The following is a 53,129-nucleotide window of genomic DNA, read 5'->3' on the forward strand; positions in this document are numbered from 1 at the left end:
TGGTACTGTGCAGTGTATATATACAGGAGGAGTGGTACTGTGCAGTGTATATATACAGGAGGAGCGGCACTGTGCAGTGTATATATACAGGAGGAGCGGCACTGTGCAGTGTATATATACAGGAGGAGCGGCACTGTGCAGTGTATATATACAGGAGGAGTGGCACTGTGCAGTATATATACAGGAGGAGCGGCGCTGTGCAGTGTATAAATACAGGAGGAGTGGTACTGTGCAGTGTATACAGGACAGGAGGAGTGGTACTGTGCAGTGTATATACAGGAGGAGTGGTACTGTGCAGTGTATATATACAGGAGGAGCGGTACTGTGCAGTGTATATATACAGGAGGAGCGGTACTGTGCAGTGTATATATACAGGAGGAGTGGTGCTGTGCAGTGTATATATACAGGAGGAGTGGTACTGTGCAGTGTGTATATATACAGGAGGAGCGGTGCTGTGCAGTGTATATATACAGGAGGAGCGGTGCTGTGCAGTGTATATATACAGGAGGAGCGGTGCTGTGCAGTGTATATATACAGGAGGAGCGGTGCTGTGCAGTGTATATATACAGGAGGAGCGGTACTGTGCAGTGTATATATACAGGAGGAGTGGTACTGTGCAGTGTATATATACAGGACAGGACAGGAGGAGCGGTACTGTGCAGTGTATACAGGACAGGAGGAGTGGTACTGTGCAGTGTATATATACAGGGGGAGCGGTACTGTGCAGTGTATATATACAGGAGGAGCGGTACTGTGCAGTGTATATATACAGGGGGAGCGGTACTGTGCAGTGTATATATACAGGAGGAGCGGCACTGTGCAGTGTATATATACAGGAGGAGCGGTACTGTGCAGTATATATACAGGAGGAGCGGTGCTGTGCAGTGTACAGTGGGGCAAAAAAGTATTTAGTCAGTCAGCAATAGTGCAAGTTCCACCACTTAAAAAGATGAGAGGCGTCTGTAATTTACATCATAGGTAGACCTCAACTATGGGAGACAAACTGAGAAAAAAAAATCCAGAAAATCACATTGTCTGTTTTTTTATCATTTTATTTGCATATTATGGTGGAAAATAAGTATTTGGTCAGAAACAAAATTTCATCTCAATACTTTGTAATCTATCCTTTGTTGGCAATGACAGAGGTCAAACGTTTTCTGTAAGTCTTCACAAGGTTGCCACACACTGTTGTTGGTATGTTGGCCCATTCCTCCATGCAGATCTCCTCTAGAGCAGTGATGTTTTTGGCTTTTCGCTTGGCAACACGGACTTTCAACTCCCTCCAAAGGTTTTCTATAGGGTTGAGATCTGGAGACTGGCTAGGCCACTCCAGGACCTTGAAATGCTTCTTACGAAGCCACTCCTTCGTTGCCCTGGCGGTGTGCTTTGGATCATTGTCATGTTGAAAGACCCAGCCACGTTTCATCTTCAATGCCCTTGCTGATGGAAGGAGGTTTGCACTCAAAATCTCACGATACATGGCCCCATTCATTCTTTCATGTACCCGGATCAGTCGTCCTGGCCACTTTGCAGAGAAACAGCCCCAAAGCATGATGTTTCCACCACCATGCTTTACAGTAGGTATGGTGTTTGATGGATGCAACTCAGTATTCTTTTTCCTCCAAACACGACAAGTTGTGTTTCTACCAAACAGTTCCAGTTTGGTTTCATCAGACCATAGGACATTCTCCCAAAACTCCTCTGGATCATCCAAATGCTCTCTAGCAAACTTCAGACGGGCCCGGACATGTACTGGCTTAAGCAGGGGGACACGTCTGGCACTGCAGGATCTGAGTCCATGGTGGCGTAGTGTGTTACTTATGGTAGGCCTTGTTACATTGGTCCCAGCTCTCTGCAGTTCATTCACTAGGTCCCCCCGCGTGGTTTTGGGATTTTTGTTCACCGTTCTTGTGATCATTCTGACCCCACGGGGTGGGATTTTGCATGGAGCCCCAGATCGAGGGAGATTATCAGTGGTCTTGAATGTCTTCCATTTTCTAATTATTGCTCCCACTGTTGATTTCTTCACTCCAAGCTGGTTGGCTATTGCAGATTCAGTCTTCCCAGCCTGGTGCAGGGCTACAATTTTGTTTCTGGTGTCCTTTGACAGCTCTTTGGTCTTCACCATAGTGGAGTTTGGAGTCAGACTGTTTGAGGGTGTGCACAGGTGTCTTTTTATACTGATAACAAGTTTAAACAGGTGCCATTACTACAGGTAATGAGTGGAGGAAAGAGGAGACTCTTAAAGAAGAAGTTACAGGTCTGTGAGAGCCAGAAATCTTGATTGTTTGTTTCTGACCAAATACTTATTTTCCACCAGAATATGCAAATAAAATGATAAAAAAACAGACAATGTGATTTTCTGGATTTTTTTTTTCTCAGTTTGTCTCCCATAGTTGAGGTCTAACTATGATGTAAATTACAGACGCCTCTCATCTTTTTAAGTGGTGGAACTTGCACTATTGCTGAATGACTAAATACTTTTTTGCCCCACTGTATATATACAGGAGGAGCGGTACTGTGCAGTGTATATATACAGGAGGAGTGGTACTGTGCAGTGTATATATACAGGAGGAGTGGTACTGTGCAGTGTATATATACAGGAGGAGTGGTACTGTGCAGTGTATATATACAGGAGGAGTGGTACTGTGCAGTGTATATATACAGGAGGAGTGGTACTGTGCAGTGTATATATACAGGAGTGGTACTGTGCAGTGTATATATACAGGAGGAGTGGTATTGTGCAGTGTATATATACAGGAGGAGTGGTACTGTGCAGTGTATATTTACAGGAGGAGTGGTACTGTGCAGTGTATATATACAGGAGGAGTGGTACTGTACAGTGTATATATACAGGAGGAGTGGTACTGTGCAGTGTATATATACAGGAGGAGTGGTACTGTGCAGTGTATATATACCGGAGGAGTGGTACTGTGCAGTGTATATATACCGGAGGAGTGGTACTGTGCAGTGTATATATACAGGACAGGAGGAGTGGTACTGTGCAGTGTATATATACAGGAGGAGTGTACTGTGCAGTGTATATATACAGGAGGAGTGGTACTGTGCAGTGTATATATACAGGAGGAGTGGTGCTGTGCAGTGTATATATACAGGAGGAGTGGTGCTGTGCAGTGTATATATACAGGAGGAGCGGTGCTGTGCAGTGTATATATACAGGACAGGAGGAGTGGTACTGTGCAGTGTATATATACAGGAGGAACGGTACTGTGCAGTGTATATATACAGGAGGAGTGGTACTGTGCAGTGTATATTTACAGGAGGAGTGGTACTGTGCAGTGTATATATACAGGAGGAGTGGTACTGTGCAGTGTATATATACAGGAGGAGTGGTGCTGTGCAGTGTATATATACAGGAGGAGTGGTACTGTGCAGTGTATATATACAGGAGGAGTGGTACTGTGCAGTGTATATATACAGGAGTGGTACTGTGCAGTGTATATATACAGGAGGAGTGGTACTGTGCAGTGTATATTTACAGGAGGAGTGGTACTGTGCAGTGTATATATACAGGAGGAGTGGTACTGTGCAGTGTATATATACAGGAGGAGTGGTACTGTGCAGTGTATATATACAGGAGGAGTGGTACTGTGCAGTGTATATATACAGGACAGGAGGAGTGGTACTGTGCAGTGTATATATACAAGAGGAGTGTACTGTGCAGTGTATATATACAGGAGGAGTGGTACTGTGCAGTGTATATATACAGGAGGAGTGGTACTGTGCAGTGTATATATACAGGAGGAGTGGTACTGTGCAGTGTATATATACAGGAGGAGTGTATTGTGCAGTGTATATATACAGGAGGAGTGGTACTGTGCAGTGTATATATACAGGAGGAGTGGTACTGTGCAGTGTATATATACAGGAGGAGTGGTGCTGTGCAGTGTATATATACAGGACAGGAGGAGAGGTACTGTGCAGTGTATATATACAGGAGGTGTGGTACTGTGCAGTGTATATATACAGGAGGAGTGGTACTGTGCAGTGTATATATACAGGAGGAGTGGTGCTGTGCAGTGTATGTATACAGGAGGAGTGGTACTGTGCAGTGTATATATACAGGAGGAGTGGTGCTGTGCAGTGTATATATACAGGAGGAGTGGTGCTGTGCAGTGTATATATACAGGAGGAGTGGTACTGTGCAGTGTATATATACAGGAGGAGTGGTACTGTGCAGTGTATATATACAGGAGGAGTGGTACTGTGCAGTGTATATATACAGGACAGGAGGAGTGGTACTGTGCAGTGTATATATACAGGAGGAGTGGTACTGTGCAGTGTATATTTACAGGAGGAGTGGTACTGTGCAGTGTATATATACAGGAGGAGTGGTACTGTGCAGTGTATATATACAGGAGGAGTGGTACTGTGCAGTGTATATATACAGGACAGGAGGAGTGGTACTGTGCAGTGTATATATACAGGAGGAGTGGTACTGTGCAGTGTATATATACAGGAGGAGTGTATTGTGCAGTGTATATATACAGGAGGAGTGGTACTGTGCAGTGTATATATACAGGAGGAGTGGTACTGTGCAGTGTATATATACAGGAGGAGTGGTGCTGTGCAGTGTATATATACAGGACAGGAGGAGAGGTACTGTGCAGTGTATATATACAGGAGGTGTGGTACTGTGCAGTGTATATATACAGGAGGAGTGGTACTGTGCAGTGTATATATACAGGAGGAGTGGTGCTGTGCAGTGTATGTATACAGGAGGAGTGGTACTGTGCAGTGTATATATACAGGAGGAGTGGTGCTGTGCAGTGTATATATACAGGAGGAGTGGTACTGTGCAGTGTATATATACAGGAGGAGTGGTACTGTGCAGTGTATATATACAGGAGGAGTGGTACTGTGCAGTGTATATATACAGGACAGGAGGAGTGGTACTGTGCAGTGTATATATACAGGAGGAGTGGTACTGTGCAGTGTATATATACAGGAGGAGTGGTACTGTGCAGTGTGTATATACAGGAGGAGTGGTACTGTGCAGTGTATATATACAGGAGGAGCGGTGCTGTGCAGTGTATATATACAGGAGGAGCGGTGCTGTGCAGTGTATATATACAGGAGGAGCGGTACTGTGCAGTGTATATATACAGGAGGAGCGGTGCTGTGCAGTGTATATATACAGGAGGAGTGGTACTGTGCAGTGTATATATACAGGAGGAGTGGTACTGTGCAGTGTATATATACAGGAGGAGTGGTACTGTGCAGTGTATATATACAGGAGGAGTGGTACTGTGCAGTGTATATATACATAATGCCGTACCTGTGTGGATGGAGCGATGGTGACCAGCTGGGGAGACACATTACACAATTCCACATTTCCACCTTAAGTCTTAGTCCCGCCCCCTCTTTGCTTCACTTGTAACCACAGGCCCCTCCCCCGTCTTCTATTCTCATTGGTTCCTGCTCCCGTCAATCAATAAATGAAAAAAAAAAAAATAGTGAAAAACAACTGGAACATGGAGGAATAAGAATTTGTGCTCGTAGATCCTTAGATGTGATGTTAGAACGTGCACCGCGGCTTTCACGAGCCAAGAACCTGAGTGGGTCCAATGTGTGGAAGACGTAGGAATTCTTGTGTTCTGGTTCCGGTTACAAATAATGATCAGCGATAGAGGGGTCACATTCGGGATCCCACCACGTAATCACAGAGCGGAGGACAGTGGAAAGTATTTATTTGGAATTTGCAGAGCAGAATGTCACCAGAGTCCGGTTCCTCGGTTCCGCCTTAGTTGTTGGGTGATGACCTATAGGGCCACATTTCAGCTGCACGCCCGCAGCCAGAGGTGGCATTTAGCCCATTTACTGAACACATTAATTCTGGGCCAGATTCCTTGTACACAAATGTTTGTCTTGAGGTCTGAAAGTAGCGACTGCAGCTTTGGATGTGACTAGAGCACACGAAGAATAGAAGTCGGCTGCTACTTCTCCTTTAGAGCAATTTGTGCCCAAGTTAGTAGAAAGATCTACAGACCAATATTACTGGTTTAGAGAAATGTGTTTTTTTAAAGACAATCAGTCTGCGAAACTGCCTGCCCCACCCACGAATAAGAGCCACACCCCTTTGTTTAATTTCATGAAAAAAGTTACCATCGGTGATGAACAAATGACTCCATAGTAAACAGCTGATTAATATTGGAAGCACGTAACACGACTGGTGCGGAGCGTCGCCGAGGTTCGGCCGGTCCTCCTCCTTCCGGCATGCCTCTCATCAGACTTGCCGCTGGCGGTGCGGTGACTGACTGCAGCATGACTCCTCTGCCACTCCACAGGAGAGCGAGTCTCCGTGCTGCCTGAGCTTAGTATTCTCTTGGGAAAGAGAAGACAACGTGCAATATGAAGTTTCCCGTCTGTTGCTCAGTTAGCCAACTGGGCGTGGTCTTTATTTCCTCTATGGGCGTTTTCTTGGAGACCACGCCTCGTTAGATAAAAGAACTAGATTTATGTACAGGAAAAAGAAGGCCGTTCCTCAGCAGCAGAGAGAGGTACAGGAACATAAAGAAACACATCACCAGATTTAGACCAGCAGCGGCATTTACACAGGAAAAATAATGCTTATGGCAAGTAACAGGCCGGCATTAACTACAAGCAGATTGTATACCTAACTTTTCTAGTTAAGGTTAGTCAAAAATTCCTTAACTGAACCCGGGATCATCGCCTCATCTTCATCTGTGTAGTAGGAGCTACTTCCAGGAATTACACCAACACATGTACAGAATTTCTCCCTGCTTAGAGGGGCTCTTCATTTAAAAGTGCCTGTCACTTAACAAATATATACATTTTTTTCCCCTGATGTAAATGCCACTGTTCTCCTGAATCCGGTGATGTTTTTCTTTAGTTCCTGCTCCTCTCTGTTCCTAAGATATGGCCCTTTCTTCTGTATATAAATGTAGTCCTGTTCCGCGGGGGCGTGGTCATGAACTTCTCTCTGGTTGACTTTGGTAACCCCACCCACTTACAAATTTTTTTTCAATATTAATGTACAAAGAAGATAGGGCCCTATCTCAGGAACAGAAAGGCATGGGAAGAAAAGAAAAACAGTGCTGGATTCAGGAGAATAGCGGCATTTACATCAGATAAAGGAAACACGTTTTTAGCAAAATATACATAAGTGCTGTCTGCAAGTAGATTGTATATGTAATTCATCTAAATGAGGTTATCACAAAGTTCCCAGGCCGAGCCCTGGATCATCACCTCATCTGTGTAGTAGGAGCTACTTCCAGGAATTACATCAACTCATGTACAGAATTTCTCCCTACCTAAAGGGGCTCTCCATTTAAAAGGTGCTGATCACTTGCCATAAATATGTAATTTATTTGGCTAGTGAAAATGTCGATGTTCTTCCAAATCCGGTGATGTTTTACTTTTGTTTCTGCTCCTCTCCATTCATGAGATATGGCCGTCTCTGCCCTGTGTAGGAGTAGCTCTGCTCTGCGGGGGCGTGGTCCTTCAGTTCTCTGTGGGTGATTTCTTAATAACCACACCCACTTATAGACTACATTTATATACAGGAAAGAGAGCGCCATATCTCCGGAACAGAAAGGCGCAGGAACAAAAGAAAAACAGCGCCGGATTCAGGAGAACAGTGGCATTTACAACAGGGAACAAAAATTACATATTAATGGCAAGTGACAAATAGTGACAAATCCACTTTTACAAAAATCTGATTACTAGAACAGTGAGAGATGGAGAGACTTCCTAAGAGCATCCACATCAACCAGTTCTGCACTATTAATCAGATTTTTTCCATTTCTGATCATTAGCAGACCAAGGTCATGTGACAAAATAAGAACACACTTCCGTTTCTTTTGTGCATGAATTTATTATTTTTTTTTATTTTTTTATGATTGCATGACATCGGAATAGAAATAAAACTGTTTTTCACTCTTACATAAAAAAAAAAAAATATTTTTTTTTGCATCAGGCATCTGGCTCAGTCTGCAATCTTTTTCTACAGCCAAATTATCACCAAAAAAGTATAAAAAAAAAATCCTGCTACAACAAAAAAGAAAAAAAAAAAAATATATATATATAAACAGCATTTACAGATGCACAAAATCTGCCGCTTTGGCTTTTTTTTTTTTTGGAAAAAAAATTAAAAATACTAGTTTAAAAAAAAATGTTTTCTTTTAAAAATATAAATAAATTAGTAAAAGGTTTCAGTGTCTTTACACAGCACTTCACATACACACCTCAACATTGGTCACCATGGGGTTTGCTACATATAGACACCACGCACAAGCGGCAGCGGCGAGAAGGGGTTAATATTGCCGGGCACGGCTGGTTCGGCTGCCCAGGAAGTGCATTACTGGCACATTAGAAAAGGCATGGACTGGTGAGGGCGGGCGACGCCGCGGAAAAAATACAAATTGACCTAAAATATAAAAAAAAAAAAAAAAAGTCGATAAAAAGGAAAAAAAAAAAAAAATTATATTATATAATAATATATATAATCATGATTAACCCCTGACTTGCTGGCAGCCAGAGAATGAAAAATGGTGCATTCTACTACGCGGACGTATCTTTTTATTTATTTTTTTACACCATAATAACGGAAATATGATGGTTGCATAAAAGAAAAAAAAAATATATAAAGCTTAGAACCAGACAATTATTATTTTTTTCTTCACACAGCATGTGGCCAGTGTATACAAAAATCAGAACTTTTTATTTTTCCTCAAATTTTAAACATTACAAATTAAAAAATAGATATTTGTATTTACAGAAGATAAAAAAAAATGTAATATAAAAAAAAAAAAAAATACTGTGGAGCCGTCTTCTAGCAACGCCAGGTGCGAACACAAAGAAAAATGAAAATTAATGTGTGGGTGAGGGGAGATCTGCATTATACTCCTCTTCATAATAATATAAAAAAAAATGTAATATATAATATTTATTTTCCTTTCTAAGGTAGTTCTGTATTATAAGAAAATGTCTTTTTTTGTATTTTTTTAAAAACTAAAAAAAAAAAAATTTAGACAACTTTGACACATTCCGTCAAAAAAAAAACAAAAAAAAACTTTAATCATAAAAACTGATTTAAGTCAAATAAAAAAGGCCACGTTGAAAATTTGATGAGAAATCGCCAACATTTTTGTTCTTCGCAGGGGTGCAGAATCATACACAGTCTGTAGGTGGCGCCAAAAAGGAAAAAAACCATCTATGGCGTCAGATTTATAAACGAGGGGCTGTAGACACTCATGGACCTCCCTCCCCCCAATAAAAAAAAAAAAAAAATTGTGTTGCCGACCTGGAGTTGTAGAAGAATTCACAGATCACCGGGTGACCGTGTGCGAGCTCCAACGCTTCTCTTCACTGGGATCAGTGTGCACCCGCTGCGCGCATCGCCCCTCTCTAAAAAAGTTTTATGTGCTACACAAGGGGGCGACAGCGAGCACACGGGTGTAAGAGAAGACCAAGGTGCTTCGTGGCACAATGCTACATGTCATGCCCGGGGTCATTAGTGTTACTCTGTATCAGTGCTTTGCAGGGTTCTCCCACCAGTGACAGAGTCCACGAGCCGAGTGGGAAGAAGTCAGCCGACACTGGAGGAAGGCGAGCCAGGTACCTGCGGGGGAAAGAGAGGAGTCAGAGAGTACATCATCAGAGAACACTGGGAAGTGCTGCACGAAAGCCGACAAATCCATAGGGGCAGTATTATAGTAGTTATATTCTTGTACATAGGGGGCAGTATTATAGTAGTTATATTCTTGTACATAGGAGCAGTATTATAGTAGTTATATTCTTGTACATAGGAACAGTATTATAGTAGTTATATTCTTGTACATAGGAGCAGTATTATAGTAGTTATATTCTTGTACATAGGGAGCAGTATTATAGTAGTTATATTCTTGTACATAGTGGGCAGTATTATAGTAGTTATATTCTTGTACATAGGGGACAGTATTATAGTAGTTATATTCTTGTACATAGGGGACAGTATTATAGTAGTTATATTCTCATACATAGGGGGCAATATTATAGTAGTTATATTCCTGTACATAGGGGACAGTATTATAGTAGTTATATTCTTGTACATAGGAGCAGTATTATAGTAGTTATATTCTTGTACATAGGGACAGTATTATAGTAGTTATATTCTTGTACATAGTGGGCAGTATTATAGTAGTTATATTCTTGTACATAGGGCCGTATTATAGTAGTTATATTCTTGTACATAGGGGCAGTATTATAGTAGTTATATTCTTGTACATAGGAGCAGTATTATAGTAGTTATATTCTTGTACATAGGAGCAGTATTATAGTAGTTATATTCTTGTACATGGGGGCAGTATTATAGTAGTTATATTCTTGTACATAGGGACAGTATTATAGTAGTTATATTCTTGTACATAGTGGGCAGTATTATAGTAGTTATATTCTTGTACATAGGGGCAGTATTATAGTAGTTATATTCTTGTACATAGGGGCAGTATTATAGTAGTTATATTCTTGTACATAGGAGCAGTATTATAGTAGTTATATTCTTGTACATAGGAGCAGTATTATAGTAGTTATATTCTTGTACATAGGAGCAGTATTATAGTAGTTATATTCTTGTACATAGGGGCAGTATTATAGTAGTTATATTCTTGTACATAGGGACAGTATTATAGTAGTTATATTCTTGTACATAGTGGGCAGTATTATAGTAGTTATATTCTTGTACATAGGGGCAGTATTATAGTAGTTATATTCTTGTACATAGGGGCAGTATTATAGTAGTTATATTCCTGTACATAGGAGCGGTATTATAGTAGTTATATTCTTGTACATAGGGGCAGTATTATAGTAGTTATATTCTTGTACATAGGAGCAGTATTATAGTAGTTATATTCTTGTACATAGGAGCAGTATTATAGTAGTTATATTCTTGTACATAGGGAGCAGTATTATAGTAGTTATATTCTTGTACATAGAGAGCAGTATTATAGTAGTTATATTCTTGTACATAGGGGCAGTATTATAGTAGTTATATTCTTGTACATAGGGGCAGTATTATAGTAGTTATATTCTTGTACATAGGAGCAGTATTATAGTAGTTATATTCTTGTACATAGGAGCAGTATTATAGTAGTTATATTCTTGTACATAGGAGCAGTATTATAGTAGTTATATTCTTGTACATAGGGGGCAGTATTATAGTAGTTATAGTCTTGTACATAGTGGGCGGTATTCTAGTAGTTATATTCTTGTACATAGTGGGCGGTATTCTAGTATAGTATTATAATTCTACTCTTGTAGTGATATTATGGGATGTTTTTTCTCCTGTTTACTACATGGCGGTGATGTTATGGGCTGGCGATCGTCCTTTCGCTCTCACGTGACAGCCTCGGGGTAAACATTAGTCCTAGTGGAGATCCTCCATCATCAGACTCACGTGTTGTGTCGTTTGCTCTCGCCCGCAGCTCATTGTACGGCCGGAGGGGGTTTGGTTTGTTATCAAACAGCCGTACGCCGTGTTCCCGCAGCGACCACTTCCTGACCCCTCCTCCCCCCATTTCCGTATATGTTGTTTTTCAGCTTTGACTTCCAGACTCTTTGATAGAAATGTGACGGTTTCAGCTGCAGACTGTCCTGTGCGGTGATCAGCCATATTGTGTATTTCTCTATGACATGACTGTGCAGGTGTCCCCTACCTAGAGTTCACCCCTTTAAAGGCATCCGGGTTCATTTACATAAATTATTAGCTGCATAAGAAAAAGTTCAGAAACTTCTGAAGAGACGGTGTTACAATTATTCACCAGTTTCAGGATCATCCTATGTCGCACACCTGCACATTCCTAACACTTCTCACAGCTGAGGGTTTGTTACAGTGTATTCGGTTTAGAGCAGCGCTAGGTAGCACGATGACGGGCAGGGATTTAGAGTCGGAGCTCGTACGTACCCATGGCTCTAGGTGCAGGGTCGGCTCTTCTTCGGAGTTTCCTCAAGTGACGGGGGTCGAGCCGCCCTCCACAGGTTCTCCAGTCTCCGTTCTGTGGGATATTCTTGCAATGGATGTCGGGGGTTCTGGGGGCGAGAAGAGCGAGATGTGGCCATTATTCGACAGCACATTTGCGACAGCTTAGTCCTATCCCCTTTTGGGGGTGCTGGCTGTCATACAGCCGTCACCTTTTAAACAGCAGCTCTGATGGCTGCTGTTTAACCATGTCAATTACTAATCCATCCCTACGAGTCTGAACAAAAATAAATAAAATATTGAAAATATTAATATATTTAAAAAAATAATTTAGATATAAATATTTATAATATAATTTAATTATTAAAAAAAAGAGTAAAAAAAAAAAATAAAAATTTGTAGCACCCTAATTTTCTTAGTGATTTTTTTTTTGTTTTTAATTAAAATGTAAAACAAACAGTATTGCTATGAAGATACAAGTCCAGTCTCTCAATAGAAGTTATTTAACCCACCTGGTAAATGTACTAAAAAAAAATATATATATAAAAAAAAAAAGAAATATAAAAAACTAAATTTCCAAGGAGTTTTGTTGCCGCACTCCCAAAAACCACCCCGAAGCTCAAAAAAAAAAAACCCAGCAAAGACAGATCAACATGAGTGTATAATGGTAGTTAAAAAAAAAAAAAAAGTCAAATCGGTGTGAAAAATAAGTTGTTAGACAGCTCCATCAACGGGCAAATAAAAGTTATTAGACTAAGAAAATGGCGACCAAAGCAATAGTTTTTTTTCTAAATATACAGAATTCTGATTTTTTTTGTACTACTAACAAATACTAAATTAATAAATGAATGATATATATGTAGAATACAGTAAAGCCCCCCCGGCCCCGCAGTGATCTCCGCTGATACAATGTTGCAATATTTGAATAGAACGTTCGGACACAAAGTGTAAACATGAAACATTCGGACGCTGCGGATCGGTGCGGACTCTCCGTGCGGCTCCTCTGGGACCTTACACCCCCCTGACAGCTAGGTGACCCCACACCCGAGGCCCCGCCCCCTGCCGGGCGTCTCACCCGCCGTCCTGCTCTCCCCCGTCAGCTCTCCGCGTCTCTTCCTCCCGCGGGTGTGCGGTCCCCGCCGGTAGAAGTCGGGTGTGTCCGGCCCCGCCACCTCCCAGCTCAGGGCGCCGTCCAGCGGGCGTTCGTTTCGGAAGTCGAAGTTCCATCGCTGCCGCTGCTCGTCCTCCATCTCGCGGCGGCACCGGGCCAGCTCCCGGGCGAGGCTCTCGTGATCTACCGGCCCGAACAGGCAGCGGCGGGCGGGGGACCGCGGAGAGCCCGGGGCCCGAGACACCCGCTCCACACCCGGAGAGCCCGGGGACAGGTGCACGCCCGACATGGGGCTCAGGGCGCAGCTCAGCGGGTCACCGGGCGATCCTGCGCGGCCCAATATGGCGGCGGGACGAGCCAGCGCCCGACGGGGGGATTTAAACGCCCCCTGCCGGTGATTGGCTGCACAGACGCCCTCCCGGTTAAGGTGGAAGGGAAGAGATGAGGCGACCCGAAACGCCCGAGTGTGTGCGGAGATTGCATGTCCTGCTCAGTGAGAGTAGAACCACAGGTGTCAGCATGCCCGCTGGAAGCTGCCGCGTTTCTGCAGGACTACAACGCCCAGCATCAACCGACAACTGCTGGGGATTGGTACAACTTCAGCTTCACCGACTGCTGCCGACAACCCGGTGTCTGCTCTCTGTCCTCCGACAACCTGTAATATACCCGGTGTCTGCCCTCCGACAACCTATAATATACCCGGTGTCTGCCCTCCGACAACCTGTAATATACCCGGTGTCTGCCCTCCGTCCTCTGACAACCTGTAATATACCCGGTGTCTGCCCTCCGACCTCTTACAACTGTAATATACCCGGTGTCTGCTCTCCGTCCTCTGACAACCTGTAATATACGCGGTGTCTGCCCTCCGACCTCTGACAACCTGTAATGTACCCGCTGTCTGCCCTCCAACAACCTGTAATGTACCCGCTGTCTGCCCTCCGACCTCTTACAACCTGTAATATACCCGGTGTCTGCCCTCCGACCTCTGACAACCTGTAATATACCCGGTGTCTGCCCTCCGACAACCTGTAATATACCCGGTGTTTGCCCTCCGTCCTCTGAGAACCTGTAATATACCCGGTGTCTGCCCTCCGACCTCTGACAACCTGTAATATACCCGGTGTCTGCTCTCCGTCCTCTGACAACCTGTAATGTACCCGCTGTCTGCCCTCCGACCTCTTACAACCTGTAATATACCCGGTGTCTGCCCTCCGACCTCTGACAACCTGTAATATACCCGGTGTCTGCCCTCCGACAACCTGTAATATACCCGGTGTTTGCCCTCCGTCCTCTGAGAACCTGTAATATACCCGGTGTCTGCCCTCCGACCTCTGACAACCTGTAATATACCCGGTGTCTGCTCTCCGTCCTCTGACAACCTGTAATGTACCCGCTGTCTGCCCTCCGACCTCTTACAACCTGTAATATACCCGGTGTCTGCCCTCCGACCTCTGACAACCTGTAATATACCCGGTGTCTGCCCTCCGACAACCTGTAATATACCCGGTGTCTGCCCTCCGTCCTCCGACAACCTGTAATATACACGGTGTCTGCCCTCCGTCCTCTGAGAACCTGTAATATACCCGGTGTCTGCCCTCCATCCTCTGACAACCTGTAATATACCCGGTGTCTGCCCTCCGACCTCTGACAACCTGTAATATACCCGGTGTCTGCCCTCCATCCTCTGACAACCTGTAATATACCCGGTGTCTGCTCTCCGTCCTCTGACAACCTGTAATATACCCGGTGTCTGCTCTCCGTCCTCTGACAACCTGTAATATACCCGGTGTCTGCCCTCCGACCTCTGACAACCTGTAATATACCCGGTGTCTGCCCTCCGTCAACCTGTAATATACCCGGTGTCTGCCCTCCGACCTCTGACAACCTGTAATATACCCGGTGTCTGCCCTCCGACCTCTTACAACTGTAATATACCCGGTGTTTGCCCTCTGACAACCTGTAATGTACCCGGTGTCTGCCCTCCGACAACCTGTAATATACCCGGTGTCTGCCCTCCGATTTCTTACAACTGTAATATACCCGGTGTCTGCCCTCCGACCTCTTACAACCTGTAATGTACCCGCTGTCTGCCCTCCGACCTCTTACAACCTGTAATGTACCCGGTGTCTGCCCTCCGTCCTCTGACAACCTGTAATATACCCGGTGTCTGCCCTCCGACCTCTTACAACCTGTAATATACCCGGTGTCTGCCCTCCGACCTCTGACAACCTGTAATATACCCGGTGTCTGCCCTCTGTCCTCTGACAACCTGTAATATACCCGGTGTCTGCCCTCCGACAACCTGTAACATACGCGGTGCCTGCCCTCCGTCCTCTGACAACCTGTAATATACCCGGTGTCTGTTATGATCTGGTGGCCTAAGAGCAGCATGAGACGTACTCTGGAGAAGGTGGTACCTGTACTGACCGCAGACCCTGAACTTAACACCGCAACTAGAAGTAGCCGTGGAATGTACCTAGCACTCCCTGAACATCTCGACACAGCCGGAGGACTAATTACCCCTAGAGATAGAAAAGGGAAAACGATCTTGCCTCAGAGAAAATTCCCAAAGGACAGATAGCCCCCCACAAATATTGACTGTGAGAGGAGAGGGAAAAAACATACACAGACTGAAATCAGAATATAGCAAAGGAGGCCACTTCTAGCTAAATAGAAAGGAAAGGCCAGAGTACTATGCGGTCAGTATTAAAACACTAGAAAATATCCACCACAGAAAATACAAAAACTCCACAGCTAACTAAAGATATGGAGGGTATACCTGCATCTCCAGAGATACCAGCTTGGCTAAACAAATCCTTATACAGACCAAGCTGGACAAGACAAAAACATGGAAATAACTGAACAATAAGGCCACAGCATGTGGACAGCAAAAAATTAAGGCCAGAACTTATCTTTGTTGAAAAGAACTGCAAAGCAGGAGAGACCAGGCAGAGATGTGAATCCTCCAGGAACAATGGACAACTGGCACTGACTAAAGGGTGAAGCAAGACTAAATAGCCCAGTCAGATTTGCAAAAAGTAAACACACCTGATAAATGCTGCGATTCAGAGACAGCAGCGCTACCACTTACAACCACCGGAGGGAGCCCAAGAACAGAATTCACAACAGGTGTCTGCCCTCCATCCTCCGACAACCTGTAATATACCCGGTGTTTGCCCTTCGTCCTCTGACAACCTGTAGTGTACCCGGTGTCTGCCCTCCGACAACCTGTAATGTATCCGGTGTCTGCCCTCCGACAACCTGTAATGTACCCGGTGTCTGCCCTCCAACAACCTGTAATGTACCCGGTGTCTGCCCTCCAACAACCTGTAATATACCCGGTGTCTGCCCTCCGACCTCCGACAACCTGTAATATACCCGGTGTCTGCCCTCCGACAACCTGTAATATACCCGGTGTCTGCCCTCCGTCCTCCGACAACCTTTAATATACCCGGTGTCCGCCCTCCGTCCTCTGACAACCTGTAATATACCCGGTGTCTGCCCTCCGACCTCTTACAACCTGTAATATACCCGGTGTCTGCCCTCCGTCCTCCGACAACCTGTAATATACCCGGTGTCTGCCCTCCGTCAACCTGTAATATACCCGGTGTCTGCCCTCCGTCCTCTGACAACCTGTAGTATACCCGGTGTCTGCCCTTCGTCCTCTGACAACCTGTAATATACCCGGTGTCTGCCCTCCGACCTCTGACATGTAATACACCCGGTGTCTGCCCTCCGACAACCTGTAATATACCCGGTGTCTGCCCTCCGACCTCTTACAACCAATAATATACCCGGTGTCTGCCCTCCGACCTCTTACAACCTGTAATATACCCGGTGTCTGCCCTTCGACCTTTGACAACCTGTATTTTTTCTGAAGGGGATTTATCTATATCCCACTTCCCGGTTCCAGTTTGGAACTTGCAGCTCTCTGGCGCCCCCTTACCCTCAGGTCAGACTAGGTACTGCACCTACCCCCAAAAATTATGAAGGACAGCATCCAATCCAGGTGAAAAAAACCTCTTTTATTGTGCCAAGTGCAATGTTTCAACCATCAAAAGTCTTTTTCAAGCATGCTTGAAAAAGACCTTTGATGGTTGAAACGTTGCACTTGGCACAATAAAAGAGGTTTTTTTCACCTGGATTGGATGCTGTCCTTCATTATTTTTTGGGGTATGTACACTTCCACTTTGGTCTGTGGGACTAGGACGGGCATCCCATTGCCAGTTGTGCTGTCAGCTACTCTCTGAATTTCAAATAGGTACTGCACCTAGGATAATTAGTCACCAGAAAGGTTGCCTGCTATGTTCTGGCTATTGGGCACGCTGCAGCGAGGGCGATATAACTACTCCCACTCAGGCGGAAACAATAATTATCAACGCCGTCGGTTGCTACAAAGCCTCTCAATTGCACAGGACAAATTCTGCTGTCACCAGCTCCGATTTCGTAATTATTAGCGGGTCCGGAGCCAACTCAAATTAGTAGCGTAATTCACTTCAGAGGACGCAACAGTTCGTTATAGAGCAAGGAGGGGCAAGCTAGTAATTTTATATTTTACTAGAAAAAAGGTAGGCAGTGTTTACAGAAGTATAAAAAGATATTATAAAGAAGACAAATATGATATGTACAGTACAATTAAAAATAAAATGGGATTAACGTTGAAAAAATCACTTACATTTCGTTATGTCATATCATCTCATGGCCGACCGTGTACTGTGGGGGAAGGACGAACATATATCCAGATGCATCACTCCTGTATAGCAGCTAGACCCCAGACAAAGACACATGAAGACTACTGCTTCCCTCACTTATTTCCTAGCCTAAAACCCAGGCACTCCCCCTGTGGTGACCTCACTTAGAGGCTGAAACCTCCCCTTTACTTAGTCATGGCCACCATTTTTATGCCTAGCTCGCTGTATTATGAATCTCGTATACGAAAGATACAATGATCAGGATGTGTCCCACATCAGGTGGATTCTTTTAAGTGTAAACATGGTGTAATTACATAACCCGCTTATGGAGAAACCTGCGCTTTGCACTCAATGGGTTTAGCTTCTAGTGATTTCAGGGAGTTATAAATCCCTCGATGGACATCCGGAATATATAATTCTTGTATCCCTAGCCCTGATCGGTGCCAATATATATAACCTTCAAAGAACAATAGAAGCTCATGCTTTGTATACCAGTTTTAATCAGTACCAGGTGGGAGGGGGAATGAGGGATTTTCAGAGTCTCACTGCGCAGCGTAAAGCCATATAAATTCTTGGAGGGGGGGAATGAGGGGTTGTGGATTACACACACAGACAGAAAAGAAGGGGAAGAGGGGGGCTGGAAAGGCCCACAGCGTGTATCTGGAAAGCCATGGAACTTCTAGGTAGATACTCAAACATGGCATATTCACATTATCGTGACACCTCCCCTTTTGGACCGCGCTACGGTAGCAGTACTCCATGGTACTCCTCCATGCACACTTCAGCAGGTTCGCCCCGGCGGGACAACCCATCTGCATTGCCATGATCCCTGCCCGTTTTGTGTTTCACTGTAAAGTCGTACTGCTGGAGGGCAAAGCTCTAGCGTAGCAACCTTCCGTTGGTTCCACACATGGCTTGTAGCCAGCGCAGAGGCTTGTGGTCAGTCATCACAGTGAAGGTGCGACCGTAAAGGTAGGGCTGCAAACGTTACGGGACCAGACTATGGCCAGGCACTTCTTCTCGACGGTGGAATAGGCCACTTCCCTCGGTAGAAGCTTCAGGCTCAGGTACAACACGGGGTGCTCTTGGTTCCCTGAGTCGACCTGGCTGAGCATCCCAGAGCTTCCAGCTAGCCAGGCAGAATCATATCATGATAGCAAGCAGGACAGAAAACAGTGGTAAACAAAATAAGCTAGCAGGGACTTAGCTTTTGCTGGAGTAGACAGGTCATCTGAAAGATCCAAGAGCAAACTGAACCAGTACTAGGACATTGACAGCTGACATCAAGTAACGATCTAAGTGGAGTTAAATAGAGCAGCCAGCCTAGGACTAAACGAGGTCAGCTGAGGAAAGAACCTCAGAACCAGCAGCTCCAGTCACAGCCACCAGAGGGAGTCCATGGACAGAACTCGCCGAAGTACCATTCATAACCACCGGAGGGAGTTCGAGAACAGAATTCAAAACAGGACACTTCAGAAGGGTTCGGCTCCTCTTCCCAGGATTCCCTTACAAACCCAAGGGGTCCCCGGACTCGCCTGCCGTAGAGGAGCTTGAAGGGGGAGAACCCCGTCGAGGCCTGCGGGACCTCTCGGTAAGCGAATAGCAGGTGTGGGAGGTACCACTCCCAGTCGTGCCTTTGGGTCTCAACCAGCATGCGTAGCATCTGTTTGAGGGTACCATTGAAGCGCTCACACAAGCCATTGTTCTGTGGGTGATACGCACTCGATACTAGACGCTTCACCTGAATTCTCTTACAGAGAGCCTCCATTAGGGTATGTGTCCACGTTCAGGTTTGCTTCAGGCTTTGGTCAGGATTTTATGCAGGTAAAATCCTGACCAAAAATGCACCTGAGGTCACTGGCAGGTCACCTGCGGTGTTCCTGCGTGTTTTGCTCATTGTAGCAACATGCTGCGTTCTGAAAAAAAGCAACGCATGTGCGTTTTTGCGGGAATTCCGCATGCGTTTTTTAATGCACAGTGGAGACAGAATTTCATTAAATCCCCTCCACTATGCTGTAACATCTGGACGCTGCATTTTTGACGCTGCGGCTCAGTGCTGCGTCAAAAACGCAGCGTTTCCTGAACGTGGACACATACCCTTAGGCGAGACATGAATTGGGTCCCTTGATCGGTAAGCATCACTCTTGGAAATCCTACCCATGAAAAGATGGCCAACAGTGCATCCACCACCTTATCTGCCCTAGTTGAGGACAGAGCCACTGCCTCTGGGTACCGGGTAGCATAGTCTACCACAGTGAGGACGAAAGAGCAGGCCCCGCCTTCCCCACTCTTTGACAGGCAACACAGGAGCGGCAGTAGTTTGTCACATCTGACCCCATCTTGGGCTAATAGAAGTGTTGATATGCAAGTAGTACACGGCACTCAAGGTTCCTTGGTGGTGCACAAGTAAGGTATCCAACCCGTAAGTAAATAATAAAGCACTTGGCACTCTGCTCTGGCAACACCAGCACCTCGGCACCCCGGATCTGGACTTACTGGCGCCATTCCCTATAGCGGTTTCTCGCCCTCCCGGTGCGCCCAATTTCTTATACACCCTCCAGGACCCCCGAGGTGTTTTTGTCAGGTTTCTCACATGTGTACGCAGGCCTTTTAGGCCTATGCATTGTGCTGTTCTGCCTCCAGTTTCATGAGAGATGTTTCTGATGAAGGTCTTGTGACCGAAAATGTTTAAACACTCTTGAACTGGTCGCACAAATAAACAAAACTTTCACGTTTATCTTGCAAATGAATCTCTGAGTGCCAAGTGCTTTATTATTTAATAGAAGTGTTGAGACAGCCGGGCCTTAGTTTTGCTGATCTCCAAGTGTCCAGCGAGTGGGATCTCATGAGCAATCCGCAACAACTCACCCCTGAATTGGTGCGGGAAAGACCAGCTGTCTTTCCCTCAACCACTCCTTTTGTGATTTTCCGGGTACTGTCTGCCGATACAACCTCCCTCGTTCCCAGAACACCCTCTCCTTATCCGTCACGGAGGTGGGCGTCTCGGCAAGTTGTCTCAAATTCTCCTGGCTCACATCTGAGTGCAGAGTGGCCTGGAACTCCTGACTAGGGGCAGCCAGAAGTGACGTCGGGGTCCATTCCCCACGGGAGCCCTCTGGGACCTGCTCTGGGTCCATCTCTGGTTCACTCACGCCTGTGACTGAGGAGGGTCCAGAAGGCAGAACATTATCTGCGTTCCAGGCACTGACTGCGGGTGACAGCAGCTACGTAGGCTGTCTCCCCGGGGATTTCCACAGACCCATCAGTGGGCGCTGCTATGGGTACTACCTCCCCATCCACCCCCAACATCCCAGGAGCAGTGCTACTTATGGGCCAGTTACCTTCCTCTGTGGCACTGGTCAGTTGCATGGCATCACCTTCCTCACAGTTCCCATGCATCTCCCCATTTCTCTGAGCACCATCGCTTGGTCTTGTTAGGGGTTCCTCAGCCATCCCACCCCACGGAGTGACGTGGCTGAGCACTCCTGCACCTGTGAACACATCATTCCTAGGAAATAAATGGTTACCAGGTAACACATGTACATTTTCATCATCAGTATTACCCTCGGCATTTTCAGAAAAATGATTATCAGGTACATCATTAATTGGTAAAGCATTGTCAGGTAACACATGCGAGTTCCCATCGCTATCATCAGCATTCGATCGGGGAGGGGAGTCAGGGACATAGTATGCAACCATCCTACCCAAATCAGTCCCCAATAAAACATCAGTGGGCAAGTTATCGGACAGCCCCACTTCCTTCACCCCGCTCCCGACACCGCAATCTATATACTCCCAGGCCATTGGCAAAGGACAGTGGATGCCCCCAATCCCGGTGACACGTTTTTCCCCAGAATGATCTCTTCAGGGGCCGTCAGTTCGGGTTGGATGAGGGTTCTTTAAGCTCCCGGTGTCCTTGAGGCCTGTAGCGACCTTGCCCCCCACGGTGACCTGCTGCACATTGTCACCACCCTCCCAACCGCCCCACTCACCAAAAGAACTGCTGCATTAGGCCCTGGGGCTTTGGCTGGGGGGTTCCTCTGCTTCTCTGGACAGTAAGCGCTGATATGACCAGTCCATTTGCAGAAAAAACACTGGCGACGGTCGGTGGTAGGTCTGAGGCTGTTGGCAACGAGGACAGGGCCTCTGGTGAGTTGGCTGGCGGGGGTACTGGCGTTGGTTGTAGGCTTACCCCCTCGCCAGCTGGCGGTGACTGGCTTCCGCACTGCCGGTTACATAGTTATTAAGGTTGAAGGAAGACTAAGTCCATCTAGTTCAACCCATAGCCTAACCTAACATGCCCTAACATGTTGATCCAGAGGAAGGCAAAAAAAACCCATGTGGCAAAGAGTAAGCTCCACCTTGGGGAAAAAAATTCCTTCCCGACTCCACATACGGCAATCAGACTAGTTCCCTGGATCAACACCCTATCAAGGAATCTAATATATATACCCTGTAACATTATACTTTTCCAGAAAGGTATCTAGTTCCTTCTTAAATGTAATTAATGAATCACTCATTACAACATCATACGGCAGAGAGTTCCATAGTCTCACTGCTCTTACAGTAAAGAATCCGCGTCTGTTATTATGCTTAAACCTTCTTTCCTCCAGACGTAGCGGATGCCCCCTTGTCCCTGTCTCAGGTCTATGATTAAAAAGATCATCAGAAAGGTCTTTGTACTGTCCCCTCATATATTTATACATTAACATAAGATCACCCCTTAGTCTTCGTTTTTCCAAACTAAACAGCCCCAAGTGTAATAACCTATCTTGGTATTGCAGACCCCCCAGTCCTCTAATAACCTTGGTCGCTCTTCTCTGCACCCGCTCCAGTTCAGCTATGTCTTTCTTATACACCGGAGACCAGAACTATGCACAGTATTCCAAGTGTGGTCGCACTAGTGACTTGTATAGAGGTAAAATTATGTTCTCCTCTTGAGCATCTATGCCTCTTTTAATGCATCCCATTATTTTATTTGCCTTTGTAGCAGCTGCCTGACACTGGCCACTGAATATGAGTTTATCATCCACCCATACACCCAGGTCTTTTTCATTGACGGTTTTGCCCAGAGTTTTAGAATTAAGCACATAGTTATACATCTTATTACTTCTACCCAAGTGCATGACCTTACATTTATCCCCATTAAAGCTCATTTGCCATTTATCAGCCCAAGCTTCTAGTTTACATAAATTATCCTGTAATATAAAATTGTCCTCCTCTGTATTGATTACCCTACAGAGTTTAGTGTCATCTGCAAATATTGAAATTCTACTCTGAATGCCCCCTACAAGATCATTAATAAATATGTTAAAAAGAAGAGGGCCCAATACTGACCCCTGTGGTACCCCACTGCTAACCGCGACCCAGTCCGAGTGTGCTCCATTAATAACCACCCTTTGTTTCCTATCCCTGAGCCAGCTCTCAACCCACTTACACATATTTTCCCCTATCCCCATTATTCTCATTTTATGTATCACCCTTTTGTGTGGCACCGTATCAAAAGCTTTGGAAAAGTCCATATACACTACGTCCACTGCGTTCCCTTGGTCCAGTCCAGAAATTACCTCTTCATAGAAGCTGATCAGATTAGTCTGACATGAACGGTCCCTAGTAAACCCGTGCTGATACTGGGTCATGAGGTTATTCCTCTTCAGATACTCCAGTATAGCATCCCTTAGAATGCCCTCCAGGATTTTACCCACAGTAGAGGTTAAGCTTACTGGCCTGTAATTACCGAGTTCAGTTTTTGCCCCTTTTTTGAATATTGGCACCACATTTGCTATACGCCAGTCCTGTGGTACAGACCCTGTTATTATGGACTCTTTAAAGATTAAAAATAATGGTCTATCAATGACTGTACTTAGTTCCTGCAGTACTCGGGGGTGGATCCCATCCGGGCCTCATAGGCATCGGCAATCTGCGCTGCTTTAGTCACGTCTTTGGGTTCTCTGTCCATCACGAACTGTCGCACCTCAGCTGGGCAAAGATGGAAGAACTGGTCTTTGATCATCAGGTCCCGCAGCTGCGCAAAGGTGGTCACTGACAGTCCTTGGGTCCACTGGTCAAAGTGGGTCCCCAGTCCATGTGCCACATCGCTGTAACTGTCTTGTAGGCCACGTTGGAGGTTCCGGAACTTTCTACGGTAAACCTCAGGTGTAAGCTCGTACTTGGCTATCAGGGCCTGCTTGATGGCCTCATAGTCACCATCTTGTTCTTGAGGGAGGGCAGCAAACGCCTCCAGAGCTTTGCCTCTTAGCCCTGGGGTCAGGTATCAGGACAATTCGTTCCCAGGCAGCCGGTACTGTCTGCAGGCTTTCTCAAAGGCCCGCAGAAAAGTGTCCAAGTCCCCGTCCTTTTCCATCACAGGAAAGTGCTCTGGCCGGGGTTTGGGTAACTGAGCGTTGCTGGTCTCACTGCTCTGCGTGGTAGATGGTACGGCTCTGAGTTGAGCCATCTGCAGTTCATGGTCCCTCCGAGCTTGGGCCGCTTTTCCGCTTTCTCGTGGTATTGCTGGATCGGCTGCAGATGTCCATCACGGTCGTCGGTGGGGAGTTGTTCCAAGGCCGCCTGCAGGTGGGGGTCCAATCCGCCCTGGTTGCTAGAAGGGCCGGCATTTAGTGGTTGGACCTCTGCTGTAGCCCCATTTTCACTGGGACCGGGTTCTGCATCCGCTAGGCCTTGAGCGATTTCCCTTTGCACCAGAGCCGCGACCAGTTGGCTTTTGTTTTTGCCCGTGGCGTCAATCTGCGTCAACCCGCAAAGGGCAATAAGAGTGTCCTTGTCATGCTGCTTATACCCGCCTTCTCCTTTTGCGGCCATCATTGCCAAATAAAAGATAGGATAGAAAAACAAAGAGAAAGGGAGGGGGTAATCGCAAGTACACACACTTGTCTCAGGACTAGTAAACACTGAACTTGTTCTACAAACTTATTTGCGCCAAGTCCTCGCAAGAACTGTGCAAGTTTTTAGTGAGAGGGATGATTGCTCAAACCAGATCATTAATGCTCTATTATCCCACCGCTCTGCCACCAATATGTCACGGTTCACGGGGAGGAAACCTTTATCATCCCCACCACTCACACCAATTTGTCACGAACTGGGGTTGTTTGGTTGCCCCTGTTCTTTCTGAAGGGGATTTATCTATAGCCCACTTCCCAGTTCCAGTTTGGAACTTGCGGCTCTCTGGCGCACCCTTACCTTCAGGACAGACCGGGTACTGCACCTAGGGTATTTAGTCGCCAGAAAGGCTGCCTATGTACTAGGTATTGGGCACGCTGCAGCGAGGGCGATATAACTACTCCCACTCAGGTGGGAACAATAATTATCAACGCCGCCGGTCGCTACAAAGCCTCCCAATTGCACATGACAAATTCCGCTGTCACCTGCTCCGATTTCGTAATTATTAACGGGTGCGGAGCCAACCCTGATTAGTAGCGTAATTCACTTCAGTCGATGTGACCGTACGTTATAGAGCAAGGATAGGCAAGCTAGTAATTTTATATATTTTACTCCAAAAAAGGGAGGCAGTGTTTACAGAAGTATAAAAAGATATTAAAAGAAGACAAATATCATATGTACAATACAATTACAAATAAAATAGGATTAACGTTGAAAAAAAATTCACTTACATTTCGTTATGTCGTCTTATCTCATGGCCGACCGTGTGCTATGGGGGAAGGGCGAGCATATATCCAGATGCATCACTCCTGTATATAGCAGCTAGACCCCAGACAAAGACACATGAAGACTGCTGCTTCACTGATTTCCTAGCCCTTGTGGTGACCTCACTTAGAGGCTGAAAACTTCCCTTTACTTAAAGTTATGGAAACTAATTTTATGCCTAGCTCGCTCTATGAATCTCGTATACGAAAGATACAATGATCAGGATGTGTCCCACATCAGGATTCTTTTAAGTGTAAACACGGTGTAATTACATGACCCACTTATGGAGAAACTCGCGCTTTGCACTCTTTGGATTTAGCTTCTAACGATTTCAGGGAGTTATAGATCCCTCGATGGACATCCGGAATCAGAAAGGCCCATTGCGTGTATCTGGAAAGCCATGGAACTTCTAGGTACTCAAAGATGGCATATTCACATTATCGTGACAACATGTAATATACCCGGTGTCTGCCCTCCGTCCTCTGACAACCTGTAATATACCCCGCACCCTCTGACAACCTGTAATAATTCCCGCACCCTCTTACAACCTCCAATATACCCCGCACCCTCCGACAACCTGTAATATACCCAGTGTCTGCCCTCCGTCCTCTAACAACCTGTAATATACCCTGCATCCTCTGACAACCTCCCATATACCACCCTGCATCCTCTGACAACCTCCCATATACTCTGCACCCTCTGACAACCTCCAATATACCCCGCACCCTCTGACAACCTATATACCCTGCATCCTCTGACAACCTGCACTTTCCCAATTTTTGGAGACGTTTCCCCCTTATGGGGAATATGCAAATTGTCTCTTCAGAGAGAAGAGGACTAGAACTCTAGTGCCGCCTATTGGAAGTAGCAATCCTAACAATCAATGTCGACCCTTTAACGAGCCTTGTCACATGACTTAGGATAATAACCAAACCAGAATCTCAATTTGCAGACACTGTGGCACTAGAGTTCTCGTCCTCTTCCTCTCTGAGGAGACAATTTGCATATTTCCCAGAGGAGCATTGCGGCTTTAAGTCTCCTCACCTCGACATGCTAATCATGTCACTCTCCGCAAGGAGAAACGATACTTCTTGGATCCTTATGGGGAGAAATAGACAAACACGATTTTTGGTCAGAAGCTGAAATCCGATTATTTTATTGTCCAGCTGTACAATGTGACCCAGCAGGATCTCGCCCGGTGACCAGGAGATTACAGATGATCCCTTTTCATGATGCGCAGTGACACCGGGCAGCGCCCACCTGGAGCTTCTACTGCTTGCTCCACTAGGTGGCGCCGCTGTGCTGCCCGGTCTCTCACTCATTGGTATCAAATTACTATGAAAAATAAATTACCTTCTAATTGCTGACATCTGGAATCCCAGGACTGGGACTCGCAGAACTACAAGTCCCAGCAGACCTGATATTATGGGAGTTGTAACATGAGGTATTATATGGGATTTGTCAGCTCACAGTCGCCCTCTCCTGGCCGGCCATGGTGTACAGTTGTAGAAGATCATGTGACCCCGTAGCCGTACAGAGGCCGAGCACGAGGGGGCGGTGTGGCGTCAGCCATAGTCTCTCCGGACAGATTGGACTTGGTGCGAATCGATTTCCCAGGACTCGACCTTCGCCGTCAGCGACCTGTGGCCACCACTTACCTCCCAGCACCCCGGGGAAGGCGGGAGGAGCCGGGATGGAGGGAGGAGGCAGGACGGCGGGAGGAGGCTGGACAGCGTGAGGAGCCGAGACATCGGGAAGAGGCGGGGCAGCGGGAGGAGGCTCTCAGGGCTCCCAGATGAGGCCGCTGGACCGGGGGCTGCGAAATGAGTCACCCCAAATCTAATTATAAGACTCTGGTATTACAGATTAGAAATTATGAGACCGCAGCCTCCGTACACAAGGCCGAATATGAGACCGCGGCCTCCGCTCACAGCACCAAATATGAGACCGCAGCCTCCGTACACAGCGCCGAATATGAGACCGCGGCCTCCATATAAGAGGCCAAATATGAGACCGAATATAGGACCGCAGCCTCCGTACACAAGGCCGAATATGAGACCGCGGCCTCCGTATAAGAGACCAAATATGAGACCACGGCCTCCATATAAGAGGCCAAATATGAGACCGAATATAGGACCGCGGCCTCCGTACACAAAGCCGAATATGAGACCGCGGCCTCCGCACACGAGGCAGAATATAGGACCACAGTCTCCATACACAGCGCCGAATATGAGCCCGCGACCTCCGTACATGAGGCCAAATATGAGACCGCAGCCTCCGTACACAGCGCCGAATATGAGCCCGCGACCTCCGTACATGAGGCCAAATATGATACCGCAGCCTCCATACACAGCGCCGAATATGAGACCGCAGCCTCCGTACACAGCGCCGAATAGGAGACCGCGACCTCTGTACAGGAGGCAAAATATGAGACCGAATATAGGACCGCGGCCTCCGTACACAAAGCCGAATATGAGACCGCAGCCTCCGCACACAGCACCGCACACGAGGTTGAAACATATTTTACATATAAAGTTCTGTACACAAAGCAATAATAAGGCAGCAGCAATCACATACACGGCACCGTACACAGGGGACCCCCATAAACACAATGCTGTACACGGAGGACCCCCAGATACACAAAGCTGTACATGGGGAAAACCCAGATACACGGGAGACCCTCATATACAAGGAGCCGTATATGGAAAACTCCACAAGGGAAGACCCCATATTCACAGTACTGTACACCGAGGCCCCCATATACACAGTACTGTACACCGAGGCCCCCATATACACAGTACTGTACACCGAGGCCCCCATATACACAGTACTGTACACCGAGGCCCCCATATACACAGTACTGTACACCGAGGCCCCCATATACACAGTACTGTACACCGAGGCCCCCATATACACAGTACTGTACACCGAGGCCCCCATATACACAGTACTGTACACCGAGGCCCCCATATACACAGTACTGTACACCGAGGCCCCCATATACACAGTACTGTACACCGAGGCCCCCATATACACAGTACTGTACACCGAGGCCCCCATATACACAGTACTGTACACCGAGGCCCCCATATACACAGTACTGTACACCGAGGCCCCCATATACACAGTACTGTACACCGAGGACCCCATATACACAGTACTGTACACCGAGGACCCCATATACACAGTACTGTACACCGAGGCCCCCATATACACAGTACTGTACACCGAGGCCCCCATATACACAGTACTGTACACCGAGGCCCCCATATACACAGTACTGTACACCGAGGCCCCCATATACACAGTACTGTACACCGAGGCCCCCATATACACAGTACTGTACACCGAGGACCCCATATACACAGTACTGTACACCGAGGCCCCCATATACACAGTACTGTACACCGAGGCCCCCATATACACAGTACTGTACACCGAGGCCCCCATATACACAGTACTGTACACTGAGGACCCCATATACACAGTACTGTACACTGAGGACCCCATATACACAGTACTGTACACTGAGGACCCCATATACACAGTACTGTACACTGAGGACCCCATATACACAGTACTGTACACTGAGGACCCCATATACACAGTACTGTACACTGAGGACCCCAGACGCACATTATGTGTAAGGAGACCTATAAGTGATTTCTATGTGCAAAGCATTAACCGGATACACAGGGCGGGCAGCGGGGCGGAGGGGGCAGCGGAGGGGCGGGGGTCCGGCCCCCCAGTCACTGGATATTTGGGACTATGAAGGCACGGACGGCGGCTCCTCTCGTCCCGCAGATTGTGCAGGTTTAATGTGATGTCAGTTTGTCCCTTCTCCTCCGTCACTCACACGCCAACTTGCTGTCAAAACTAGAGAGCGCCACGGAGAAAGCCTGCAGGGCGCAGAGCGGGTAGCTGTAGTCCAGGGTGAAGAGGTCGTCCGCCACCCGGCCAAACTGCATGACGATGTACTCGGCTGGAAACAGAGAGAAGGGCGGGTCAGAGGAGGAGGAGAAGGGCGGGTCAGAGGAGGAGGAGGAGAAGGGCGGGTCAGAGGAGGAGAAGGGCGGGTCAGAGGAGGAGGAGGAGAAGGGCGGGTCAGAGGAGGAGGAGAAGGGCAGGTCAGAGGAGGAGAAGGGCGGGTCAGAGGAGGAGGAGAAGGGCGGGTCAGAGGAGGAGAAGGGCGGGTCAGAGGAGGAGGAGAAGGGCGGGTCAGAGGAGGAGAAGGGCGGGTCAGAGGAGGAGAAGGGCGGGTCAGAGGAGGAGAAGGGCGGGTCAGAGGAGGAGAAGGGCGGGTCAGAGGAGGAGAAGGGCGGGTCAGAGGAGGAGGAGGGCGGGTCAGAGGAGGAGGAGGGCGGGTCAGAGGAGGAGGAGGGCGGGTCAGAGGAGGAGGAGGAGGAGGAGAAGGGCAGGTCAGAGGAGGAGAAGGGCGGGTCAGAGGAGGAGGAGAAGGGCGGGTCAGAGGAGGGGGATGAGAAGGGCGGGTCAGAGGAGAAGGGCGGGTCAGAGGAGGAGAAGGGCGGGTCAGAGGAGGAGGATGAGGGCGGGTCAGAAGGAGGCCGGGTCAGAAGGAGGCCGGGTCAGAGGAGGAGGATGAGGAGGAGGGCGGGTCAGAGGGGGAAGGAGAAGAAGGGCGGGTCAGAGGAGGAGGAGGGCAGCTCAGAGGAGAAGGGCGGGTCAGAGGAGGAGAAGGGCGGGTCAGAGGAAGAGGAGGAAAAGGGCGGGTCAGAGGAAGAGGAGGAAAAGGGCGGGTCAGAGGAGGAGGAGAAGGGTGGGTCAGAGGAGGAGGAGGAGGCCGGATCAGAGGATGAGGAGAAGGGCGGGTCAGAGGAGGAAGATGAGAAGGGCGGGTCAGAGGAGGAGGAGAAGGGCGGGTCAGAGGAGGAGGAGAAGGGCGGGTCAGAGGAGGAGGAGAAGGGCGGGTCAGAGGAGGAGGGCGGGTCAGAGGAGAAGGGCGGGTCAGAGGAGAAGGGCGGGTCAGAGGAGAAGGGCGGGTCAGAGGAGAAGGGTGGGTCAGAGGAGGAAGAGAAGGTCGGGTCAGAGGAGCAGGATGAGAAGGGCGGGTCAGAGGAGGAGAAGGGCGGGTCAGAGGAGGAGAAGGGCGGGTCAGAGGAGGAGAAGGGCGGGTCAGAGGAGGAGAAGGGCGGGTCAGAGGAGGAGAAGGGCGGGTCAGAGGAGGAGAAGGGCGGGTCAGAGGAGGAGGAGAAGGGCAGGTCAGAGGAGGAGGAGAAGGGCAGGTCAGAGGAAGTTGACACAGGAGGGGGGAGGAGCAGGCAGCGCAGAGGAGGAAGATGACGGCAAGGAGGACGGAACAGAGGAAGAGAGGCGCAGAGAAGGAGGAGTAGGGCGGCGCAGAATAGGAGGAGTAGGAGTGCGGCACAGAAGAGGAGGTGGGCTGCAGATGAGAGGGGGCAGAGGAGAGGGGCTGCCCAGAGGGGGAGGATGGCCACAGACTCACGATCATTGTCGTGTACGATCTGGAAGTTCTTGACGGAGGCGTGCGTGACGCGGCCGTGGAAGTTCAGCACGTAGGACTGCGTGTCGTCGTTCCACACCGGGGCCTTGTTGTGCAGCTCGATGATGTTCTCCTGGCGTTTACTTTGCCACCGAGATAGAAGACTCTCTGAATCCTGAAACACCAGAGACCTCAGTGAGCGCAGACACAGCGCCATCTTGTCCGCGGAGCTCATTCACAGAGCTGTAATTCCATAACACAGCCCACGGGGGCGCCGTTCTGGCTGCCATATTGTCACGACAATTGTTCCTATAAAACCCTAAGAACTCACATTGTGCGGCTGGAAGGGGATGCGCTCGTGGTTGATGTTCATCCCCGGTATCAGGACGGACATCTTCCTCGGCCCCTTAAAGCCCAGGACGTTGGTCTCCTGTGGGAGGACAGTGGAGGTAAATACCGGACCTGAGGGGGGACGTCACCCCAGACCCTAGAACTCCACCTACGTAACAGACCGCCGCCAGCTCCTGCCGCACGCCGCTGCCCTCCGGTGACCCCCGCACCTTGGTCGGGTTCTCGCCATCATCGTACACCGTGAACTTGGTCCCCATTAGGTTGGATCTAATAGAATGAGGACAACAGAGGGTTAAACAACACCCGTGGAGCACGTCAGCAAGCAGCCGCCCTGCCCCCCACATACCGGAGTTTTCCCACAAAGTTGCCCCCTTCTCGCGACATGTCTGTGGGGTCGATGGAGATCAGGTAATTGGAGGTTTTGCTCTTTTTCCTCTTCCGACCAGCGAGAAGGAAAAGCTACAAGAGACAACGGTGGAGACAAGTCAGGAGTGATAACCGGGGGTCCCAGCACCCAGAGACCCCCATAGTCACGGCCGCCCCTCTTCTCTCACCTTGCGGTTGTCATCCTTCTCCTGGTGCATGTAGTACGTCGGGTACAGGCCGCGGTCCACCCCCTTCTTGTCGCGGCTGATCCGGCACCTTATGGTGACGCCACGAGGCGCTGGCCGTAAAGCGAACTCCTTCAGGTCTCCCACGTCCACCGCGTCTCCGGACGGCGCTGCTGGAGCGGTGTCTGCAGAGGCCGAGTCCTGTGTGACGCGCAGGAAGGGGTTAACATAGCAGGAAGAAGAGGGGCTGCAGCAGGAATGTAGGGTCCGGTACTCACCGCCTGGGACTTCTTACTGGACGCTGACCCCGGCCGAGTCCCCGGCGCCCCCTCGTCTGAAGACTCCTCATCAAACTTAAGACTGTCCGATATTCCTGGGAGAAGAAGATAAAGCAGTGAACCCCCAAGAGCAGAATTGTGAGCGCAGCTCTGGAGCAGGAACACTCACCCCTTTTCTTTAGCATTTTTTGGAGGTGCTGTTTGGACGCCTCGTTCTTTCTGGGGGTCTCGTCCTCCTCTTCGGAGCTACATTTGGTGGTGGGCTCGCTGGGGGCAGCAGGTTGGGTCTTCGCCTTGTTGACCTCGCTTCGGGTGTTGCCGCTACCGGATTGGGGATCGGCCTCAGATATTCGGAATGTGCCTTTCCATTCCTTTGGGGGGGCGGTGGGCTTGCTCTGGGGGGATCCGGGTCTCATGCTCGCTGTGCCGGAGTTCGGCCTGGAGTCGTCCGATGTGATCTCATCAGGGCAGGTTTCTCCCACGGACAGAATGTGGATCTTACACTCCAGCTCCTTGGTGGTGTGGAGCGCGGCGGGACCATCGATGCCTGCGATACAAACGTCATAAGATTAACAGAGCAGCCCCCGGTCACTCAGGTACAGGAACCCGAAAAGACACGGTGGTCCGCGCCGCAGGTGCCGGCTGTATGCAGCGGTAGCCACACACACGTCCCTGTACTATCCTGTGCTGCCACCTGCTGGACATTGCTGGTAATAACCAAGAAGTCACTTCCAACATGAAAGGGGTCTGGGAGTATTTGGGGTCCGCACTCACCATGTAAGACCACATCTGCAGGTTTAGATCGGGGGCTCCTGTGCTGCATCAGGGGCGCCTGCTCCTCGCTTCTCTTGCTTCTCCCTCTTAGTGATCGGGACTCCTGGTTTGGCAGCACCATGTGCGCCTCCTGACGCCGCCTCTTCTGCTTCATCTCCAGCAGGGCGCGCTGCAGAGTCAGGAGGGCAGAGTCAGGAGATCAGAGTCAGGAGGGCAGAGTCAGGGGGGCAGAGTCAGGGGGGCAGAGTCAGGGGGGCAGAGTCAGGAGAGCAGAGAAAGGGAGGCAGAGTCAGGAGAGCAGAGTCAGGAGAGCAGAGAAAGGGGAGCAGAGTCAGGAGAGTAGAGTCAGGAGAGCAGAGAAAGGGAGGCAGAGTCAGGAGAGCAGAGTCAGGAGGGCAGAGTCAGGAGAGCAGAGAAAGGGGAGCAGAGTCAGGAGAGTAGAGTCAGTAGAGCAGAGTCAGGAGAGCGGAGGAAGGAGAGCAGAGTCAGGAGGGCAGAGTCAGGAGGGCAGAGTCAGGAGAGCGGAGGAAGGAGAGAAGAGTCAGGAGGGCAGAGTCAGGAGAGCAGAGAAAGGGGAGCAGAGTCAGGAGGGCAGAGTCAGGAGAGCAGAGAAAGGGGAGCAGAGTCAGGAGATCAGAGTCAGGGGAGCAGTGGATGGAGAGCAGAGTCAGGAGAGCAGAGTCAGGAGAGCGGAGGAAGGATAGCAGAGTCAGGAGGGCAGAGTCAGGAGAGCAGAGAAAGGGGGGCAGAGAAAGGGGGGCAGAGTCAGGAGAGCAGAGAAAGGGGAGCAGAGAAAGGAGATCAGAGTCAGGGGAGCAGTGGATGGAGAGCAGAGTCAGGAGAGCAGAGTCAGGAGAGCAGTGGAACTGGACGGGGCCCAAAATACAAAACTTATAGATCATGTCACTGGTTACAACCGAAGACTGACGGCAGCAGAGAGAGGAGGAGACAGAGGAGTCAGTGCAGGGATCACATGGAGAAGTATCTCACCCCGCAGACCACCACCACAGTACCCGCACCCCACAATTCCTACATCTCTAAGTACCCACATCCCAACCATTCCCGCACCCCATGGTACCTGCATGAAAATCCTACACCAGAGTACCCACACCCAACCACTACCCATACACGCACCCAGCACCTAACTGTACCCGCAATACCAACAATACGAGGACCACACAACTGACACCCAACCATACCCGCACGCCACAACTAACCATACACGTACCCGACACTCAACCGTACTCACAGCCAACATCCAAACCCGCACCTCACGGTACCCGCACCCCACGGTACCCGCACCCCACGGTACCCGCTCCTCACAATCCTGGCACCACAACAATCCCCGCACCTGATTGTGCAACTTCAGCTGCCGGAGCCGGAGATTCTCATCATCCAGGATACTGGGAACAGAAAGTAATCGCTGGGTATTAGGGGGGATGCCGGGGGTCTGTATTAGGGGGGATGCTGGGGGTCTGTGTATTAGGGGAGGAGGATGGGGTCTGTGTATTAGGGGGGATGCTGGGGGTCTGTGTATTAGGGGAGGAGGATGGGGTCTGTGTATTAGGGGGGATGCCGGGGGTCTGTGTATTAGGGGAGGAGGATGGGGTCTGTGTATCAGGGGAGGAGGATGGGGGTCTGTGTATCAGGGGGAGGATGGGGTCTGTGTATTAGGGGGGAGGATGGGGTCTGTGTATTAGGGGGGAGGATGGGGTCTGTGTATTAGGGGGGATGCCGGAGGTCTGTGTATTAGGGGGGATGCTGGGGGTCTGTGTATTAGGGGAGGAGGATGGGGTCTGTGTATTAGGGGGGGATGCTGGGGGTCTGTGTATTAGGGGAGGAGGATGGGGTCTGTGTATTAGGGGAGGAGGATGGGGTCTGTGTATTAGGGGGGATGCTGGGGGTCTGTGTATTAGGGGAGGAGGATGGGGTCTGTGTATTAGGGGGGAGGATGGGGTCTGTGTATTAGGGGGGATGCCGGGGGTCTGTGTATTAGGGGGGATGCCGGGGGTCTGTGTATTAGGGGGGATGCTGGGGGTCTGTGTATTAGGGGAGGAGGATGGGGTCTGTGTATTAGGGGGGGATGCTGGGGGTCTGTATTAGGGGAGGAGGATGGGGGTCTGTGTATTAGGGGAGGAGGATGGGGTCTGTGTATTAGGGGGGATGCTGGGGGTCTGTGTATTAGGGGAGGAGGATGGGGTCTGTGTATTAGGGGGGAGGATGGGGTCTGTGTATTAGGGGGGATGCCGGGGGTCTGTGTATTAGGGGGGATGCCGGGGGTCTGTGTATTAGGGGGGATGCTGGGGGTCTGTGTATTAGGGGAGGAGGATGGGGTCTGTGTATTAGGGGGGATGCTGGGGGTCTGTGTATTAGGGGAGGAGGATGGGGTCTGTGTATTAGGGGAGGAGGATGGGGTCTGTGTATCAGGGGAGGAGGATGGGGTCTGTGTATTAGGGGAGGAGGATGGGGTCTGTGTATCAGGGGAGGAGGATGGGGTCTGTGTATTAGGGGGGAGGATGGGGTCTGTGTATTAGGGGGGATGCCGGGGGTCTGTGTATTAGGGGAGGAGGATGGGGGTCTGTGTATTAGGGGAGGAGGATGGGGGTCTGTGTATTAGGGGAGGAGGATGGGGTCTGTGTATTAGGGGGGAGGATGGGGTCTATGTATTAGGGGGGATGCTGGGGGTCTGTGTATTAGGGGGGATGCCGGGGGTCTGTGTATTAGGGGAGGAGGATGGGGTCTGTGTATTAGGGGGGATGCCGGGGGTCTGTGTATTAGGGGAGGAGGATGGGGTCTGTGTATTAGGGGGGAGGATGGGGGTCTGTATTAGGGGGGATGCTGGAGGTCGGTGTGCTCGGGGGATGCTGGGGGTCTCTGTATAAGGGGGATGCTGGGGGTCTGTGTATTAGGGGAGGAGGATGGGGTCTGTGTATTAGGGGGGATGATGGGGGGTCTCTGTATTGGGGGGGGATGCTGGGGGTCGGTGTATTAGGGGGGATGCTGGGGGTCTCTGTATTGGGGGGGATGCTGGGGGTCGGTGTATTAGGGGGGATGATGGGGGGTCTCTGTATTGGGGGGGGATGCTGGGGGTCGGTGTATTAGGGGGGATGATGGTGGTCTGTGTATTAGGGGGGATGCTGGGGGTCTCTGTATTAGGGGGGATGCTGGGGGTCTCTGTATTAGGGGGATGCCGGGGTTTCCCTTGTACCTGGCTCCGGTTCCCCACTCCGTGCTGGAGTCCATTTCGCAGCTTCTTTCCCCGTTAGATCCGGACTTCTGTCCCTTAGCAACCAGTGTCTGCTCCTGACAACCGCACCCGGCAGTGTCCCGCCCGCCCATTGGTCAGCGGTCTCTTCTCATTGGTTGGTAGAATGTGTGAGCGTGCTGGGGGCGGGGCCAGAACTGTGGAATGAGGGGCGGAGCTAAAGAAACTGAGGGGAGAAAACTTTATGTGTAATTAACAGACCCCGAAACGTGACAAGTGAAGATGGAGAGACCCCCGGTATACAGAGACCCCCCATATATAGAGACCCCCGATATATACAGAGACCCCCATATATAGAGACCCCCGATATATACAGAGACCCCCATACATAGAGACCCCTGATATACAGAGACCCCCATACATAGAGACCCCTGATATATAGAGACCCCCATACAGTGGGGAAAATCCCCTGCAGATTTTGCAGTTTCCCCTACAGAGAATGGAGGGTCTGTAATCATTATCGTAGGGACACTTCACCTGTGAGTGAGACAGAATCTAAAAATAAAATCCAGAACATCACATTATATGATTTTTACATAATTAATTTGCATTCTATTGCAGGAAATAAGTATTTGATCACCGACCAACGAGAATTCTGCTCTCACAGACCTGTTAGTTTTCTGTAAGGGTATGTCTCCACGTTCAGGAAACGCTGCTTGTTTGACGCTGCGCAGAGCTGCAGCGTCAAACACGCAGCGTCCAGATGTTCCAGCATAGTGGAGAGATTTTATGAAATCCCGTCTCCACTATGCGTGGAAACCCGCACGCGGCGGCCCTGCGACTCCGGACATGCTGCGCGTCTTTTCAGAACGCAGCATGTCCGTACCAAGGAATTCCCTCCTGGCCAGCAGAGGGCTTACCTCTATGCCATGAAATATATAAACCTATAAGCGATATGCTGGGTTACAAGGTGGAAATAACACTAATGAATAGCAAAAAAGACCTGAACTCACTACTGCCGGGAAAACGCCCAAAAATAACGATCAAAATAGATGCTGAATTAACAAACTGAGCATAAAAGAATCATGCCCAGAGAAAGACAATAATAATGATGTCAATTACCGCTGAAGAGCATTTCCAAAAAGCTAAGATAAGTGCTGCAATGGCAAATGAATCCAAGGAATAGCTCCAGCAATCAAGTGCCATTAAAGCCTATGCAAATTCAGGATAGGGCAAGTGTAACCGGCGCCTAACCACCATTCCTAGGCATAGTGTGCATATACTGGACGGATAGCCAATATTTTACCTTGGGACATGGCGGGCACCGGGCTCCGGCGTGGTGTAGTGCAGACAGGAGAGGGCCTCGACGTACGTTTCGCCGAGCAGGCTTCGTCAGGAGGCGTGGCTAAGTGTTGGAAGGGTTGAACAATATATATGAGTAGGTATGAATGTAATGGCCAATCGGCGCACATCCATCATGATGCGGGAACGCCCGGCCACCGGATGCAGCGGCGCACCACGGGGTATGGGCGGGAGGACTGTACGTCATCACCGCCCATCTCCGCGGCAACGCCGCAAACATCCGGCAGGCCGGGCGCACCACAGCGCATGCGTGGAGTGCGCACAAGCCTGAAAATGGATAATGGTAGGTAGAAATGGGACCCATGCGCAGAATAAATGGCATGTGCCCGTGGTGGTGAGGAAATCCCCGAACGGTGCGTGCGCGTGCGCGGCACGGAGCTTCGGGCGGACGTCATATCCGCCCGTCTCCCCGGCAACGCCGCAAACACCCAACTCGAACGGGCAGACACCTACACCCACACAGGGCAACCACCGAAGGGACGGCCGCCGCGATGGAGGAATAGAACTGCACTGGCCAATGGTGTCAAATCATGGGATGCTGCGGGACGGACCAACATATTATTCCCAAATAGGGGACTATTCAATAAGGTGCATTAAAAGGTAATTAGAATGCTATGGATTCAGTGGGAAACAAAGTAAAAACAGCTGAATCTATTGGAACAGCATATGACAAAACAGGGAGCATACAAAAGTATACTTGTGCACCTAAAATGCAATTAGTAGCCGCCCATATATGAATTTACAGCTACCCAAGACACATATGGTAAATTAGGACAGTATATAACAAAAAAAGGGGAAGGCATACAAAGGTGTGAATATACACCCAAATACTATAATTGATGGCCGCCCAAATGAGGTCACAGCTGCCCAAAAAGAATATTTGAATTTTTTCCCCCCCAAATATATATATGAACAACAGTCCATACTAAATAAGGGTACGTGTCATAAATTAAGCATATGTGCACAACAATCTGGGAACGTACGCAAAACTGTTAGTGTTAAATTGGGTAAAGTGTTACTATAAAGAATAAATAGCACATATGACATAGCGAGTACAAAGATGTCGAAGAATAGACAGACCATCCCACAGAAAGTAAATAAGGTTATAAACTAGAAACACTCCACAAGGGGATGTTGATAGGCAGTAGTCCAATAAATAATGACATCTTCACAGATCCAATAGACGCGGCAGTAGTCCATATAGTGGAGTCCATCACGGGATCCCAAAAGCGAAAATGTGGCATAGAAGAAGAGGTAATTGAAAAAACCTAGTGAAGAATAAAAACAATTACTAAATAGGTAAAAGAGATGCTATGCACAGATGGCTAGACCACCAGGATCATAAATTACATAACAACCCAACACGAAAAAATTAAAATAAAAACAAGCTGGATTCATAGAAAAGACCTGAAACTGATGGCCTCATTGAGACCTGTGGGTGAAAGTGTATTCAAATTAACCATCCAACGTGTCTCTTTTTGGAGGAGTTTTTTCTTCAAGTTACCACCGCGGATCCCCATATAGACGTGGTCAATACCGCGGAAACTCAGACCCTTAGGGTTGCTATTATGGGCATCAAAGAAATGTCTCGGGATGGATTTTAGTTGGAGCGGCTCAGAACATGTAGCAGAACTTTTAATGTCCCTGATATGCTCCTGCACGCGAACCTTAAATGCCCTCGTCGTCATGCCAATATAAATGCGATCGCAGGGGCATTTAGCGTAGTAGACGATCGCCTCTGTGTTACAAGTAATGTGATGCACGATCTTGTACGTAGTGTCGCCAGAGGAGTTGGTGAATTCTTTAGTTCTCAAAATGTATTTACAGGCAGAACAACTGCCACACGGGAAACAGCCCCAGGGGGGACCCTTGGAACTGACACCAAATTGCCCAAAAGGGGTGCTCCTGGGAGGGACATAGTGGCTCCTACAAAGGGTATCGCGTAACGTGCGTGATCTTCGCCACGTAATTAATGGATATGGAGTTAGTTGTCCTGATAAATCCCTATCCGTCAGGAGGACCGACCAATGTTTCCTAAAAATTTCACTGATTTTTGACCAGTTCGAATTAAATTGGGTAATGAACCGTGGTGCTGAGGCGTTATTATCCAACGACCTCCTGGATTGTCCAACCAAGAGCGAGGATCTATCTGAATGGAGGGCACGCGAATACCCTCGCTGGATATCACTTCGTCTGTAACCCCTGTCCCTGAACCGACGTGTCAGTTCCCCCGCCTGTCTAACAAAGGCACCCTCACTGGAGCAGATTCTGCGGGCACGCAGGAACTGACCAATGGGTATGGAACTTTTAAGTTTGGGCGGGTGGGATGAGGAAAAATGCAGGAGAGCATTGGTGGCCGTGCTCTTGCGGAAGACATCAGTGGCTACTGAACCATCAGATTGCCTGGAAATCGCCAAATCCAAAAAATCAATGGATGTTTGGCTATACCTCCAGGTCAGCCTGATATTGAAGGCATTGGTATTAAGATGGCTCAGAAAAGTGTCCAACTGCGACGAGGAGCCCTGCCAAATGAAAAAAATATCGTCGATATACCGTAGCCACGAGATGACGGAACTGTGACCGGGTGTGTCAAGGACCACATCCCTCTCCCACAGCCCCAGGAACAGATTAGCATACGAGGGCGCACAAGACGCCCCCATAGCAGTGCCCTGGAGCCGTAGGAAGGGGCGGTCCTTAAACACAAAAAAATTATGAGTCAAAATGAACTCCAGAAGTTCCAAAATAAAATTAATAAGTTCCGGTCCGAGATTAGTCATATCCAAAAAGAATTTAGCAGCCCGCATCCCGTGGCCATGGCCTATCGACGTATACAGGGACTCCACGTCGCAGGTGACCAGCCACATGTCGTCCTCAAGAGCAAGGCCATCCAGCCTCCTCAGCACATCGGTAGTGTCCTTCACAAATGAAGGAAGAGTCTCCACACATTTCTTCAAATAAAAATCAATGAATTGGCATGAAGGCTCACAAAGACCCCCCATGCCCGAGACAATGGGTCTACCTGGTGGGCATGAGGGGTCCTTGTGAACCTTGGGCAACAAATAAAAAGTGGGAACAACGGGAAATTCGGGGAAGAGGGCATCACTCATCTTATGAGTTATGGCTGAACATTCCACACCCGCATCAAGAAGAAATTTGAGACTCTGTTGGAAACCTGATAAAGGTATATGCTCGAGTTTTTTATAGTGATCAGGTCTCAATAGCTGACGGAAAGCCTCGGCCTCATAAAGTGTAACCGGCCAGATCACAACATTGCCGCCCTTGTCTGCCTGCTTGATCACGACATCCTTCATGTCACTTAGCTCCTTGACAGCCCTTCTCAGAAGGGGGGATAAATTGTCATGACTCAGATCAGTACTCAATTGATCAAATTCTTTCCCCACCAGTTTAACAAAGATTTCTACTGGGGGGCAGGCAGACAAGGGCGGAAAGGTCAAGGACCGCCGATAGAGATGTGTAGGGGCGGAAGGGGAGGCAGTACAGTCATTCTCCGCCTCTAAAGCCTCCAGGTCACTCAGGACCTGAAGGTCGGTAGGAGACAGTGGAGGATCTAACTTGGAGGCAAAATGTTTTTTGAAAATTAGCTTTCTCGCAAAAAGTTGTAAGTCTTTAATCAGGGTAAACCTATCGGAGCCCTCCACCGGTGAAAAGGACAGGCCCCTGGATAGCACCTCTAGTTGTGATGTACTCAAGACGTGCTGTGATAAGTTAATTACCTTTAAAACCTCCTGGCCTTCTTGTCTCTCATATTGTAATGATGTTTTTTCTTTTTGATAGTAGGAGTGGGTGTTTGCAGAGGACGGGATACTTCCCCCAGACCGCCATCTTTGTCTAAAAAAGAGTCTCCACATGCTCCCCCAGAGGCGGTGGATACGCTAGAGATAGAATATGACCTGGGATGTTTTTTAGGGAATTTCTGATGCCACCGAAACACACGGTTATTTTGGTAATCTTCCAAATCCCGTAAATATTTCTTCGTTTTAATGCTCTGTATTTCCACCTCCCACTTAGAAAGTTCCTCCTCGAGGGTCAAATCAAATTTTTTACAATCCTCGTTGGAAATCGCCCCCTGAATCTGCTCCCGTGTGGTCTCAATTTCCTTCTCAAGGCTTTCAAGAGACCTCTTGTCGGCTCCCACCAAAAGTTCCAAGAGAGTCCTTGAACACTTGGTGAGGGTTTCCTCCCACCTGGCCGTGAAGGTGGAATCCTCCACGCCCAAGGTAGGAAAAATTTGAACACGTAAACCTCGGGGGACAATGTCTTTCTGCAAATAGTGCTCTAAAGCCGCCTTGTTCCACCACACTTTAGTTCTCTTTTTCAAGAGATCTCTAATTTTCAGTTTCAGGTCTTTAATATCATGTGTATCCTTATCGATTGGCCGTTTCTCACCGAACACCGTCCCGAGTTGTGTAACCCAGGATTTGTCACGCTTCTTATAATCCATAAAACCTGTAAGGGAATCTGTAGATACAGAATAATTAAACCAAACACCTAAACCAAGGAATTCCCTCCTGGCCAGCAGAGGGCTTACCTCTATGCCATGAAATATATAAACCTATAAACGATATGCTGGGTTACAAGGTGGAAATAACACTAATGAATAGCAAAAAAGCAACCAAGCAAAAAGAGGTACAAAAACTGAAATAAATTTTTATTTAAGTAACAAATACACAAATAATTAAACATAGACAAAAACAGTGGAAGGGGAGAGGAAGCATGCCAATGAATACCCACAGCCAGCAAGATGTTATAGGTGGCTGGGAAAGGACACAACAAATCCAGATGACCTGAACTCACTACTGCCGGGAAAACGCCCAAAAATAACGATCAAAACGATTCAGGGGGCGATTTCCAACGAGGATTGTAAAAAATTTGATTTGACCCTCGAGGAGGAACTTTCTAAGTGGGAGGTGGAAATACAGAGCATTAAAACGAAGAAATATTTACGGGATTTGGAAGATTACCAAAATAACCGTGTGTTTCGGTGGCATCAGAAATTCCCTAAAAAACATCCCAGGTCATATTCTATCTCTAGCGTATCCACCGCCTCTGGGGGAGCATGTGGAGACTCTTTTTTAGACAAAGATGGCGGTCTGGGGGAAGTATCCCGTCCTCTGCAAACACCCACTCCTACTATCAAAAAGAAAAAACATCATTACAATATGAGAGACAAGAAGGCCAGGAGGTTTTAAAGGTAATTAACTTATCACAGCACGTCTTGAGTACATCACAACTAGAGGTGCTATCCAGGGGCCTGTCCTTTTCACCGGTGGAGGGCTCCGATAGGTTTACCCTGATTAAAGACTTACAACTTTTTGCGAGAAAGCTAATTTTCAAAAAACATTTTGCCTCCAAGTTAGATCCTTCACTGTCTCCTACCGACCTTCAGGTCCTGAGTGACCTGGAGGCTTTAGAGGCGGAGAATGACTGTACTGCCTCCCCTTCCGCCCCTACACATCTCTATCGGCGGTCCTTGACCTTTCCGCCCTTGTCTGCCTGCCCCCCAGTAGAAATCTTTGTTAAACTGGTGGGGAAAGAATTTGATCAATTGAGTACTGATCTGAGTCATGACAATTTATCCCCCCTTCTGAGAAGGGCTGTCAAGGAGCTAAGTGACATGAAGGATGTCGTGATCAAGCAGGCAGACAAGGGCGGCAATGTTGTGATCTGGCCGGTTACACTTTATGAGGCCGAGGCTTTCCGTCAGCTATTGAGACCTGATCACTATAAAAAACTCGAGCATATACCTTTATCAGGTTTCCAACAGAGTCTCAAATTTCTTCTTGATGCGGGTGTGGAATGTTCAGCCATAACTCATAAGATGAGTGATGCCCTCTTCCCCGAATTTCCCGTTGTTCCCACTTTTTATTTGTTGCCCAAGGTTCACAAGGACCCCTCATGCCCACCAGGTAGACCCATTGTCTCGGGCATGGGGGGTCTTTGTGAGCCTTCATGCCAATTCATTGATTTTTATTTGAAGAAATGTGTGGAGACTCTTCCTTCATTTGTGAAGGACACTACCGATGTGCTGAGGAGGCTGGATGGCCTTGCTCTTGAGGACGACATGTGGCTGGTCACCTGCGACGTGGAGTCCCTGTATACGTCGATAGGCCATGGCCACGGGATGCGGGCTGCTAAATTCTTTTTGGATATGACTAATCTCGGACCGGAACTTATTAATTTTATTTTGGAACTTCTGGAGTTCATTTTGACTCATAATTTTTTTGTGTTTAAGGACCGCCCCTTCCTACAGCTCCAGGGCACTGCTATGGGGGCGTCTTGTGCGCCCTCGTATGCTAATCTGTTCCTGGGGCTGTGGGAGAGGGATGTGGTCCTTGACACACCCGGTCACAGTTCCGTCATCTCGTGGCTACGGTATATCGACGATATTTTTTTCATTTGGCAGGGCTCCTCGTCGCAGTTGGACACTTTTCTGAGCCATCTTAATACCAATGCCTTCAATATCAGGCTGACCTGGAGGTATAGCCAAACATCCATTGATTTTTTGGATTTGGCGATTTCCAGGCAATCTGATGGTTCAGTAGCCACTGATGTCTTCCGCAAGAGCACGGCCACCAATGCTCTCCTGCATTTTTCCTCATCCCACTCGCCCAAACTTAAAAGTTCCATACCCATTGGTCAGTTCCTGCGTGCCCGCAGAATCTGCTCCAGTGAGGGTGCCTTTGTTAGACAGGCGGGGGAACTGACACGTCGGTTCAGGGACAGGGGTTACAGACGAAGTGATATCCAGCGAGGGTATTCGCGTGCCCTCCATTCAGATAGATCCTCGCTCTTGGTTGGACAATCCAGGAGGTCGTTGGATAATAACGCCTCAGCACCACGGTTCATTACCCAATTTAATTCGAACTGGTCAAAAATCAGTGAAATTTTTAGGAAACATTGGTCGGTCCTCCTGACGGATAGGGATTTATCAGGACAACTAACTCCATATCCATTAATTACGTGGCGAAGATCACGCACGTTACGCGATACCCTTTGTAGGAGCCACTATGTCCCTCCCAGGAGCACCCCTTTTGGGCAATTTGGTGTCAGTTCCAAGGGTCCCCCCTGGGGCTGTTTCCCGTGTGGCAGTTGTTCTGCCTGTAAATACATTTTGAGAACTAAAGAATTCACCAACTCCTCTGGCGACACTACGTACAAGATCGTGCATCACATTACTTGTAACACAGAGGCGATCGTCTACTACGCTAAATGCCCCTGCGATCGCATTTATATTGGCATGACGACGAGGGCATTTAAGGTTCGCGTGCAGGAGCATATCAGGGACATTAAAAGTTCTGCTACATGTTCTGAGCCGCTCCAACTAAAATCCATCCCGAGACATTTCTTTGATGCCCATAATAGCAACCCTAAGGGTCTGAGTTTCCGCGGTATTGACCACGTCTATATGGGGATCCGCGGTGGTAACTTGAAGAAAAAACTCCTCCAAAAAGAGACACGTTGGATGGTTAATTTGAATACACTTTCACCCACAGGTCTCAATGAGGCCATCAGTTTCAGGTCTTTTCTATGAATCCAGCTTGTTTTTATTTTAATTTTTTCGTGTTGGGTTGTTATGTAATTTATGATCCTGGTGGTCTAGCCATCTGTGCATAGCATCTCTTTTACCTATTTAGTAATTGTTTTTATTCTTCACTAGGTTTTTTCAATTACCTCTTCTTCTATGCCACATTTTCGCTTTTGGGATCCCGTGATGGACTCCACTATATGGACTACTGCCGCGTCTATTGGATCTGTGAAGATGTCATTATTTATTGGACTACTGCCTATCAACATCCCCTTGTGGAGTGTTTCTAGTTTATAACCTTATTTACTTTCTGTGGGATGGTCTGTCTATTCTTCGACATCTTTGTACTCGCTATGTCATATGTGCTATTTATTCTTTATAGTAACACTTTACCCAATTTAACACTAACAGTTTTGCGTACGTTCCCAGATTGTTGTGCACATATGCTTAATTTATGACACGTACCCTTATTTAGTATGGACTGTTGTTCATATATATATTTGGGGGGGAAAAAATTCAAATATTCTTTTTGGGCAGCTGTGACCTCATTTGGGCGGCCATCAATTATAGTATTTGGGTGTATATTCACACCTTTGTATGCCTTCCCCTTTTTTTGTTATATACTGTCCTAATTTACCATATGTGTCTTGGGTAGCTGTAAATTCATATATGGGCGGCTACTAATTGCATTTTAGGTGCACAAGTATACTTTTGTATGCTCCCTGTTTTGTCATATGCTGTTCCAATAGATTCAGCTGTTTTTACTTTGTTTCCCACTGAATCCATAGCATTCTAATTACCTTTTAATGCACCTTATTGAATAGTCCCCTATTTGGGAATAATATGTTGGTCCGTCCCGCAGCATCCCATGATTTGACACCATTGGCCAGTGCAGTTCTATTCCTCCATCGCGGCGGCCGTCCCTTCGGTGGTTGCCCTGTGTGGGTGTAGGTGTCTGCCCGTTCGAGTTGGGTGTTTGCGGCGTTGCCGGGGAGACGGGCGGATATGACGTCCGCCCGAAGCTCCGTGCCGCGCACGCGCACGCACCGTTCGGGGATTTCCTCACCACCACGGGCACATGCCATTTATTCTGCGCATGGGTCCCATTTCTACCTACCATTATCCATTTTCAGGCTTGTGCGCACTCCACGCATGCGCTGTGGTGCGCCCGGCCTGCCGGATGTTTGCGGCGTTGCCGCGGAGATGGGCGGTGATGACGTACAGTCCTCCCGCCCATACCCCGTGGTGCGCCGCTGCATCCGGTGGCCGGGCGTTCCCGCATCATGATGGATGTGCGCCGATTGGCCATTACATTCATACCTACTCATATATATTGTTCAACCCTTCCAACACTTAGCCACGCCTCCTGACGAAGCCTGCTCGGCGAAACGTACGTCGAGGCCCTCTCCTGTCTGCACTACACCACGCCGGAGCCCGGTGCCCGCCATGTCCCAAGGTAAAATATTGGCTATCCGTCCAGTATATGCACACTATGCCTAGGAATGGTGGTTAGGCGCCGGTTACACTTGCCCTATCCTGAATTTGCATAGGCTTTAATGGCACTTGATTGCTGGAGCTATTCCTTGGATTCATTTGCCATTGCAGCACTTATCTTAGCTTTTTGGAAATGCTCTTCAGCGGTAATTGACATCATTATTATTGTCTTTCTCTGGGCATGATTCTTTTATGCTCAGTTTGTTAATTCAGCATCTATTTTGATCGTTATTTTTGGGCGTTTTCCCGGCAGTAGTGAGTTCAGGTCATCTGGATTTGTTGTGTCCTTTCCCAGCCACCTATAACATCTTGCTGGCTGTGGGTATTCATTGGCACGCTTCCTCTCCCCTTCCACTGTTTTTGTCTATGTTTAATTATTTGTGTATTTGTTACTTAAATAAAAATTTATTTCAGTTTTTGTACCTCTTTTTGCTTGGTTGCTTTTTTGCTATTCATTAGTGTTATTTCCACCTTGTAACCCAGCATATCGTTTATAGGTTTATATATGTCCGTACACCTTGCGGGGACGCAGCGTCCCCGCAAGGCATATCACAGGGCCCTATGGCGAGGGGTGCGATGATCCCGGATGTGTACTGTACACATCCGGCACCATCGCGTCCCATTAAGGGGGCGGGGCTTAGCGCCGAGCGGCTTCGCCGCTGCGGCGATCCCGCCGGCAAACCGTACCGTGGAGCCATACCCTTAGGGTATGTGTCCACGTTCAGGATTGCATCAGGATTTTACATCAGTATTTGTAGCCAAAACCAGGAGTGGCACAATTAGAGGAAAAGTATAATAGGAACATATACACCACTTCTGTATTTATCACCCACTCCTGGTTTTGGCTACAAATACTGATGTAAAATACCGACCAAATCCTGATGCAATCCTGAACGTGGAGACATACCCTAAGGCTTCTTTCACACTAGCGTCGGGCCGAGGTTCCCGACGCTAGCGTGGTCTCCACCGCACAACGGGGGCAGCGGATGCAATTTTCCAGCGCATCCGCTGCCCCATTGTGAGGTGCGGGGAAGTGCGGGGAGGTGGGGGCAGAGTTCCGGCCGCACATGCGCAGTCGGAAAAAGCGGACCGTCGTGAGCAAGAAACGTTACATGTAGCTTTTTTTGGTCCCGACGGTCCGCCACAACACGGCGCAACCGTCGCACGACAGTTGCGACGTGTGTCAATCCGTCGCAATACGTCGCTTAATGTTAATCAATGCAGAAAAAACGCATCCTGCAAGCACTTTTGCAGGATGCATTTTTTCGGCAAAACGACGCATTGTGGCGGATTGCAGTTAACGCTAGTGTGAAAGTAGCCTAAGAAGCCTCCTACTCTGCACTCATTACCTGCATTAATTGCTCCTCCTTGACCTCGTTACCTGTATAAAGGACACCTGTCCACACACTCAATCACTCTCCACCCTCTCCACCATGGCCAACACCAAAGAGCTGTCTGAGGACACCAGGGACACAATTGTAGACCTGTACAAGGCTGCGATGGGCTACAGGACAATTGGCAGCAGCTTGGTGAGAAGACAACAACTGTTGGCACAATTATCAGAAAATGGAAGAAGCACAAGATGACTGTCAGTCTTCCTCAGTCTGGGGCTCCATGCAGGGTCTCGCCTCATGAGATAAGGATGATTCTCAGAAAGGTCAGGAATGAGCCCAGAACTACACGGGAGGACCTGGTCAGTGACCTGAAGAGAGCTGGGACCACAGTCTCACACATTACCGTTAGTAACACATTACGCCATCATGGATTACAACCCTGCAGGGCACACAAGGTCCCCCGCTCACTCCTGCACATGTTCAGGCCCATCTGAAGTTCACCAACGACCTTTGGATGATCCAGAGGAGACATGGGAGGTCATGTGGTCAGAGGAGACCAAAATAGAACTTTTTGGTATCAACTCTACTTGCCGTGTTTGGAGGAAGAAAGATAAGTACAACCCCAAGAACACCATCCCAAGCATGAAGAATGGTGGGGGAAACATCATGCTTTGTGGGTGCTTTTCTCCAGAGTGAGAGGATAACTGCATCGTATTGCAGGGAGATTGGATGGAGTCATGTATCGGGAGATTTTGGCCAACAACCTCCTTCCCTCAGTAAGAGCTTTGAAGATGGGTCGTGGCTGGGTCTTCTAGCATGGTTGACCCGAAACAGCCAGGGCAAGTAAGGAGAGGCTTCGTAAGAAGAATTTCGAGGTCCTGGAGTGTCCTAGCCAGTCTCCAGACCTGAACGCAAAAGACAATCTAAGGCCGGGGTCACACTTGCGAGTGCAAAGCGACAAACTCGATCGAGTCTCTCGCTTCTATACTCAGAACCAGATCATTCAGCTGCATAGAACTACATGCAACCGCCTGCTCCAGTCCCGAGTAGAAGCGCGAGTTTATCGCACTGCACTCGCAAGTGTGACCCCGGCCTTAGGGGGGAGCTGAAAGTGAGCTGTCCAGTGACGGTCCCGAAACCTGAAAGATCTGGAGAAGATCTGTATGGAGGAGGGGGCCAATATCCCTGCTGCAGTGTGTGCAAACCTGGTCAGGAACTACTGGAAACGTCCGACCTCTGTAACTGCAAACAAAGGTTTCTGCACCAAATATTAACCCCTTCAGAACCTTAGACGTACTGAGTACATTCTGGCTATTTTGTGTGCACGATCCTGCCCGGTGCCATCTGATTCTGACACCGCTCCCATCTCTAACTCTCTAAATACGGCGATTGCAGCATTTAGCAGGCGTGCATTGGGAGGGAGCCCCCTCTGCACTCCATTCGGTGCTCCTGCAATGTCATGGCGGCGGCCCGATCATTGCAATGACATCCAGGTCACCAGGCTACGGCAAGCCCCTCATACCATGCATGGAGCACAGTCTGTCAGGGTATTGTCAGTGCAACACTGACAGAGATATATATATATTTCAGAATGGCATAACAAAAAAAACAGCAATTCATGAATTGCTGTTTTCTGTTCATTCTGTTTCCCAAAAATCAGAATTGAAAGCGATCAAAAAATGTCATGTGACCGAAAAATGGTACCAATAAAAACGTCAGCCCATCCCGCAAAAAACAAGACTCCACATGACTCTGTGGGCCAAAATATGGAAAAATGATAGCTCTCAAATATGGCGATGCAAAAGCTAGTTTTTACAATGAGAAGCGTCTTTTAGTGTGTGACAGCAGCCAAACATAAAAACCCGCTATAAATCTGGGATCGCTGTAATCGCACCGACCCAAAGAATAAAGTTGTCTAATCACTTATACCACAAGAGGAACAGCGTAGGAAAAAAATAAAACCAAATTCTTCACATGCTGTTGATTTTTTCATTCTGCCTCCCAAAGATCACAATAAGGCTCGGCGCACATTTATCCTGCGCTCTGCGCTGAGCGCTTACACTGGGGGGTTTCTGTGTAAATCTCTGAAATACCCGATTCAGGTGGAAGCCCCCATAAGTGACCCCATTTTACAAAGTACACCTCTCAATGAATCCATCTAGGGGTGCAGCGATCATATTGATAACACGGGTGTGTCACACAATTTTATACCATTGGGCAGTGAAGACCAAATAACTACATTTTTACAAAATTTGTTTTAGCCCCAGAATTTACATTTTCACACAAGTGGGTAAAAATGGCACCAAAATGTGTCCCACAATTTCTACTGAACGTGGCAATACCCCATATGTGGCTGTACAGTACCGCTTAGCCATACGGAGGGATGGAGCGCTATTTGCCACCTGGAACTCAGATTTTCCTAGAAGAGTATGCGGATTCCATATACTTCCTGCGCTGAACAGAGGCCGGATGGAGTCCAGAGTAACTCTGCTGCCTCATTCTAGTGAATGGTTTCATCTGTCACGTCACTCGGAGATTTCGATGGAAAACCCAATGTAACTGCTCAGCGTAGCGCCTAAACCACATTTAGTGTCCCCATGATTGGCATTTCTGTAGTGATGAGAGCCCGCCTAACTTACGGGGGCGTGCCTCCAGAAACATGAGCTGGTCACTGCAACGTACTGGTCAGTACAACCTACTGGTCACTACAACGTACTGGTCACTACAATGTACTGGTCATGATATCCTACTGGTCACTACAACGTACTGGTCACGACATCCTACTGGTCACGACATCCTACTGGTCACGACATCCTACTGGTCACGACATCCTACTGGTCACGACATCCTACTGGTCACGACATCCTACTGGTCACGACATCCTACTGGTCACGACATCCTACTGGTCACGACAACCTACTGGTCACGACAACCTACTGGTCACGACATCCTACTGGTCACTACAACCTACTGGTCACTACAACCTACTGGTCACTACAATGTACTGGTCATGATATCCTACTGGTCACTACAACCTACTGGTCACTACAATGTACTGGTCACGACAACCTACTGGTCACGACATCCTACTGGTCACGACATCCTACTGGTCACGACATCCTACTGGTCACTACAATGTACTGGTCATGATATCCTACTGGTCACTACAACGTACTGGTCACTATAACGTACTGGTCACTACAACGTACTGGTCACTACAACGTACTGGTCATGATATCCTACTGGTCACTACAACGTACTGGTCACTACAACGTACTGGTCACTGTCACTACAACGTACTGGTCACTACAACGTACTGGTCACTACAACGTACTGGTCACTACAACGCACTGGTCACTACAACGGCGGTTTGCAATTTTCACTCAGCAACATCCACTGCTGACTGTTTCTAGAAAATACCCATGGAGTCAAACTCATCACTACACCTGTAGATAAACTCTCAAAGAGGTATAATTTCCAAAATGGGGCCACTTAAGGGGGAATTCTCCTTTTCTAACATTTAGGGGCTCTGTTTATTAAGTTTCCTCCCACATATGGGGTATCAGTGTGCTCACAAGAAATCGCAACATATTTTGGGGTCCATTTTTTCCTGTCATTCTTGTGAAAATTAAAAAAAAAAAAATTGGTCTAAAATGATTTATTTTGTGAAAAAAAGTTAAATGTTCATTTTTTCCTTCCATGTTCCAAAAATTCATGTGAAGCCCCTGAAGGGTTAATCTTGAATGTGGTTTTGCACACCTTCAGGGGGGGGGCAGCTTTTAGAATGGTGTCACTTTGGGGTATTTTCTGTCATATAGATCCCTCAAAGTGACTTCAAATGTGATGAGGTCCCTAAAAAAATGGTTTGGTAAATTTTGTTGGAAAAAATTAGAAATCACTGGTCAACTTTTAACCCTTATAACGTCCTAACAATAAAATATTATGTTTCCAAAATTGTGATGTAAAGTAGACATGTGGGAAATGTTACTTATTAACTATTTTGCGTGACATATCTCTGTGATTTAAGGTTTACGAGAACTCCAAGTTTGCCAATTGCAAAAATTGTAAACATTTTTTGTAAAATTTCCATTTTTTTTTCACAGACAAATCATAACAAAGAATTGTTACCACAAACATGAAGAACAATAGGTCACGAGAAAACGGAAGCTCCAGAGTTATGACCTGATAAAGTGACAATGGTCAGGAAGGTGAAAACAGGCTGGGGATGAAGGGGTTAAGTTCTGTTTATCTATTGTATCAAATACTTATTTCCTGCAATAAAATGCAAATAAATTATATAAACATTCTACAATGTGATTCTCTGGATTATTGTTAGATTCCGTCTCTCACAGGTGAAGGGTCTATACAGAGACCCCCCAGGGAATAGTGTAATACACCGAGACCCCGTACATGACATGCTTTATTGAAAGGAAAGCCCCCAAAAATAGTATCTGGAACTCATCTTGGATATAATTGAAGATTTGTGAGAGTAACAACGATAAACTGAGTAATTCCACATCACAGAACTCTGCCGCTTTCTCCACTCGCCGCCGCTTCTTCCTCTAAACCCGCTGTTCATTTCGATGACCAGATTATATACACCGTGCTCAGCACAAGGCCGACTGCCGGTTCACTGAGGGATCAGTTTACAGCTGCCTATTGAAGGTTATGGGAGAAGGGAGGAGCAAAGAAATAGGCGCAGACTAATCCTGCTGCTTCTAGTGATTCCTCTCACCGCAGAGATGGAGTCACAGCTGCACTGCTCAGTAATGCCATATATTGACCTCTGCAGCTTCTGAAAACAAGCACCGGTTATACACAAACCATCTGGTGTCTCCAAACAAAGAAAAAAAGAGCGAGCAAGAGAAAGTTATTCAAAAAGAAATTAGAGCAACAGTTATTACATTTACTATTGCCGCATCCATATAAGAAGCCCCCAGAGGCGCTTTCCATTAAGCGATCAAAGCGTCATCATGTCCCCAATATAATCGGCAGCCCCCTATATCGTGCGCCTCACACAGCGCCATCCAGAGGTTAATGAAAGTTACCATTCTTACCGCACAATGAACTTTGTAGGAAGAAAAAAAAAAAAATAGAATCGTGGATTAGTTTCCTTCTTGCCAGATTTGGGATTTTTCCTCATTTCCCAGAACTTTTTATAGTAACAGGAGTCATCACTGCCCCTCGTCCCGCTGATGACGGCTGCACAGCGATGGCCGCAGGACGGGAATCAGGTATTGTACGTGGAAAAAACGAATGTGCCGAAACTACAGACGGCCACAGCAGAAAGGGGTTAAACACGCGACTCCCAGGTGCTCCATCTGCTCCAGCACCACAGCCCTCCCGACGCGTGCCCTGACACCACAGT

At 48.1% G+C, this 53,129-nt stretch overlaps 2 protein-coding genes across 3 annotated transcripts; both read right to left on the reverse strand.

Annotated features, from left to right (window-relative positions):
• Positions 1-8,687: 8,687 nt before the first annotated feature.
• LOC143777045 (cyclin-dependent kinase inhibitor 1B-like) lies at positions 8,688-13,423 on the reverse strand. The gene is made up of 3 exons (XM_077266962.1): positions 13,014-13,423; positions 11,924-12,048; positions 8,688-9,604 (listed from the first exon to the last, which is right to left on the reverse strand). The coding sequence occupies exons 1-2, from the start codon at positions 13,336-13,338 to the stop codon at positions 11,966-11,968; spliced, it is 408 nt and encodes a 135-aa protein (XP_077123077.1). The 5' UTR covers positions 13,339-13,423; the 3' UTR covers positions 8,688-9,604; positions 11,924-11,965.
• A 15,770-nt stretch (positions 13,424-29,193) lies between these two features.
• LOC143777046 (tubby-related protein 3-like) lies at positions 29,194-36,193 on the reverse strand. Of its 2 annotated transcripts, XM_077266964.1 has the most exons (12): positions 36,029-36,193; positions 34,172-34,223; positions 32,821-32,989; positions 32,432-32,593; positions 32,216-32,383; positions 32,047-32,141; positions 31,772-31,969; positions 31,564-31,676; positions 31,370-31,484; positions 31,198-31,296; positions 30,870-31,041; positions 29,194-29,387 (listed from the first exon to the last, which is right to left on the reverse strand). In XM_077266964.1, the coding sequence occupies exons 1-12, from the start codon at positions 36,157-36,159 to the stop codon at positions 29,254-29,256; spliced, it is 1,608 nt and encodes a 535-aa protein (XP_077123079.1). In that variant the 5' UTR covers positions 36,160-36,193; the 3' UTR covers positions 29,194-29,253. The 2 variants fall into 2 exon arrangements, with proteins under 2 accessions (XP_077123079.1, XP_077123078.1); XM_077266963.1 differs by having other exon boundaries at positions 32,216-32,593.
• Between the last annotated feature and the right edge of the window lie 16,936 nt (positions 36,194-53,129).

Source organism: Ranitomeya variabilis, chromosome 5 (assembly GCF_051348905.1).
Source record: "Ranitomeya variabilis isolate aRanVar5 chromosome 5, aRanVar5.hap1, whole genome shotgun sequence".
NCBI classification, from domain to species: Eukaryota; Metazoa; Chordata; class Amphibia; order Anura; family Dendrobatidae; genus Ranitomeya; species Ranitomeya variabilis.

Excerpts from the sequence above, each read along its gene's own strand:
- LOC143777046 (XM_077266963.1), bottom strand. The coding sequence starts at position 36,159 with ATGGGCGGGCGGGACACTGCCGGGTGCGGTTGTCAGGAGCAGACACTG. Across the intron at positions 32,990-34,171 it reads AGCTGAAGTTGCACAATCAG|CGCGCCCTGCTGGAGATGAA; the intron begins GTGCGGGGATTG and ends CTGACTCTGCAG. Across the intron at positions 31,970-32,046 it reads CCAGTAAGAAGTCCCAGGCG|GACTCGGCCTCTGCAGACAC; the intron begins GTGAGTACCGGA and ends CGCGTCACACAG.
- LOC143777045 (XM_077266962.1), bottom strand. The coding sequence starts at position 13,338 with ATGTCGGGCGTGCACCTGTCCCCGGGCTCTCCGGGTGTGGAGCGGGTG. Across the intron at positions 12,049-13,013 it reads GGGGGAGAGCAGGACGGCGG|AACCCCCGACATCCATTGCA; the intron begins GTGAGACGCCCG and ends TCTCGCCCCCAG.